Here is a 72,089-nt window from a genome sequence, read left to right as displayed (position 1 = left end):
TATTACCTTCCAGCCAAATTTCTTTTTTTTTAGTTTGTTTCTGTTTATGTTACTTTAGTTCAAAGAATAATTCCTAATGATTCTCGAAAAGCTTCATTCTTATTTGTGAAGTAATTTAGGATTTTAAAATATATTTTTTTTTAATTAAAAGAATTAGAATATGGATTCCTTTAAATATGTATGAGAAAATGTAATCTTTGTAATAATGAAAATTCAAAAATCATGAAATTATTTTCATGAGATTCTGCGTTAATCTCGTGATGTTATTTATGCTTTTGTTTCGAATTTTTATCCAATGTAAAGCGCTTTATAGAGGTTCCTAGGAGAAAAGGCCAAAAAATTACTATATTTAAGTTACGCATTCTTATAAGTATAAATTAGCATAATAATAAATATGCATAGTTATAAATAAGCATAATAAGAATAAATAAACTCGAATCTCTTTTGGTTTATTAATAATTTTTCATTTTTCAACTTCATGTTAATAGTCGTGTACAGTTGAGAAGAGGGCTTAATTTTTGGTTCCTCGAAGAATTGTGGAATATATTTAAATATGAAAAGGATCAAAAATAGAAAAATATTGATATGAAATGTCAGAAGTGAAGTATATGTGGCGAAAATATAATCAAAAATTCCGATCTCAAGATTTTTATGAGTTTTGAGACTTTGAAAGTCTCCGAATCAGGAAAGAAATAAAAAGATTAAGAAACCTAATGGAAAGCATTGTAACATTATGATATTGTTGGGCTAATATCTTCTTACATTCGTTTGCCTTGATTGCTCCAACTATTGCGTCTTGTATGTAATGCATCATGTAATTTGTATCAAGAATATCACTCACAAAACAGGTTCATGTTAAAAATGTTTTGAATCTTAAGAAATAATCCATTGATTTATAACAAACTGAAAATCAAATTTTTATTTTCGTTTTGTTGCCAGACAGATATTGAATTATCTATATAGATTCTTCACAATCTATTTTATTTATGCAATTACATAAAAGTCAAGCATTGCTGCAAATTTATGTTAAAATATTATTTAGGAAACATTACTACTCTGAATTAAAATTGGCATAATTGAAAATCTATTTTTTTTAGCTTTAAAATTGTTTTTAAAAAAATATTTTTTGCAATAATAAGCTTCAAATTTATAAAGGAAAACGTAAAAAGTTTTACTTGCTTTTAAATATTAAAAATCTTTTTTTACCGTTCACTTGCACTCAAGAAGCAACCATGAACCAAATTTGTTAGCTTTAAGCTCAACTCTGTGCCCTATGGTTGGTTTTGAACCATTTCTGGGCATTGGATAACGCAATTTGCAGGTAATATGCTATTCTATAAAAGTTATTATGTTCAAAAATGTTTTAATCTATGCCCATATGTCAATCTGAAGATTAGCAATACAATATAAAACGCAATATGCCCCAATGGTGAAAACTGATACGTTATTTTAAACGAAAATCATAGACATTATCGTTAAGTATAGTTATTATAAGAAATCGAGTGCGATTCAGAGAATAAAAGCTAGACAAGGAGTGAAACAGACCTTAAAAGATTTGAAAGTCTCCAAGGGTGCTTTGGAAAAAATTTTAAGTAATTGGTGAAATATGTATACAGCATAAACAAAGTTAGAAGCAAACCAAAACCGGCATATTGCAACAATTTCTAAAACATTTATGCATCTGATGATAAGTGAATTCTATAAAAGTACCCGAATTCGACTATCTATGCTTACTGTGATGGGCTATTAACAAAGATGCCCATGATTTCGCCCCATTAACTCGGACTGACACATTACGAAATGCAATCGGTTCAAGCTGTGAAGAAATCATCGTTACTTGAGTATCGTGAGCTATAGTAGAGTTCTTTTTGTTGATGAGAGATGTAATGCAATTTCAGGTCCGTCGCAATCTGAAGACAATGAAAAACATAAATCATAAATTTTATCTCAATATAAAGTAATCAATATTACACACATAAACAGCCGGCTGTAGATAGAAGACAGCTCAAAACATACACACACATACACAGAAAGCTTGCTCTACGATCAACGCTCCAAAAGGAAATCGACATTTATGTAGTTGACTTGACTGGGAATAAAATTTTCTAGAAGGATCTCGGATCTTGGCTCCTAATAGAGATACAATCAAACATTTTGCAATTTCTGGATTCTTTATTTTTGTCGCCAAAGTCGCCAAGGTTAGGATTATTCACGTAGCATCCATTAGGAATGTATCTAAATCTCTCTTCCTTCCTATAAAACTAAATACTCAGGGAAACAATATTATAGGCTTGAAATTGTATAAAAATGCATCTCTCAAATTGTCTCCAAAAATTAGGTATTAACCAATTAAAGATACTTAAACCAAGTGTATTTTTCGAATGTGGAGGGGTGAAAAAAACTTTGAAATTTTATTAATAAGACTGATTTTTAATTTAAAATAATATAATAATAGAAGTTTAAAATATTAAAACGTCTTAATACTCAAAGAAGCATTTTCTTGGGCGTACTTTTTCCTCACATGTGATCTGTTATTTTAGCATTTATTATTCCGGGAGCATAAAAATGCATAATGCATTTCAAAGACATAACGCAGCTTCTTTTCCTATTTGAAAAAGTCACGTCTCGTATTATTGAATTTAACATTTATCTTCTAGAAGGGTTTTTTAGAGTGTAGAGGTTTCCATTGATTCCTGTCTTGCTTCAGATATCCTTCATAACTGGTCGCAGTTATGCAATGGAAAACCATCTTCAAAATAGAATCTTTCTTACTCGGTGGTAAAGGAACCTCGCCTATGTGAATATATATTGATTTTTCTAGAAAATGCATGCTTTTTAATCATGGCAATTGCAACATCTAATATCTATTGGTCGTGTTTTTCTATTTACGTGTCGCATGTCATTAACTTATCGTATGGGTTAGTTAAAAATTGTATAGATTAATAGTATAGATTAAATAGTAAAATCACCGTACTTTAAATTAATAGTTTGATAACGTACAGCTTTGAATGTCTGCTTATTTACAAGATTGCACCGAAAATTTTAGTTCTCTGCATACACAAAGAAACATTGTTTTATTTATTCGGATTTATATTTGAATCTTCAAATGTTCCATTATTTTGAAACCAAGTTAATTAAATTCTTCTAAATTCCATTCTAGTATTCTATTGTGTAAAATCATTAGAAGCCCTTAAATAATACATTTAATTAATACAGCGTATTCTGTAAAATTGAACGTGGAATGTATGCAAGTAGCAAAGTTTTGTTGCTGAGTGGTCGAAAAAAAATATGGAATTAATTTCATTTTTACATGGGGTGATGATTTATACATGGGGAATGCATCTTTTCGAACCAGATCATAAGAGCGAAAGTGAGAAAAATTTTCCCTTTAGTGCTTTTGCTAAGAGATTCTTATAGCGATTTCTTTGACTTTTAATTTCGATTTTGAAAAGCAATATTAAATATTTTTGGAAGGAATGCTTGGGCGTTATAGATTTTTAGCCCTTTGTTTGAATATGAGAATTGCTATGGGTATAAGCGTTTTAGAATCCGTAATAGAAATAATTAAATAAAAAAGAAAAATTCGGATTAGGAAATACTAGAACATTTTAGAATAAAGTAATATAGACTAATTTTAGATTAAAAAAATAAGAAGTTAATTAGAATTTAAATTGGAGTAAGAGATATCATTACATGTGCATATGTAATAAAGGGCCGGGATAGCCTGGTTGGTAGGGTGTTGGACTCGCCTCCCTTAGATTGTGAGTTTGAACCCCGCCGTCCGAAGACTCTCCGTGTGTGTGATGGCTGCAACACGCATAAATCTGCCGTGGTCACAAAGTCCTCCATCTCGAGAGCAATACCACTAGTTCAGAAATTATCGTTCTCTGATCCAGGTCTAAATTACGATCTGTGAATGAAATGCATGAATGAAGTCCGCCCCGTGAAAAGGATTATGATGCATGAGTAACTAAATCGTACTCTTGGCCCTAGTTGACACTACTGTAAAAACAAAAGACGCTCGCTCGGCTTAAATCGCTGACAGATAACTGTCAGCGGGCTTGTAAAGTGCCATAAGTCACAACAGGTTTCAACTGATGGATCATCCAGCTAAAAGTTGGTGGGTAAGATGGTGTTCTGAAATTCTTAATTTCTCCTAGCTTCCTTTCTAATGAAAACGAAAAATTCAAAGTCATCGATTTATCGTCTTATTCCAACAATTGCATTAAATATTTTTGATAAAGAATAAAATGCGATTTTTAATTCCTAACTACGATTGCTTTTTTACCTTAGCTTGGAATCCACTTCTCATCCGTAATTGAGGATGAGAAGCTTCCAGAATGGTGGTTGGTTCTCACCACCCTTGTGGATACATGAAAAGATGGGGGTCTGGCTCCTCCCATTTATGACGGGACTTATTTCCTTAGGGAAGGGTTGTACAATCATCTTTAGGTATGCGGATAAGATTTTTGAGTAACATATTGGAAGCTCATATATTGACAAAAAAGAGCTTGCCATAGAACTAAAAGATTATAATTTGCTCTAGTAAATGGATTGTTTTTCAGTTAATCTCTAATTATAAGAAAGTAAACATTAGGTAAGAAAATTAATCAAAAACTGAAAAAAAAGTTTGCTAAATAATCTTAAATTGTAAACCTATTTGACATAAGTAAATAATAGTGATTCAGTGTTACAATTATAATTTTATATATTTTCAAGCATTTTGGATGTATGAAAGCAGTGAATTCAGATGAAGTTTTTCATTTTTCATAATTTAACGTAAAGAAATTTACTCTAACTGAATAAAATTTCTAAACATTGAATTTTCGTACTCCTGACAACGAACTGCTACCCAAATAAATGCAACCTACGTCCGTTACTAAAAATAAACCAACAGTAAATAGGAAAAATATTTTTTTATATACCTCTTCATTAATCACCCATCGATATTTCTAAATATGAAAATAACTGAACGGAATAAAAAAGGTCATATCATTTAAGATACGCATAAGTAAGTTGTGTATTTTGCAAAAATATAGTTTTAGATATTTTTAGTCAATATGTAAAATACTTTGATCACGTGTCTTTCAGAAAAATTCCAGTAATTCAAAGACGTTAGCTGAATTTTAAACATGTATTGTGTAGTGCTATGCAGAATACAGCAATTCAGAATTTGCATTAAAAATACCTCTGTAAGCCGTGTTTGCTTTTAAATGTATTTTGATAGAAAAATACCATAACCACGAATAAAACGCATCGAAATCGTCCTTATCTACGAATGCCAAATCTCACATCGTTTAAAAATCTCTTTTGGGACGACTCAATTCTTCATTTTGTTCTTTCTTATCCATCCTCCTTCTGACTTTATTTCCAAAACTTCTTTTAGATAAAAGACTGAAAAGAAATCTCCGAATTACCGAGAATTCTATCAAAAAGTAAAGCAAAAGCTAAAGACACGTGGAAGGCTTTCTTCAGTAATATTTCTTTTCCTTAAGACAGGCAAAGGTAGTTTCTACTTACTTAAGCCTAAGATTTTAAAACCTTCAAAAGAATTTTCTCGGAAGCTAACCTTTCATGTGAAAAAATACTTCCTACGTGTTATTTTTATTCTTTATTTATTCTTTTGAAACCATCGTAGGGTTTCATTAATGTGTCAATACTAAGGAAATGGTTTAAAGAGAAAATGTACAAGATAACATTTATTTTTCTCTTTCTCTTTCGCTTTTTGTATATCTATTTATCAGTGTCTGTTTTTACATATTCCGCCTCTAACTTTAAAGATTTTATGCAATGAAGGAGTCTTTCTTGTCTGTTATCAAATTTAGAATCGATATTATCTTTAATCGATATAAAATCGATATTTTCTTTAAAATTTCTGACAAAGGTGCTTCAATTATTTGCTTAAAGATATATATTTGTTATAATGAATGAAATAAGAAAATTTCCTAATGTAAAAGAATATTCCTTTTGCATAATAAATAAATAATTTCTTTTATTTCATTGCATATTAATTGTAGAAAATGTTGGCTGTAGTCAGTAAAATTAGTTCTGCAGACGATAACTTAATTTTGTCACCATGTTAAATTAGATGCTGCAAAAATTATTAATTTTTAAAGCAGAAATCAAAAAATACATTTTTTCTTATTAAAAAACATTTAAAATCTCAAATTTTTAAAAACTTATTTAAAAAGGCCCATTTTTCCATTTGATTTGCAATGCATCAATTCTTATCCTTTCAGGAAGATACGTAAAGAGAAAGAAATGAATAATTACTTATTGATACTATTTTTATTTCTTAATTTTTTTAACGTAATAATGCTTGACATTCCAAGATTCATTTACGGATTATACGAAGATCCTTGGATGTTTATACATTTTGTAATTTTGATATATTCCAATTATAAGTTAGGATCCCTTTATATAAATAATTTTCTCACCATTTTGAAAATAATTTGATCAATTTTTCATTCATTTAATTCATTTTGCATCGCAGCCACGATCACAGAATTGTAAATGAATGCATTTAATAATTTTATTGAAAAGAACAAGAAGCTTACGATAATTAAAAGATTAAATGAATGCTTAAGTAATTTTAGTTAAATAATTTTTAACAAAAGAAAATTTTTGAATTTCAATTTCTCATTCAAGAAGGATAAATTAGAAGAAAAAAAATTATACTATGATGATATGCACCAATTATCTGATAATGTGATTTTCTCCCATTGTTTAAAGCTAAAAAAAAGTGGAATTTTATTCAATATCTGTTTAATTTAAAATATGGAAAAAAATAAATTGAAAGAATAATACCGTGAAATTTAGAAGATAGATGTATTGCATACTTACTCTTTTAGTAATGCCATGATGTCATGCAATTGATCTTCATTAGAGCACACAGGTAAGGTAAAATAATATATATCTTTAATATATGATAAAATCGTGAAATTAAATCTGTATGATTTAAATAAAATTAAATATAAGAATATTCTTACAAAATTGACTGGTGGACAAAGATTACTACTTATAAATACAGTGTCTCACAAAAGTGATGGGACACTTGTGCTTTACAAAAGGAAACTGTAATAAAATAAATTAAAAAAAACATGTCAAAAATTTTTGTGGGTATGTTTCATACTTAAATTTAGTAACAATTATTACATAACATACATTTTGTCAAAATATTAAAATATTAATTTAATAAAAATACAATTGTTTAGAACGGAGCAAAAAATAGCTCACATAAGTGATGGAACACCATTAGATATGCAACAAAATCTTCTGAAATAAGCAATAAAAATATTTTTGGTGGTTTTATTTTTACTCAAAAGTAATTGGCAATAATTTATAAAATCGTCTGCAGTATTTCTCTCCAGTTTGTTTTGGAATTTGTGTTTTTTAGCTCTGCGCAGCCATGAATGCTAAACGAAAAGAAACTTCGCCTGAAATTCGAAAATTAGTAATTAATTTGTATATTGAACGTGGAAAATCTATTAGAAAAACTGCTGAAACCGTTAACTTGAGTCATTCAACAGTTTTCAATATCATTAAACGATATAAAAAGAATCATATTATTCAGGATAAAAGAAGACCTGGCCGCCCATCAAAGCTATCCAATGGAATAAAGCGAATGATCGTTCGAAATATTAAAAAAAAAATCCATGAAAGAGTGCTACTAAAGTTGCTGCTGATTTACAAGCATTATATGGAATAATTGTTAATCCTGAGACTATTAGAAGGGTAATTCGATCTGCTGGATATCACGGTAGAGTAGCCAGGAAAAAATTCTTCGTAAGTGAAAAGAATAGAAAACTCAGACTAGCTTTCGCAAAATCCAACATAAATAAAAATTCTGATTACTGGAATAAAGTTATATTTGCTGATGAGAGTAAATTTAATATATTTGGTTTTGACGGTAGAATCTTGGTGTGGAGAAAACACAGGGAAGAATTTCGCAAAAAGAACTTGGTGCCAACAGTAAAACATGGTGGAAGATGAGTTGTGGTATGGGGGTGTATGTCGTCCGCTGGAGTTGGTAATCTTGTTTTTATTGACAGTATAATGGATCAGTACAAGTATATTAACATTTTAAAGCAAAATTTGAAATCTTCAGCACGAAAATTGAACCTTCATAACGATTTTAAATTCTACCAGAACAATGACCCCAAGCACAGTGCTTTGAACGTTAGACTCTGGCTGCTGTATAACTGTCCTGAAATAATAAAAACACCACCCCAATCTCCAGACTTAAATCCCATAATGAATATTTGGCAAGAATTCGCAAACACACCATTTCTTCAAAACAACAATTAAAATCGGTGCTTCAAGAAGAATGGGGTAAAATCACTCCAGATATCACAAAAAATTAGTCGAATCCATCCCAAGAAGATTAAATCATGTTTTAAAAGTAAAAGGAAATCCAACAAAATATTAAAATCTTTGTAAAAGTAAAATTTTTGGATAAATATTTGATGGAAAAGTAAGTGTCCCATCACTTATGTGAGCCATTTTTTGCTCTGTTCTAAACAATTGTATTTTTATTAAATTAATATTTTAATATTTTGACAAAATGTATGTTATTTAATAATTGTTACTAACTTTAGATATGGAACACACCCAAAAAAATTTTGTGCATGTTTATTTATTTATTTTATTACAGTTTCCTTTAGTAAAGCACAAGTGTCCCATCACTTTTGTGAGACACTGTATATAATAATTGTGGCCTTAATACTTAACAGATTTAAAGTTATTATAAAGTGATTAATAATAAATCAATTTATAATAACTGAAGTTCTTAGAATTGTATAATGAACGAAAAAGAATTGTAAAATAATTAATTGATGAAATAGCTAAAGAAGATCCCGTCTATATTCTCACTTGCTTTGAATAAGACCAAATCTTGTTCTATCTTACTTTCCTCCAAAGGTTGCTTTTACCACAATTGTTACTTTTTTTCATTTCATATATTTACCTATATATATAATATGTGGATCGGAAATAGTTTCTTTTTTAAATATTTGAATTTTTATTTCTAAAGAACCGACATAGTTACACCATTTAGGCTTTTAACATAGAAGAAAGTGTAACTAAAGATTGGGAACGGGGTATTGCTTTTTACACGAAATAAATTCAAAAATCAAGAATCTGAATCACTGTGATCTATCGTCGAAATTCTGTGTTTCCATTTGGAAAGAAAAACTATCCGGAGTAATCTCCCAAAAACTTTCTCGCATATTCTCTAATAAATTTATCATGACAAAGAACGTCTTCTGTGGGATTGGCCTACAATAGTTACGAAATGCCAGCTTTTTACGTGAATGTAGCATTTTTGTTGAATCTGTCGCGTCATCCTTTGCGAGATTTTAGGCAATTAATCCTTGGCATGCCATTAATAGTATCTGAAAATCGAATAATCTTTCTTTCTTTAGACAGGTTTTTCCCATACAATTGAAACTAAGATTTTACACAAAATTGCACTTGTAGTCTCAAATTCGATATTTTTAAGTCATTGCGTTTTTGAATTATTTACGTTTACATGTTTCTGAAAGTACAGACTGACAGACAATCAACTCTTTGTTTGATTTGGCTCAAACTTTGACAGATGTCTACACCATAAATGTTAAATTTGTGCACCTGTAAATGTGTGCGAATCTTACCTATCTAGCTCCCTTCGCTTTATAGTTATCGAGCTAACTTATAATCGAATAGTTGGACAGACATACTTTTCTGATCAGATGTTACTCAAAACTTAATAAAAATCTGCACATTTATGCAAATACCATATACCAAATTCCACCTATCTAGTTTAGTATTTTCTAAAGGGTGCTACGCGTACCCCCATGGATACAATAAGAGTTTGATGGGGGGTACAACTGAGGCGAAAGTCAACCCCCGAAAAATCACTTGACTCTGTCCAAAATGAAAGAAGGCTCAATCATCTGTGGTCCACTGTCCCTCCCCACATGACCGAAATCGGATAAACCTTTGATTTTTACCGCGGACGGGGTTAAGTACCCCCCGTCTCTTTGATTTACTTGCCTACAGCAGTGCTTGTTTACATGACTGGAAATAGTTTTGTAAACTAGCATATTTAACAAATATATTCTCTGTTTTAAATTGCATCAACTTATCGTTACAAGGCAAAGAAATTTCATTGTTTCTTGTTCAAGATAAAATGAACGCTGCCATCGCAAAACTAAATTTATGGCAAAAGAAAGTTGGTAGTGGAGAAGTAGGCTCGTCTCCCTCTCTTCATGAGTTTATAACAAGTTCGACTACTAAAATTAATGCTGATACTCTGATTTGCATAACACATCATTTGAGAGTTTGCAAGTGGGTTTGAAAAACTATTTCCCTGATTAAACAAAAATATTGAAGGGATAAAAGATCCGTTTAACATTGACACTACATCCATGCCAGAAGATTTGACGAATGAAGAAGAAGAGCAATTGTTGGAATTGTGAGCAATTGTTGGAATAGGGAGAGTGCCTTAACATCATTCCGATTGCAAATTCAACATGTGAATCCGGTCTTAAAAGAAAAAATTTTGAAACACATCTTGCCTTTTCAAACTTTATATTTATGTGAAGTTCTTTTTTCAGCATTTGTAGAGATTAAGTTGAAAAAAGGAACGGACTATTGGACGTGGCATCTGATATTAAAATTAACAAACAAAGGGAACCAAATTATGACGATTTGTCATCTCAGCACAAACAATTTCATCCTTCTCATTGATTCAAATAAATGTTATTTACGATATAACTTTTATTTATATTTTATTATGAATAATTTTATTTATCTTTTCTTATTATTTTGTGTATGCCACAAAAAAATTAATATAGTTTTTATTGTTATTAAAATACATCCATTTTTTTATGAGGGGTACTCAGAGTTACGAAAATTATAAAAGGGGTACACATATGTCAAAAGTTTTGGAAACACTGGTCTAGTTCATAGCGTTTTTGAATTGTCTTTGTCACCAACAGACAGACTTAAGAACATTTCCCCAAAATGTGTTCTTCGAACTCAGGGAGGGAGGTCTAAAATGTGGGGATTCGTCAATATCTCGAGTTCGAATTTTTTGTCGATTACTATACTTTCTCTATACTACGTATACGAGAATGTAAAAAATGGGAGGAAAACTTTTGCCAACATATATATCAAGATCAACCATTGGGTGTTATTTTCAGAATAAATTGGACTGTACCGAATCTAGCATTACATTAAAAAACTGGGCAATTACATCTTCAAATATAAAATCTGAATTTCTTTGAATGTTTTTTTTATTTTATTGACCTAATTAAATAAAAGTACCGAATTATGACTTTAAACTGTTCTATTTGCTTCTAGAAATCGGCCTTTATATTATTTTTCAACATTTTAAAACTAATGCACGCAACGTGATATGTTAACATGTTCCGTGGATGTGCGGATTCCATTTTCTGAAGCCCCGAGGCGTGAAAAGAAAACTTTGATTAAGAACAGCACATTCTTCACTCATGCCGAAAAGTTGAGAAGTTCACTTCCTTCCTCCGAGATCTTTTATTTTCTGCTCTAGAGAACTCTTCTAAGCAATAAGGGAAATGCAAAAATAAATTGTGCTACATGTTCCGCCTCGTATAGCTTTCTCATTTATTTCGGATGGGTGTAAGATAAAAGCAAAAGGGCAACGTGCTCATTTTCTGCTGCGTTGAGTGGAATTTTAACAGTAGTAATTTAAAGCATTCAACTCCTCATAAAAAAGTGAAGGAAAAACATTTTTATATAGGACATATTTTTTCCCGTCAAAAGATGGCACGGCGTTTCTTCAGAATAAAATGGGATTTTTGAAATGGAACATCTTGTCAAAGTAAATTAAGATTAAAACTATACTAAGCTATGTAAATCCAATCGAAATAATTAGAAAGAGCATTTATTTTTATTTTGAAGGCATTTTTTTCCAAAAGAAAGAAATAAAAAATATTTTAAAGTAGTATTATATTTGTGAAAAAGAAGAATTTCACTCATTCAAAATTCCATTCACTGCTCTCTTGATAAAACTAATTTAAAAGTTGAATTTTAATGCCGCAATTTACTTTTGACATTATGTTGCAAAAACTTTTTTCCCATGAATGAATTTAATTTTTTTTTTTTTTTTTTTTGCATCTCTTTGATTGGTTCTGCTGAGATAAAGTAACTAATTAAATTAGATTGACTAATGAAAAAACTTTCTCGTAATTGAAACCGATATTATTATCATGTGAGAACGTGATGTTGTTTTGTTTTGAGGTTTTTGGAGCCACAAAATGCACGGACAGAAAATAAAGAATATGGTGCCTTCCAGACTTTAATCCCAAAGAAGCACAAAGAAGAAAACGGGAATTAATGCGAAACAGAGAGGACAGATATGGAAAGGTACATAATTATATATATATATATATATATATATATATATATATATATATATATATATATATATATATAATTTTTTTCATTTTTTTTTTATTTGGCAACAAAGGTTTTGAATCCCGAACGATTTTGCGATGATAAAAACGATCGCTTTTCCAATAGTTGACGATTACGCAAAATAACACTTACGGGATCATAACAAACCAGTTGAAAGCAGATTTCTGAAAATATATCTGGCTTCGAAGAAAAGATTTGGAACTCGAACGAATGATTTTAAGAGGGGGAAAAATCGTTTTCTCTAAATACAGATGCATGCGTAATCTGATAGTCATGTGATTGTTTCAAATCAGTTTTAATTGGCTTTTCACGAAATAAATATTCTGGCCTCCACGTGCCTGGATACCACGTGCCTTAAAAAATAATAATGTTCTCTCATGATAACATCAAATTTGCTATAGCAGATTTCAGTTTTAAAGGTTTTGTCACACTAAATTAAAAGGAATTACTAATTATATATATATATAATTAGTATCATTTTTTATTTAACTGAAACTGGTGATTTGACCTTGTTTCAGATACATAAATTTATTTTTATACTAAACTAACCAACAACCTTTTAAAGATAAGCATTCTTTACATACTTAATCAAGTCTTTGTGTTCAATGTTACAGGATATGTGAGAAATTAGTCATTCAAAATCATATCATGCTTATCGCTATATTTTCAATACTTTATGGATTAGAGACATTATTTAATTCTTAATAAAATGTTACAGACAAAAATTCTAAAATTTAATTTAATATTAGTAGAATATTCAATTGAGAAACTGGATTTTCTTCCATATTTATATGGGTAATTGTTATAGAACATCCGATTAACTGAATACCAAAGCAGAGTCATTCGGCAGATTCTAATAGAATGCTGACATTTTAGAATGCCTCCATTAAATTTAATTCACTGTTTTCATTCACCTTGAATTATTTTAAAAGGTTCTTTCGTAAAGTTTCTCGATTTCATCTTTTTATTTTTTCAAAAAATGATTGTGGTTTAATTCAATAAAAAAATTGTACTTTATTATTTAATTTAATTACTTATTTGATTACTTTCCCTTTGAATAAAATCTATTTTAATGCTTTAAAATTTAATTCCATGCCTTAAGATGTCCAGAACCTGAAAAATTAAAATTGTTATATTCCAATTACTAAACAAATATTAGAAATTCAATAAATTAATTTACATTACTTTTATCTAAGATATAGAGTTTAAACAGCACACAAATGGAATTGACATATATTCTTGATTGGTTTTGATTCATTAAATTTATACAACTAGCATTTGATATTTCCAACATAAAAAAAAATCAGTGTTTTTTAATTCACTGTCGAAACACACAGGGTAAAAAAGTAATCAGTCTAAGGAAAAAAAAAAAAAGATTTTTATTCAATTTATAATACTGAATTACCAGAATTATAGCTCAATTTCTTTTAATTTTTCTTTTATGATATTTTTATAAGGTGAATAAACAAGTTATTAATCTGGAATTTCTTTCCTAAACACTTTTTTTCACAAATAAATCAACATTTCTATTTGATTTTAATTGAAAATGAAATGTATTTCATTCAAAAAAGTTCATTTCTAGTTGATCAAAACATCTTTTTCTTGGCAAGAGACAAATTAAATTTCTTGCACAGTAATTATTACTACCAAAGACCCAAATGCACGTAATGAACTTCGTAAAATATTAAGTTAAAAATTCATTAAAATATTTCAATTACTTTTTTCGTTACAATTAATTTCTCTAGATAAAAATTTTCATTTAATCCTTCTTTCACTTTCATATTCCAAAATATAGTTCATTTAATGCAAATCATTTTTAAAAGCCGATTCCTCCGTTTTATTTTCATTCATATTTAGAGCGTAAATGTTAAATAAAGAAAATCAAAATCTTATTTTCAGATACGAATGTAGTTGAAGAAACATTTACATTCTTCCAGTTACTGCACGCATTCGATGTCTGTCTGACGTTGTGCTTGTGTTGTCCAAATGCAAAGATTTGGGACATCAGCAAGAAGTCGTACTGAAAGGTCAACTACTAGGTACAATAAATGGCTATAAAGCATAGAATATTTGCGTACTTACATGGTTGCGTAGGGGATTTTAAAAATTGATTTGAGTTGTAATGTAGCTTTATTACATCATGTGCTGACACAAATGTATACTTCCCGAAAGAAATTTAAAAATATAATTAATTAAATTTAATTTTGAAATTCATCATTAGCTTTCTTTCTTATAACTTTCTTTGTCTGTGTGTTGTCTTCATCTTTGTCTTAATTTTTATGCTCAGCCTTTTCATCACATGTGTCGAAATGAAAGAAGACAGGAACAGAATAATATATATATATATATTATTCTGTGTGTGTGTGTGTGTGTGTGTGTGTGTGTGTGTGTGTGTGTGTGTGTGTGTGTGTGTGTGTGTGTGTGTGTGTGTGTGTGTGTGTGTGTGTGTGTGTGTGTGTGTGTGTGTGTGTGTGTGTGTGTAATTCTATTTTGGTTTAAGCAGAATGCAGGTTCGAAGACACTGAAGAGACAATTTGCTTTTTTAAATTAATTTTAATATCCATTCCGGGAAGGCAATTTATTTACAAGCAGGTGCGGACAAGGCACGTCTACATCAGCACGAAACAAAAGCAGAAGTAAGAAAAGGAACGAAACAAATGATGGTGAATCATATAACATGGTATTTCCGGGCAACGTGGCGATGGAATGCACGTGTTGACCTTTGACAAGGGCAACGGAGGGATCATTTTCACTTAATACGTAGAACTAATTGCGCAGTAATTTTTACAGAGCTTCATACGTGGAATGGTATCAGAAAACAAGAGAAAACTTTAGAATGATTCAGACATGGGCCGAATTATATATATATATATATATATATATATATATATATATATATATATCATGATATTTCTTAATGTAATTTAATTCTTAATTGGTTTCATAATTTCTAACATACAAGCTGCTAATTCTTTTATTGACCTACTGACTGAGGTTTTTTTTAAATAAAAATTATCCTTTTTTTTTCAGTAAATTCTATTTTTAATCTTATTTTTCATTTGAATTATGTTTAATTACTTTGCACTTCTAATGGAATGAAAATAATAAAGTATTTAAACTGCGGTTGCTCTTTTTTGTATGGTTTGTGAGAGTAGTAACCCAGAAATGTTTTAGCGTATTCTATTATAAATGCGCTTGTGTATTATTAAATTGTATGCCATTAGTGAACAATAGTTACGAAAGAGCCTACTTATCAAAAAGCGATTTTTGGTGCCGTATGTGTATTTTTGAACAAATTTCCTCCAGCCGATTAAAATCAAAATGTGACACAGAATTACGATTGTATTCACAAAAATCATATATCACATATATTTAAGTCATTGCATTTTTGTGTTATTGCGTTTACATACTTGTGAAAAAACAGACCAACAGACGGTCAATCTCTTAACGGATTTAGTTCCTACTTTTATATATATCAGCATTTTAGATGTTAAATTTGTGTACCAAATTTTAGACATCGAACTCTCTTCATTTTGTAGTTATCGTGTGTGACTCATGTTTTAACAACCGGTCTCAGGGCTAGTCATCTGGAGGGGTGGGTTGCGGTGGATGCAATGCACTGGGGCCCCGCTACCGAGTGGTCCCCAACGTGATGAAGAACTAAAGTAATGTTCTGAATTATAATACTGATATAGGAAAAAGAGAGGAAGAAATTTAACTGAAACAATTGATGGGTTTGGAATTATACAAAGTTTGCAGATATATAACAGTCTGGTGCAAGTGTGCAACATTTTATAATCACAAGTAAGCATATTTACAGCCATTTACCTCATCATCTAGGTTAGATTGCATATAGCATTTTTATAATTCATACCATAAATGCTTAATAATGTTATATTTAATCATCTCTATGCCATGGAAATATCCCTCTGGGTGTCAAATAAGAAAATTAACAGAAAAGGAAAGGGAATAAAAGCTAAATATCAAAAAGACTCAAGTAGATCTGTTTCCTTGTCTATGAAATAATACTAGCAATGATATTGCTTTGATTACAATTTACTTACAATTCAAGCTCCATTTGTAGAATAAAGTTCCGCACAAACTGCGTAATCTTGCTATGAAAACATAGAAACACGCTTACATGCACTTGCTATTCTAATCCCCGAAAATAGAATTAAAAAAAAAATCGTTATTTTCATGAAGTAATTAATAGGAAAAACAAAATCACGTGATAAATAAACACGCAATATTAATATTCTGTATGTAACTTTTTTAACAAAAAATTTAAGGCCACAAATTATTTCCTGCACCTATGCCTCTTTATGGAGAAAGGCGGCTTTGGCCGGACTGACAAAATTCTCAATATGAATCTCATTGAAAATCTGACACAGATCTACAAATTAACTATAGAGAACATTCACCAAATTTCATCCAACAAGCTCAAACTGTTTTTGAGTTATCATGTTCACAGACATACAATCATTAATCCAGAAAGAAAAAGTTTCGGATTTAGGAAAGTCTCAAAATTGTTGATACGTCAGAATCTCAAGTTCAAACTTTCTGAACAATTACAATAATTTCTTCCAGTGTTCTTTGTATAAAAGAAAATAAATTAAGATCAAAGACGAAACCAAAATGAATTTATAACAAAATAAATGAATTTCTGTTCGAAAATATGATTAAAAATAATAAAGATTCTTTTAATTTTTTCCCCCCATTTTATTTAGCAGTATGTCAAAAAAAAATGTGAAACATTATAAATTTACTAACAATTTTTTTCTTTTTTCAATTTTTTATTGGTTAAAATTAATTTCTCTAATTTAAAGACTTCATATTCATGATTCTTTCAATTGTCAGTCATCAAAGTTATGTTATTTTACCATTGTTTTGTTCATTGTGTTTATGAATCTTTTTAATGAAGACCAGTCCCACAACATCATAGCGCTTTTAGAAACATTAATACATATGGTTCATCTATTTTATAATTTTCACAGTATTGCCATTTTATCTTTTTATTCATTTTGTAAACTACGCAGTTATTAAACAGAATTCTTTTTCTTTAGCTGTCAACAATCTATATAGATATATATATATATGAAACTCGAATGTACATGACATGGTCTTATTATTTATTGTTGAACTGTAACGGTGAAATCTAAACAAATCACCATAATGAATTCTTCAGACTTCTTCAATGAATGTTTTTAGATCTTCATTTAGTTCAATACTTCGTTAATTAGTGAAGCTGCAAGGTTTTGATAAAAATGCTCTGAATAAGACTCATCAAAAACTCTATTCATTCAGAGGAAAGAAGATTCAAAAGAAATCAAACGAGGTTTAATCGAGCGCTAAAATAAGCTGTAATCGGGTTACAGCTTATTCATCGTAATTAGGGTTGCGTGTATTTGTTGTGACTTCAATTATTGCAACATTTTAGAACGTTTCTTTTAACCCTCCAGCTGCTTATCCCGCAATTTCCACGGGTTGGCAATCAGTCCATTTCCTATTGCATTCGTCGTTTTTCGCAGTTTAGAGTGTTTATTTTTAAGATTACAGATTTTTATTATATCCTATTATTATCGTGTAACGTGTAGTATCAGTTCATTTTGTTTGAGAAATATTTGAACTTACTTGCAAACAACGCATCTAAATAGTTATTTTTAAAAACTACGCTGCCAGAGAATTAAGATATATTTTATTCTCAAGTGGAAAATGTATTTTATTCTGAAAACATAAAAAATGTTTTAAAAAAATCGTTTGAATATTTCAAATGCAAACATCTTTTATCCGCAACTACCTCCATAATCTTTTATTTGTTTCAAACTACGCTCACGAAAATCCAGAAAAAACGAAAACATACTTTCTTCTTCTCTTTTTTTATTGTGGCTGGAATGCTTTTTTCTTGATCTGTGTTATATGTAAATTCGAATCTCTAGCAAGTAAATCACAAGAATAAGAACAACTTCTGCTGCAGTTTTAACAATGATCTTGACGAATGATATTGATCTCACCATCGAATAAAAACAGAATGGGTTCATTTCCATTTATTTTGGAAAGGTTTTTTTGGTGATCGAAAGAAAAGTAGGGCAGATAAGAATGAAAAATATTCTTTAGTTTTTACCTTTCTCTAAATGAAGTTCAAATACAATCATAAACTATTCTTTTGTTGTAATAAAAGATTTTTCACTTCAAAATAAATCGTGTCAAGAAATATACTGGCTGTTCTAAAATATTACATTTGTTCATTCTCATTAGTCATTTACGATGAATAGTTTCTTTTTATGTGTTTTTATTATTATAATTATTCGGCGAAATTTTATTATGCATAGTATATTTATTCACCTGATATATTTTAAATGAAATCACACAGAATTCTGAAAGATGCACTTAGTAAAACTTGTGATTTTAAGACAAATTTCATCATCTAAGATATTTCAGAGGCTTCTGTATATGTTTAAGTTATTAATCCATAAAAAAACGTATGCGTGTGTATCATTATAAGAAAAAAAATGTTCTCTGAAACAAAAATTTCCTTACCTTAATTTAGTTCTTTTTGTTTTATTAATTCAAATATATTTTAAGCATTTTTTTTTTTTTTTTTTTTTTTTTTTTGCAAAATTGTGATGTACTTTATCACTCTTACCCTTGGAACTTGATATATAATACTCTGTGAAAGTATTTGTCAAATTAAATTAAGGGTAATTTGTATTATAAATTTCTCTTACAAAAATATATAGCATTTGAATTGTTTTAAAATTATTCCTCTGATTCACACAATAAGCCCCTTAGTTGATAAACCCATTAATGAAGAAAAATAAAATAATCATCTCTTAAAATGCAAACTTCCCAGACTGACGAAATGAATCTTTATTATGGAGGAATTAATTGATGACTTGAAAACTTGTGAGATGAAGGGAATTGCGTAGACAGCTATTTCTAATTAACGATAAACGGAATTGCAGAAATATAATTCTTTAAATCAGGTATTTTTATATTTAAATTTTAAAGAAATATTAGGAAGTTAAATACTTCTTATAAAATTATCATTTTCAGGTTTTTTTTTACTTCAGTTATGAAACAGGGACTCTAAATTAATAGATTTAAAACCACATTTGCCCAAGAAATAATTTTTGTTATTTAAACTGCCAAGAAAATTCGCTAGAATTCCCTAATCAAGTTTTAATAGAACTTTAAAGCTATATCACGCATTTTTTTTTTTTTTTGAAAAATAGAATCTATTTATTTTGTTTAAATTTTTACTTTATAAATAAGTATGAAGGACCAAATATTTCAATTTCAAAACTAGCATTTTAATTTTTATTTAAAAGTTATAAATTAAAAACCCTCAATTGTCTTCTCAAAACTTCTTAGCATTTTCTTTGAGGAGAAAATATTTTTTAAAGTGACTAATTTATTTTTAATGTACAAAAAATTAATAAATAAATTCTAAAAAACCAATCTGAGAAAAGAAGAAATGTTATTGGTAGATATATGAGCAATGGCACTGTGGAGCTTTAAGATTTTTATGTGTTAGGATTTTTTTACTTACTTCTTTAAATTTTGAAATAAATTAATATTAATAATTTCAAATATAGCTTTTACTTAATAATAAAATAAAATTGCCTCTAACAAATTTTATGTTACTATGGGTCAGTTCTATATTTGGTATACTTTTGCTACAAAGTTATTATCATATTTCATTACCATGATTCAGAAAGTGATTTTTTTTTTAAATTCCTTATTTATTTATGAATCTTCTAATCAATTAATCTTCTTGTTCTGTTCATTTCTTCTTATAACAAACTAGAACTTCGAAATATATAACAGAGGAAATGACAAGATCCGTATATAAGTCTCATACCTGGATAACGCAAAAGTCATATGATATCCAATAACAACTGAGGAGTGTTCACGTTCCTCCCCCCCCCTTCTAGTTTTCCCATAAACTGATGTAGTATTTCGTAGTACAAGAGGGAGGAGGGGGTGAATTTTAATGTGGTCTATTAGATCCAGGAATGTCAATAAAAAATTTAACACTTTTGTTCAAAAGAGCACATACCAAATTTCATATGTACCGTTGCATTTTTGAAATAATTAATTCAAAAACATGCAAGTATGCAAATGAAAAGGCAGTCAAATCGTAGTTGGATATGATTCCAAATTCGATACACATCCATAGTTTTTTATAGTAAAACTATTTTCTACTTTATCTATTTAGCTTTTTGAGTGTTAGGATAGTTCTTGTAAAATTTGACACCAAATCTACAATTTCGGTTCAAAGGTCGCATACCAAATTTCTTCAATCTGCTTCGATACATTTTTAAATCACCAATAGTTCACAGATGAGCAGACGGGTAAAAATAATTCCAACTTTGACTTTTTCCATTTAAAATGTATAGTTTCATCAAAACCATGGGATCGAAATTTTCTATGATAATATCTCTATTCGTACATGTGTAAAAGTAAACAGAAAAAACTGGGAATTATCAGAATTACAAGACAAATTCAAAATATTTATCCATAATTCGAGGCAGAACTGTGTTGTTATATAACTATTGTAACTGTCTATAGATCCTACGAAGAATGCTATTTATTACGTTAAAATAATTTCTAACTATCAATTTTGAAATGTGCAGTTCTGAACTGACTGTTCGTGCTCTAACATGAAGAGTAACTTGAAAATCAAGGCAAAATGTCAATTTATTCTTTACATGTATAATGGCCCATCCTCCTTCCGGTAAAATGTGGTCATGTTGCATGTAATCGCCAAACCATTCTGTAAATACTTCCTAGGAGGAATTCTAGAAACGACACTTGTATTCTTCTACAGCAAGGCAACGTTACGACCACATGTAGCATGAACTGTCAATTTATCCAAACGTTCCTTGTTTCTGAAATATGCCATTCTTTTAGAAAGAACACAGTGCCAACACAGAATTTTATGTTCTTGCTCGGCATTCCAGTACTTTTCTGAATTAGCAAATGTTCAGTTTCTCTCAAGTCTCTTTTCTCTTCTGTGCTAAGTCGAAGTTGCAAGTGTCGACCAATTAAAACGAACAACATTATACTGATGAGCTCATTTCTTTCAAGTCATGATGTTTGGATGATGTTCTGCTAGAAAAATACTTACATGGAACAGTTTTTCTGTATTGAATAAATTTGCATTTCTGAAATAAGCATTTTCATCTAAATTTGTAATTAGTCATTCTAGATTTAAAAATAAACGTATCTCTACAAATTTTCTAGATAGAAATTTGAAACCTTGTATGTGCATAGATGAAGTAAAGAATATATTTTTACTCGTTGATAATTTTGCACTATGGGAAATGTCGTAAATTTTTTTAAAAAACTTCTTATTATCAATTTCCACAAAAACCAAAATGTTTTCATGCAATTGCCCACCTTATTTAAGAAAACTTTATAGTTAGAAGAATATACCTACTTGTTATATATTTATGGAAATAAAAGTTTGTTCCACTATTTTGTAAAAGTTTGGAACGTTCTATTCAAAATATCAAACATAAAACATCATATTTGTGAAAGATTCATTAGATCCTGATTCATTAAAGAGAATATTTTTTTAACAACACTGTAAAATGATTAGTGTTACATCGAAGTAGAAATTTAGGGAACTAACTGAAACAAAAGTACACAAAAGATAATAAAAAATTATATAAAAATAAAATTTCAATTGTGTTGTTTCAAACTTAATAAACTTTTCGTTCAACCACATTTTCCTCCAAATATTAATAATAAATCATTTTTTATTACTTTTTGAACCCTATAAATCTTCTCCTCTAAATAACAGAATGAAGAAAGTCATGAATAATTCATTTTGGCAATTATTCCACTTTGATGCAACATAAAAGTCATTTGAGTGAATTATGGCATTCGGAATTTTTCGGTGGCCTGTTCTATGTGAACTCCTGAAGGAACCATTTAGGGAGGTCTCGTAAATTAAATCGTCTGAGATGAATTTTTTTATTTTCATTCTTTCTTTGTAGGTCACAAAAAGTTTTTCTTGTTCCCGAAGTATTCATTATATACAGTTCTGTAATATCTCTTATTTCATTTCTTTTTATTAGAATTCGAATAAATGGTACAGCAACGAATTTTCAAATAACGTTTACTATACAAACTTATTTATATTCTCTACTAAAAATAAAAATCAATTGTGTGCGTATGTGCCTGTGTGTGCTGCAGCTCAATAGGTCAAACCATTTGACCTACAGCTACTTAATTAGCACATATATACCTCGGTCTGGGTAAATATGCTCCTCTGAGAGACTTTTTTTGAAGTTTTTGTTGGAATTTTAATTAATTAAAATTTAAGCTGAATTTTGACGTTTCGCTCTATAGCTTTACAAAATATTCGCGCACAAAAATGAATTTTACACCGTTTCAAAGGTTTAAAAACTGTCTTTTTAATTATTCTAATTTAATAATTGATAAATTTTTGGAAACCATTTAACCATTTTATTTTCTTTAGAATGATCCATTTCTACATATTATATATCTGATTAAAGGATTTTCAGCAATTAAAGTATTTTTGTTGTATTGTCAAATTAAGAAAGACGGACTTCCAGCTGGACAGCTACCTAGGGTCACTAGGCTGAGATATGGTCATCGGCAGTTCAGTTAACTTATTCTTCTAGTTGTTAAATAAATAAGTTTGCAAAAAAATGCAAATTCTATGAATCATGTTGGGATATATTAATACTTTATTAAGTATTGGTCTAGTTCCTACGTTTCAGTAGATTTGTTTAGCTATTAGATATTTATAAAACTGAACATCTGCTTTAATATTATTGTGTGGAGACGCGTTGCCACGCAATTTGAAGTCATATAGAAAAATAAAAAATAAAACATATTAATCTAAAATAAATCATTTAAATGGTAAAAATTTGCTGAAATATGAATCCAAATTGATTATAAAAAGAGCGGCCTCTTAATATGAATAGCTTGGGGCCGCAAAATACCTAAAGTCGCCGTTGATCAGATATATAGTGTAACAAATATAGAAGTTGCGTTTGGGTACTGTCAAGATTCAGAAACATAATGGCAATGTATTGAACTGAATTTTATTTGTTCTCTAAGTGAAGCAAAATGATGATAAATTTTCCACAAACTGGATTTTTTACAATTGAAATTTTAAGTAGTTGCATTGAGTTGTATTAAAGTTCAATATATGCTAAATATCACAGCCTAATTATAAATTAAGTACATAATTTAAATTGCAGTAAATTAGGCATCTCATATAGCAGCAATATTTAATACATTATTCACTTCATTCACTAAAACATTAGAGTTTCAACGATAGGTAACTTGGTATATACACTTTATAATTAAAAGCATATGGGCATTTTTGGGTTTTGATATTCTGCTAATGTGTCAATTATTAATATTAAGTGCAATTATCTTTTGTTGCAGCGATAACCTGCATGAGGAAGTCTATCTACTAGTTATTTTCTCGTATATGAAGTATACAAATTGAAATTATTGTAATTGTCAAAAAATTCAAATTCGAAATGTTAACGAATATCCACATTTCAAATCTCTCTTACTCGAAAAAACGCATTTTTAGAATTAAGTCTGTATAGCTGTCTGTTAGTATAATGTGTCGAGTTAGACTGTTAAAATTTGGTGCACATGGATTTTAGATTTTATTCTAAATTTATAGATATTTGTCAAATTTTGAATGCAAAAAGAAAATTGTCTATCCTACTGTCAAGAGTACACCAAAAGCGTTGTTGATGATGATGTCGTGTCCGCGTTACCACGGAAAGGGAGTGCAGTAGCTTCTGAGGGTAAAGACCCCCTGAGCACCCGAGGGCAGAAGTCTGACTTCTAGCTCATATGAAGATGAAACTCACACATTCGCTTGCACAACCCATTTTTACAGGGGGGCACATTCACACACCTCACAAATAGAACACAAACGAAGAACAACCATGCCGGAACCAGGATTCGAACCCGGGACGCCCAGATCACGGGGAAGATGCGCTATTCCTGGGCCAGGACGCCAGCACCAAAATCGTTAAGATAGGGATAAAGAGAATTTGATATATAGGTTTAGCATCCACAATACAGACGTGCATCAAATTTATAACCAAATCTCGGGTGTTGACAGTCTGCTGTTCATACTTTCCTTTACATGTAAATGCTAGAACTCAAGAAAACCATGATTTAAATAAATGAAATTTAATATGTGACCTTATGACTGCAATTGTAGTTTAAATCGACACTCAAAATATGCACACTCAGAACACCAAAAAAATATACACAATCAAATTTCTCCTTCTCGTATATTTGTGGACAATTTCAACAATTTCAGGTTCCTGTATATTGGTAAATTGTTCCTCGTGAACCTTCTGGGTGGTTTCATTCTGTGCGTAAAACTTTTCGGAAATCGACAGCAGTCAGACCAGAAAACTCTTGTAAAAGCGCTTGAGTTTTTCAATACAGATGTACCGAAAATACTAACAGGATTTTTTCCACCCTTCTTTACGTTTTGTGTTGTCATCCGTCCCTAGGCTAGATACAAATTACCGTTCATTCAAGTCAGATTTTATTGCTTTCGTTTATTGTGCGTGGTTGCAAAAGTCAGATGTTCCTAGGAATACTGTACGGAACGAAAGTTCAGCAGAATTTAAACTTCCAAGGTCGAGTGATAATATCGATATACGAGTAGTTTCCCAGCATAAATATAAGTAGAGAGATTTTGTCTTAATTTCTGCAAAGAACTGTATGCACAAAAATTCCCATTGGGTGATTGGCGTGTATTATATATATATATACATGCAAACAAATTTCAAAAGGGTTTATGAAAAATTAAATTATTAAAATTTTTAGGATTTATGAAGGATTAAAATTGTCTTTACATTCACTTATTTTTCTTTTGAATATATCTTTATTTGAAATATTTTTGTATTGAGTAATCAACATTTGCAATGTATTAGCATTTGTCAGAGGAGGAACTAAATAATTATGGTACGTACAAATAATAGCATATATTAAATTTTAGAAGCAGTAACATCGTCATCAATAATAATAAAACAAAATTTTTGAGTGTGAGTCAGTAAAATGACTGGACAGCTGGAAAAAAAACTTTTCTAGAGACACATAATTTGCACTATTGATTCATTTTTTTTTTTTTTTTCAAAAATTCTATATCACTTTTTTAACATTATTATTATTTTTTTTTATTGAAAAGTGATACATCTTCGCTCTTAAATGCTTCAAAATAAGTAAATTTTCAGTTTAAAACTTTATGAACTACGCCATGCTAAACGTCTATTATGTGTTTTTATTAAGAATTTATTTTTGAATTTCTAAACTGCTGTACTTATTTAAAGCATTTGCGAAATTTAACAAACCTATTATTGTTTTTTTCCGTCTGCGTCAACTCTTTGTAATCGATTTTAATGAAGTGGTCATCCTAAAAACATTTAAAAGCAGTTAGAATAGATAAACGATTCTCTTAAGATCTTATACATAAGAATATTTTTTTCCTCCGAAATTCCGATTAGCGTTGGACACATTCTTCGAACAGTAAACTCCTTACGTAATTATCCATGCAAACAAAACTTGTTTTGTTCCTTACCCTAAGTTAAAATGAATGCAACGCACTTTTGAAGACATCTTAGAGCTGCGTCGAAATGCTTGTGGAATCCTTAGAGGATTAAAAACACCTTGTTAAAGAAGTCATGACTATTAAATTATGTGTCAGAGATTTGATCTAAATGAAGTGTAGTCAATATTTTCCAGTTGTCAAAACCAGTTGTCAAAAGATTTAACTGGTCCTCAAAATCTAAATTAAAAGATTTAATTTATATTTTGAACTAAAAGATAACTATCGATTTAAAGCTTCTTTGGCAGACTAAAACGATAATTTAAAGTATTTTCCTTCTCCATAATACTTTCTTTGAATTAGTTTCTCCTTGTATAAAAGATATCATTTCTATAGGCAGCAGTTTTGATATTGTAATGACTTGACAGATGCTGCAATTTTTAAAAAAATTTATAAGTTATAATCTTAAAAAAATCTCTTTTATAGTTTCCAACAGTAGCATCGACGTTGTTATAATATCTTCATCGTATTGTTTGTCATTCATCTCATCAACAAAGTAGATCTTAAAATATCTTGTGCTTATAGGGCATTCGCCTTTTTATTTTTTCTCATTCTGAACGGTGCAAGAAGCATATTAGTCTAAGAATAATATATTGACTGCGGGGTAGGAGGGTTCTAGCTTTCGAAAAAGGCTTTTATTTAACCTTATGAATCCTAACTCGGCCAAAATTGCCCCGTTCAACTGGGCGCAACCAGACTTAGGCGCTTTGGGACATTTAAGTGAATTTTAAAAGGTATTTCACGACAAGCATACCACATGCTCGCTATAGAGGTTCTGCTAACCTTGAAAATGACTGATGAGCGGCTTTTCAAGTCATGTTATGCATGCGAAGGAAAAGTACAAGCCAGGTAGTAATTAAGGGAATGAAACATTATTCATCAGTAAAGAAAGCCTACCTTCAAGACTGGATTAAAAAAAAAAGTATTCTAGTAAATATTCAAAAAAAAATAATAATAAAATAAAATAAAAAATATAAATGAAATGAATATTTTTTATATGTTATGCCCAAATTAAATACGTATTAAAATTTTGTTTTTCAAATATATTTCATCCAATTCATAAATAGAACATGGCAAAATTAACTATCAAGACGTTTAGGAGTAAATTTTGTTTTATAGGTAACTTTATTTTATCTCTTTATTAATATTAAAATTCTAATTTTCACATACTAAGTGGCTAAGTGTTTCGGGGGAAATTTTAATCTATCATATATATAAAAGTTATTATTTAACTTAATATCCATTATCCTAATAGAAATTATTAATTACGAGTGAAATCACTTCCACTTTGACATCAAATCGTATTCTTTATTTAAAATTGTAAAAAAGTTATTAAGAACAATTCAGACTTGATGTAGGAGGACATATCGAGTCATTCACACAGTTGTCGTAATCGACACTCTCGGTACAAGTGCTTTCTGGTACTGTGGTAAGACGACGCATATACATCGAAAGGTCCCAGTTCGTATCTTAAGGAAAGTGAAAAAGAACATAGGAAAGGGATATATAGCTAATAAACAAATATAACAAAGGAATATATAGGTTAAAGAATGGTTTAGAAATTTGATAAATGGCTTAATTTCGTTCATACTCAAATAAGTATTTAGAGATAAATTTATGAATATTCATACTATTGGAAATTGATTTGGTGACTATTAAAAATGCTTTATTGTGGAATTCCGTAACCCAATATTGATCAATATCACAAAAGTTTGTTTCACAAAGTATCAATGCTTAAAATAATACTGTAGAATATTGTTTTTCTGAATTATACAATAATGGGTTATTTGGAGATAAAGAGATCCCTGATCGATAGCAGAATGATATATCACGAATTTTTTATCCCAAGCATTTTTTTCTGATATCTTATTTTGTTAGATTATTTACGCTGATTTTATCAAAATGTGAGCGCATTGCGACCGATGATGAATAAAAATAAAATGTTTACTGGTTTCAGAATTTTGATATCGTTTCGGAAATGTGTTGTAGATGAAATTGAATTTTAAGCAATCGAAAGTGAAAATTAAATGCCTAAAAACATTTTCTTACTTAAAGATAATGTCTCTGTCCTTTATTCACAATGCTTCAATAAAAGAAATAGAATCATATTTTAAGCGATCGATCTATGCAATCAATGAACATCTCAACTCTGTCATCCTGAAATATTAAGTTTTTGTTTTTATTTCGAGGTAAACGCTAGTCAATTTATCATAAATGTAGTCTGTACGACGATTTCTGCAAGTTATTTTTGAAAATAACACGCAATATCTCGACAGAAGAATGTCTTTAAGGTATGTTTTTCTAAATATTAGGTTATTTCTTTGAATTGTTAGCTGGTATTAATTCTCAAGCTTGCTGTTAATGTCACCATATTCGTTAAGAAGTATAATGATCCATTACTCGGTTCATATAATTTTTGATAGTGTTATATGATGATTTATTATCTAATTAACAGTCTTTTTACGTCTCACATTAAAAATATTGTATGTATTATGATACATTGCGTAGCATTTTATCCATTTAAATTTAATTTTCGCATTTGTGAATTAAAATTGTTACATTCATTTTCTTATTAAACTCTCTATTCAAATTTGACACTTCAAATAATAAGCATATCAGCATATTCTATTTTTGAACAAGCTGTTCTTCTGATTTTATATATTTTTCATATTCAAGAATATATAGTGTAGAAAAAAAATAGCAACATATGTATAAATCCTGACATTAAGTTAATCCTTTCAGATGACTATATTTATGTCATTAATGATTGCTAAAAATTAAAACAGCAGAAAAGAATGTCTCTAGTTCGAATATATCTCTTTAAGATTTTAAAGAAATGTATCAAATATTTATAGGATTTTTAATTAATTAACAGATATTTGAAATTATTTTATAAATATGTAATGTTTAAACAAATTTTTTTGCATGTCTTGGAAAAATTATGTTGATGGATTTTTCCTTCTATTCTGTTTGGTTTATTAGTATCTTATTGTTTTACTTATTTCTGTGAAATAATATATATAGTTTATCACATTGATAGCGTTTCATATACTTTTCTTATTTTAAAATATATTTTTGACTTATTGTATCTTTTATTTTCTAGCTATTGATCTTCATAAAACAGACAGTTGTTTTGAATCATCAACATTGAACTATGAATTAAAATTTAACTTATTGAAGTTGAAGTAGAAAATGATTTCATTGACTCTGGCTGCTCTTTTATTAAATTTTATTTATGTTGGTGAGTCTATATTTGATTACCGAAATCATTTTTCTGATATTCTGACTGACAAGTTTAATACATCACAAAATTATTGCTTTTATATTCTGTTCTATGCATCTGCATATGCATTAAATATGTTCCTAACGTCAAAATCTTTTCAATAAATTGGTTCTCAAAGAGTTATACAATTTATATTATTTGTAATGTTATACCTTCATTATATGTAAATGATTATTACATTCATACTTATTTTATGGAATTCCAATTTTTTTTTCTATTGAAATAATTATAAGTAAATGAATGAGATAATTTTTTTAAACTTAAGATTAGTAAAAACTGTTACATCAAAAGTAATTAATTCACATTGTTGCGAATACTATCAAAATGTGGGGGAAATGTATAATAATATTTTTTATAGCATTAAGTTATTGGACTGGCCTTCCAAGAAATTCCACTGTATTAGATATTTAATAAATCAAGGAAGACAATGAAGCATTAGTTTTCTGTTTGTGTTTAAATGGAAATTGGATATGAAAAGCAGAATTTTGGAAAAATTAAGTTTCAAAACTTATAAAATGAGGTAAAAAAACTTAATTAATGAAAGATTAAATTGAAAAACACGCACACACACATTAATTTTAAACAATATTTTAAAATTAAATAAAATTTTAACAATTTTACCATTATATTACGTAGTTGGGAATATTCAGTAAAAATTTCAATTTAACATTAATATTTTTCAAAAGAATATTAACATTAATTTTCTCAAAAAACCCATAGAAAAATGCATATAATAATCTTAATTTCTGTATAAATGTATGTAACCAATAAAAACCCTGTTTTAAATGTGCTTTCTATAATGTTATTTCAAACAAACTAATGAAAGTTGGATTTGAAAAAATTTTCTCTCAAATAATATGCATTAAAAGCATTTAGACTTAGTGAAGAACATGTTTATTTAAAAATGAAAAATTAATCTCACCCCCCCCCCCCCCTCCCTTACCTAGTCCAATATCTGGAGGAAAATGTAAAGCCATATTTTGGATAATCAACCTGATAACATGAAGCAATAAAAATCCTGCTGCATGCTTTTTTTTTTATGCAAAGTTCATGCATAATTAGATTATAGCATTAATTTTTTTAACTTATCACTAATCACCACACAACTTTGACATATGGTTCTTTTATGAAGCATCATAATTGAAATAATTTATAATTATTGTATTTTCAAATTAATTTGAATTTTATTTTTCAGATTTATTGTGACTATTAAATTTAGTTGTATAATGATCTAGGAAGACATTTCCATTTAGAGAAGGATTTGAAATCAAAATATTAATTAGTTATTTCATTTTTAGATATACAAAAAAATAAATATCGTGTTTCAGTTGTGATGATCCTTACTATATCACTGATTAGTAGACTATTAGAATTTTCAATAAAAGAAATAAGAAGATAGAAATTCGATAGGGTCTTCTTTTTTCATATGTCATCCATAGTGGAAAAAGGGTTATGAGAGTTTTCTAATTCTTTGGGGAAGATATATATATTATATTTGCTGAAAACCCATTCTTGATGTAGTATACATATCCACTCAGTGAATATATATATATATATATATATATATATATATATATATACATATGTTCACTGAGAATCAACTCTAAGTGGAACATTCACCACTCTATTAGCCTTAATCCAATTTGCTGTCATTCTTTTATTATTGCTATGGAGAAAGTACATATCCTTTGTGTACATAATTTCTGAAAATCTTTATAACCCATTTTCAGTGAACTAGAATTTATAAATTGTTTAGATTTTTGAAGGATGGCCAAGATATGCTCATTCTTCATGTGACGAGATGGGAATCATTCTTTTTCTTTCTGCTATTTACAGACAACTGCAAGAAAAAGATAATTCTATTTTAATAGAATTTAACATCTTTTTGAATGATAAGACTGCCAGCTCAATATAATTTAAATACTCAAGAATCGATGTGATATGATTTTAGCAAAATGTTTGCAATATCAAAAGACTTATCAGAAATTTAGGGAGGCCTTTAAAATTCTAAAGATACTATCTCATTGCAAGATCATAGTTGAAATGGGATGTTCTGTAAACTGGAATATTGAAGTTGAAAATATTAAAATAACAGCATATGTTGCAATACATTTGATTATATAGTACTTTTTTAAAAGACAATGGAAAAGAAAATTTCCCAAGTCCTAAAGAAATTTTGATCATATGCGAAAAGGCTCACTATAAATATAGAATAAGCAAGAAAATAATGGGGGGCATTTGAATTGTAATAGTGTAGTTTAGATTTATTATATGCTTTTTTTTTTTTTTCTTCTAATATGTAATTTTAAGATACTTGAAATAGTCTTGATTCTTTTTTTCTTTTATAAACTAAGAAACCTTATATCTCATGTGATTTTATTTTATGAAGGTCTTGGGTTTAATATCTTTTAGTTGTATCCAGCATTTGTGGTATATATCCTTTCATTCTTAAATAAAATTATTCATCTATATAGTAAATATATATATATATATGAGTTTGTGTTTGCTAATGCATGAGCATTGTTTATCTATGTAAAAGATTTTTTCCAAGATAAATGTACTAGAAAAGGTTTTTATTGTGTTGATTTAGGCATTAAAACCACTTAAATGCGTCATTGACAGCTTAGGTCAAAATCAAGTAGTTTAGATGAGCATGTCTTATTTAATAAAGAGCACATATGGCAATGACTTGCACTAGTTCTGATGGAAACATCCGTAACAGGAAGAATTCACACTTTCTTGGAAGAGACACCATCAAAGACTGTGAATGTTATTGCAATTATTAAAAAAATCATGTATAAATATTCTCTTTTGATTTGGCTTCATTTTCCCTTCTGTTTTGTGTTATTTCCGAAATTTATTATTTATTGTCATTTATGTAGGCAAGCAGAGTAGGTTTTTTTTGTTTCATTTATATTATGTTGTAGCTTAAATATTGTGTTAGACCTTGAAACGTTTCACAAATTTCTATCATACTATATGAATTATCGTGGTTTTTTTTTCTTTGAGAATTTTGATATTACGGTAGTTGTGTTCAGTTTGATAGTTTAAAATGTATTTTTTTATAGTATTTTGTTATAATTTTAAATTTATGTTTAAAAATAACCTTTTGTTTTCAGATTCTCATTTAACTTTGACAATTATCCCATTTGGCAAGGACATTGTTTTGGAGGAGAATGCAGATTTAAACTTGACTTGCAGAGTTATCTCCAAAGAAAGGACAAGTACTCGGTACAGTATTTTCAGTTCTGAATCTGAATTATTAGATTATTGCTGTTTTATGATATATTTTCATACATAACTTTATTTATACATTTAATCTGTTATTTATTATATTTATAAATATATATTCTGTAGTATGCTGAAGAATATAAAAAAAGGTATTTTGAGAAAAATTTCAATGTGAAATCTTCACAAATTTTCATTTTCTTATTAGATTTTTGAGTAATTTTTGCTTTCTACAAGTATAACATAAGTTATACACTTGTCCTAACATGAATTTTTTGCATAAATGTTAACATGTGATAAGAAACTTTGTGTAATGCTTTTGTGTGAATTGGAATCCCTTTCCTTCTGTCTTGAAGGGCATAAGAATCATCAATGGAAAATTAATCAACACCTCCAAATAAGAAAGACTCTTAGAAGTTCCAACTCCTTTAAAAATTAGTTTGAATGCTTGATCGAACTGCCGATGCTTATAGAATTTCCAATACTTATACAATTTTTTGGTACATACAAAATTTTCGATACTTATAAAATTTACTTTAATTTTAAGATTTCAATACTGATAGAATTTGCATAACTATTGAAAATCAGTCATAGTAATATTTTAAGACTGTATTTCATGGGACTGTTTTGTATATTAGTAGAATGTATTTTGGTATTTTTTAAACTTCTCACTCCCAGGTTTTTCTGTAGTATGTATTTATATTTTCAAAAACATATCACTTGTCTTATTTTATAACTTTAAAAATGCTTTTTTTTTTTCAATTTCATAATCTATTTTTATAAGAATATTTTATTTTGTATTTAAGCATAAGAGCAATTTTTAATTGTAGAGTGGGTTCACTTTATTTCATATCTATATAAATTTTGATGCTCATTGAATTTTGTCAATTGTTCCGTTCTGAGCAGAATCGGACTTGATCAAACCTGCGTTACCTATTGAACTTTTGATAATCATTGAATTTTCGAGCTTTTGATATTGATTGAATTTTTATGACTAAAGGGAATCAGTTCTTGCAATGTTTTATGAATATTTTTTTGGATTTCAAACATTGCTTTATATATTGGTGGGAAAATATTTGTTTTCCTTCTTTTCTCGTCTTTTTAATCTGCATGCTTTTCCATAGTCTGTGCTTTTATATTTCTAAAAGTGTGTAAATTTTCTTTTTTTATATATATATTTAGAAAATGCTCTTTTTCGATTTCATAATGTATTTTTTATTACAATATTTTATTTTTTATTTAAGAAAAAGCTTATTTATAATGGATAAAATTTATTGCTTCGATTTATTTCACCTTATATATCTTGTGTTTTTCAATTTTTCATGCAATATAAAGGAGTTTTCTTTTCTTTCACTTTTTTTATTCATATTCTTTCTTTTTTATTTTTTATTTTCACACATATAGCATTTTGAATTGATTTAAAAATTCCTAAATTTGATTGAGTTAAGAAATAATTTGTGAAATTATTTTTGTTCTATTAACATAAACATATTTTAGTGGTAAATTTTCTATCTTTTAACTGTTTTTATGTAATCTTTTTTTCACCCCCCCCCCTCTTTTTAAATGCTCTTACTAATTTAAAATATCTGTTTATTACAAATTAGTCTGGACATTATTTTATTTTCATTATTATTATCAGTATGCACTTTTCATTCACTTTTGCAAACTATTAAATTGTTGTCATTTGAATATTAATAAGTGTCTGAATATTTTAACAGGTTTGAATTGTCATGGAAGCTACCGACTAGATCAAATGCACCTTCTAAATCAAATGGAAATGGTGATCGTATTACTGTATACCAAAGAAATGACCAATTGACAGTTACTATCCATAACTTACAAGAAGATGACACTGGTTTATATGTATGTAAACTGCAGGATAAGGGAATAATATGGACTCGAAAAATATCTGTCTTTGTACGATCAAGTGAGTAAATAGAAATTTCTCATTCCTTCCTTCATTGTTCTTATGTTTGATTTAAATATTAAAAAATGTTAATAAGGAATTTTATATCAAAAAAAATTTTTTTATTAGATATTTTTACTTCTTTAAAATTTGATTTTGCTTCCAATGGTATTATCATAAATTAGAACAATCTAATAATTAGTAAGATAATTAAAATTATTCATATGAAATATTGTTATTACTTTATCAATTCTTAATTGCATTTTATTATTTAATTACTTATTTATATTTTAAAAGTTTAAAAAAGGCATCTATTCATATACATTTATTTATAAAATTAAAATCTATATCAATTATCTTTTTCTCATTTGAAACTAAAATTTTTTATTAATTATAAAAATTGGTTAGATTAGATGTACTACAGATAACAATTATATACATAATTTTATTTTTTAAAACTGATTTTGACTGTATTTGGTATTTAATTTAGTTAAACTATAAGATATTTGAAACTTTAAAGGAAAACCTATTCCTTATACTGTTTTCTCTATAATATTTTAAAAGAAAAAATATTAAACAAAATTGCAGTACACAGACAGATGGTAAATTATGCTGGTCACGTTTATTATTTCTTAAAATATTAACTACTGTAGTAAATTATTGAAAGACATCATAAACTCTTAGATTTGCCTTCAGTGCTCTAAAATTATTCAGTTGTCACTTAATAAACTGTAGACTTTTAGGTAAAATCAGCATTCAATTACAATAATGTTTATACAATTTAGTGATCTGGGTTTTTTTTTTTGTTTTTTTTTTTTCCCAAATCACATACAACTATCTACAGGGGTGTTTGTGCTCCGGGGATTTTGAACTTCGATACCCGGAAATTCCGGGGATCGTCGTTCAAAAGGAAGTAGGAATAATAATGAATTATTTATTTTGATCTGGGTAATTTTGTTTGCTTTGAAAGCAGAAAACGCAAGGTCAGTGTGTGTGGTGAAAACTTTTCCTTTCTTTCTCCAAAGGCAGTGATAATGCGTGAAAAGGGGGGAAAAACTTCTTTTTTGTTCTTTCCTTATTGCGAGTTATGACTCATTCCCCCGGTTCTCGGACATTCTCTTCTGGATTCTTTTCGGCAAGTAGGCACGGCAGAAAAAAAAGGGAGAGACTTCGTTTGACTAGATGTGCGATCACATGACTTGGGTTCAAAGGTCTTAATTTTGTAAAATTAATGGTTATTAATTTTGCAAAAAAAGTAATTAATTGAACTTTTATAATTAGGTCATTCAATACTTCATAATTGTAATTTTTCATTTCTCCCTCCCCCCTTCTCGAAACTCCAAAATGTCAATAGTAAGTTCGTAAAAGTTTCAGGGGATTTTTTGGGGTCCCACAAACACCCCTGTATCTATTCAATTCACCTGGCAAGTATCCATCTACTTATATATGGAAATTGCCATGTATGTCTTTTGGATTTCAGATATTTCAGTAACCTGAATTTAGTAATTCAGGAATTTACTGTAACTACTGTTATTTATGTGCTATTCACTCACTATAATTTGCCAAAAAGGTTTTATTTTAGATGTCTTTTTCCTAATTCATTTCATTGGTGATAGTTTCAGTTGTATTTTCTCATGTAAGAAAATTGAAAATTTGGTTTTTCTTTTCAAGAAGTTAATTATTATAATTATAATGGAAGTTCTAAAACGTTTTAGTGAACATTTTAATATTTGTTTAATCCAATTTTCATTTGCTAAGATTCTAATAATTATTCTTGTGTTATTTCAGAAAAATGCGTGGAACCATTTTTTGACTGTGGAAGTGGCTTATGCATTTCCAAACACTATGTGTGCGATGGTTATGTAGACTGCCCCAGTGGGTATGATGAAGCTTTTAAGTATTGTGGTAAGTGATTATGAGTTTTTTGTTTGGTTTTACATTATTATAGCAATTTATTAAAATGAAATTCATTAAATGTTGTCAACGCCTTGTGAACTGTTGTCCAACTTTAGCTTTTACGATTTGAAAATCGCTTTCAATTTGTTTGAAAAATATTATACAATATTTTCTCATAAAATATAGAGGATAAGTTCAGTGTAATTGGGTATTGTGTTTTATAAAACTTGCATGACCAAACATATTTTTGCAAATATGTCTGTATATTGTATCTATTCATATATGAACAACAAGTAAATGCATGCCTTTATTTTTTTAATCAGTATAAAAAAATCAAAAACTGTAAAAATGTTAAATTTTCCTTATATGTAATGTTTATCACATTCTAAGCCTTTTTTTTTTTTTTTCGCATTTTTTTTCATTAAATTAGGCAAACTATTACCATACAGTAATGTGTTATGATGGCCACAGATTTAGGATGAGCTTCAATTATTTAATACATAGTTAAAGATAAATTACTGAAAACATATTGTTCCAGAAAATGTGTATTCTGTGGAACAAGATTCCTTGCATTATATCTTATTTTGAAAAATTTATAAATATTTTTAAAGCCTATCAAACTTTTATGAAATAAAATATCTGGTTTTAAACAATACATAGTAAAAAAGACAATCAAAGTACTTAGAAGCATTGGAAGCATCACTAATATATAATATCTTAACTACTCACCTTAAAATCCTATAAAACCATTTGCAAAACTATTTGCATTTGATGCTGCTTTAAAATATATTCTCTTCAGAAAAAAAGAAATGTAAGAAAATATATGCACCTTATATTTTCTTATGCCATTAAAATTCTGCAGACTAATTAAAGAGAATGTTACTTAGGAAAAAATCAAATTTTTCTCTGTCCATAAATAGTCTCTGCATTTGTGCACATAGCTTGGAAATGATAAGGTTTTAATTCTGCTCATTATCACAATCTTTTACAATGTATTTAAAATTTCTTTCTTTTTGTTTAAATATATTTTGCCTCATAAATACAATTATCCAATTAGTGCCAATTACCCAATTTTGATGCTTAGTATTTGCAATAGATTGAATTAAAAAATATATATAATTTTTTATGTTAAAATATATGTTGACAGTTATATGAAATAAAAAATTCTAATTACAATCATTTTATCATATTCATGATAAATTTGTTTTGCATAATGCTTGTCAGGCATTCACCCAATTTCTTTCTCTTAGGACCAGATGCCTGTCATGGCAAAATTTTGTGTGATGGTCGTTGCATACCAAAAGAATTGTGCTGTGATCCTACTACAGAACCAAATTGTACTGCAAATTATGTTATGCCGTGCTGCCAACATATATTGCATGCTGGTAATGTTTTGCTTATTTATTTATATTTTGTTTAAAATTATTAAAAAATTAAATTTAAATTAATTTTATTTAAATAATTGTTCTTAAAATAGTTTTTTTTTATGTAATAAGAAAGAATCTGTTTAGTTATGCAAGAATTTGATACCTGTTTTCAGTATAAAATTATAATCACAGGGATCATTTTAATGTACTAAAAATATAAAAATAAGAATACTTTTTTTAATGCTATTTCTTCATTTCGTTCTGATATAAACAAACCAGACATTCTTTTAGGAATTAGAATTTGTTACTAACGTATTTGTAAAAGAGCAATACTTGTTTTTTCATTTATTATTAATAAATGTATAAGTAAAGGCAAATTATTTATTTGAAATAACTCAATATTTTATATTAGTCCTATATAAAAAAAATTAAAATTTAATTTCTAAATAGAATCCAATTTTCTGCCTGATTATGAAAATTAAGTAAAGTTATGTATTTAAACAAAACTTTTAATTTAAAATTAGGTCTGTACCAATATGGAGCATTCCATGGTAAGCATTTATATGGGAACATACTATTTATGATTTGTACATGTTTTCTTTTTTCTGCTAGATTCTTTTAATGTGTAATTTCTAGGCTTTCTTTTAATGTATAATTTATTATTTGTATTGTATATTTTATAGTGTGTTATGTTCTTCTATTTGATACTCTGTATTTTAATGACAGGACCTAAACATAATGAATTTATTAAAATAAGAAATAGCTTTTCATGATTGTTAAGAGCAATTAAATTCAACCGTTTGTTAAGGAGATTCCTAAACCTCCCAGTAAATGAGATTGGGTGCAAAAAAACTTGTGAAAATCATTCTGAAGATTTGTCTCATTGTTTAGTATTAATAGTAGTAGTACTATTATAGTATTATTAATAATAATAATTAAAGTGTTCTTGAGATTTGGCACATTTTTCTGCAATATCCACAAGTAAATGTATTGTATTAAATTTTTTTAACTGATTTTTAATTAATGCTTCATTTTTCTTGTCTGAGATATATTTATGATCATAAAGAAATTTCTGCCAATGTATAAAATATACTTTAAATAGAGATAATAAATTTTAAAAGTTTGATAATATTAAGATATATTCGATGTTTTCTTTACCCTGCCTTATAGGCTTATAACCAGCAAATGCTGTGTTCCATACCTTCATCAATTTAGTTAATTATATAATAATTTAGAACTGTCAACCAGAAAGTGAAACAGGTACAAAAAGGTGATATAAAAGAGTGAAACTTTATTTCATCTCAATGCAGAAAAGAATAAAAAGATTTGCAAGTTGCACATACAAACTGAATATACAAAGGGTTACATAGAAATAATATAATGTATCATATTTGACAGTTAATTGGAAATTTTCTAAATATACCCCCAAATAATGGTAATGATTATGTGCAGAGCAGTATTACAGTCTTGTCAAAGAAAAAAAATTTAGCATAATCGGTCTATTTGTTGAATTTGGATGACTCATTTTGAACTATCCCCAAAATAGAAGGTGGTGAGGGGTAGGTAACCATTTCTGAAACAGCTTTACATAAACAGAAGCTTTTACATAAAATAAAAATTGGTGAAATCAGTCTATTAATTACAAAAAAGAAAGAGAAGCTTAAAAAAAAAACATAGAATTTCAACATTAGTTAACAAAAAATATTGCATGTGCATTAGAGTAACAAATATTTAATTACAAAGATACTCTTCATAAGTAATAACAGCTAACACTGTTACTTTTATTCAATAATCTCAAAGAGAAGTATTGAAATGAGTTTAGAATATTTATCACAATTTCTTTAACTGGGTTTATTTAACCTATTGCTTTATGGATATGTCAAAAAACGATTTAAGTTTTCAACTTTTGTTCTGAGGAACATCATTCTGAATCAAGGAAATATTTAATTATTTCTATTGCATTAAAAATTATCCATATTATCCTCTTTTTTTTTTTATAATCACAGTAAAAAGATATTTATAAACAACTAAATAAATATAATTAACACTTTTTGAATTTTTTAAAATAATGTTAATATTGATTTTTGAAAAATTCTGAAGACCAAAATAATATTTATGAATTGCTATTAAAGTGTTGTTTTAATTATAAGGTTAGATTTGTTGGTTGGAGAATTGAAAAGTTATTGATGTTTAATTACATATTTTTAAAAGAAGCTTTTTTTTTTTTTTTTTTTTTTTTTTCAAGGTGAAGTCAATTCTTCACCCTGCTCTTCATCTGAAGAGTGCCATTACCCTGGCTTTGGCAATTCCATATTATATATTGTGGCCAGCTGTGCAGGAGTTATAATGATAGTGTCAACAGTTATCATGTTTCTAGCCTGTCGCTTGTGCTCTCGTCATTCAGAAGAACTGCAGAGATGGGCTAGAGTTCCAGCCAGTGGAATGCATCGCCAGTATTTGCAAGGTGCTCTGAGGGTGAGTGATTTCAGTTTTAAGATAAAATTTGAACATTAAAATAATTTTTTTTAAAGGCTGCTTTGGTTTCTATTAATTTTTTGATTAAAAATAAATCAAAATGCACAAAACTAAACATTAGACTTATAGCAACCAAATTCTGCACCAGTTACTTTGTGAGAAGTAGGTGTTCATTTAGAAAGGATCTTTTCAAAATTTCAATTTTTTAAAGGTTAATGGAGCATGTAAAATATTTTCTTTAACAACAAGTATATTATACTATTAAAAACCCATTTAAATATGCAAAATTTTACTTTCCATAATATCTATAAAATTGCTTCTAGAACAAGTTAAATTATTAATTATTTTTTTATTATTTTTTGAACTGAGCTAATTAATCTACTTATTATTTTGCTCCTTATATATTACCCATTAGAGACAAGTGGCAATGTAAAATTACAAACAAGTTCTTCAAAATAAGGTATAAAATAAGACTATGTTAATTTTAAAAAATTGCTGTTAATTTTCAAAAAGTTACATTTTTAAGTGATTTCTCTAAACATATTCATTCAGTTGGAAAGTTTTTCTTTCCATCCAACAAGATAATTATAAAAAACTACATAACTGTATATTTAAAAACAATTGAATTATAAGGCAGTAAAAAAAAAAAAAAAAAAAAAGATCTATGCTTAAAATGCTGGCTTTTCGGTGAAAATTGACATTAGTGATTTTTAGATAAAAAATGTGATAGCATGTACTAAAAATATCTTAAATGTCCTTAAATAAATGTAACAGAGAGACATAAACAGTGGTTGCCTTACCTATGGGAGCAGTGGGATGCATGGGGCCCTGCATTTCATTTTATCTAGTCTCACAGTTGACCCAAATAATGAAAATTGTACTTACAAATAGATAGACACTCTATAAAATGTATTTAAAAAAGATATTGTGATTGTTTTTAATTTCTGGCACAATACAAATATAAAAAGACAATAATTTAGAACTTAAGATAATTTTCAAATTTAGAATATTATGTAAAGAGCAATTTAAAATTTTGTAATCAAACAATTTTATCAGAAGTTGATGTAACATAATAAAAATTAAATATAAATCTGACAAGATTATGTAAATCTACAAATCTTGTTATACAAATTTTATTTCCTCACATTTATGCCTTATCATATTACCGATATTTACATTCATTAAAGATTTCCCTGCTAATTAAAATTGCAATTAATAAAATTATCAGTAAATTCATGTAATACTAATACATTAACATCGTTTAAAAATTAATAAATATATTTCAATATTTATTATGCATTATATGTAGTTGTAGTTTATAATAATATTTTGATATATGACTGCAAATATGGCAGCATGGTTTTCAAGTTCTCTTCTATACTAACTTTTGGATCAAAGAATTTTTAGTGAGATTAACACGGACATAACAGGGCAAATAAAAAAAAATAAAAAATACTAGAAATATAATGCAATTCACAAAATATTCTCAAAATATTTCTAATCAGTTCCAATATGTAATTCAGTAATTATTTAATAATGCTTTTGAAAATATTTTGGAATACTTCTGGAATAAAATTTTTGCAAGCATTGGTTATCTTATTTTTTAAGATCAGATGTGTTTTGGGGCTGAGTGTTAGGAACTAGTGCTGAAGTCGACCCCAAAAATAAAAATTGAGTGACTTAAAATCAGGGGATCTTGGTTCCATTCTGTGGGTCCCTTCAAACTGATCCATTGTTTAGCTAAGTTTTCATTGAGCCATTTTGTCACATTTATAGATGTGCATGTAGGTATACTATCTTGTTTAAAATTCATACTTTTTTCTAATGTAAATTGTTGCATTCACCAAAAACTGTAACTATGTTACTAACTGTATGTCATTTAATATAAGCTGCATATATTTTTGGGCTGTAAGTTTGGTTAATAAGTAGTTTGGGTTTCATAAAACATAGAACCAATCAGTTTTTCATTCCAAATTCCACTCCATACAGATGAAGAAAACCTTTTTTGGATGTATTACTTGCAGAAAGATGGAATGTTCGAATTTGTGTCTAGTTCGATTAACAATCAATTGCAGAATACTAAGTGCTGATCAAAATCAGGGGAATGGAGTGCTTGAATTCTATAAATGCAAAATGGATGCCAATGTTTTTCAAGTATTTTATCAATTGAGGCTCTGGACTGTCCTTTAATATCAGTTACTTTTCAAATGCTTGTCCATAGGTTGGCAGAAAAAATATGTAATAATGTGAGTTTCTTTGTCGTCATTGTCCAATCAATTTCTCCTAAGGTCCAGCCCTGAATGAAATGAATCTGCAGTTCATATTGTCACATCATCCAATAAATAAATGCGCCTGAAATTTCAGGCAAATTTGATATTGCCATCTAAATTTCTTAGAATTTCTGCATTATTTTTATTGCAGATAGAATAAATCTTTACTAATTCATATAGCTTGTTTATTTGTTAAAAATACCATAACCAGTTTTGCTATGTTCTTAATTTGACAATATGAAAATAAACATTGATTCCAATGATGAATGATTTCCAATTTTTATTTTGATATGTTAAGAAAAGTTTGGCTGAGGTGTACTGAAAATAAATAATTCTGAGAATAAATAAGTGAATTTTTAAAAAAATTGTCTGCCTTTCACTATGCAGTTTAAATAAATATTTGAAGCCGATAAATTACAGTTAACCCTTTGGCGTGTGATGGTATGACATTGGAATCACTACATTCTAAAAATTATTTCTAAATGTGCGGTGTTTATTGATTGAAAACAAAGGCTATAAAATAATATTCTAACTTTAATAATTGCCCGTAGATGTCAGCACATTAGTGAATATCCCTCTTACGTACAAAAAAATGCATCATTTTTAATGCTTTTTGAGGAATGTTTTCTATTTATCTTTTTTCCATCAAGCAAAACACAAACAAATTCAAAACTCTCATAAATTTGTTGTATGAAAGCTGTCCACTACATATACATTTTTTTAAAAATCAAATCATGAATGAAAAGTTTTTTTTAAGTGGTTTCAGAGATATACCACCGTGCACCTATGGCAAGAGATTCTCTATCACTTGAAACACAATAGCGAAACAGATTTGTTTTCTTTCCCCTGACTCTCTTGGGCAAGTGGCTGATAACTTATGGGAGGGGGTGCGCCATTATGTTTTCTGGGTAAGGAATTTATTTGCATTTGAATAAGGTTTATACTTATAGGATGGTTGGAATTTTTTTTTAACTGCATTCTTCTTCTATTAGCAAACAGATATATTCTGAGGATGTTAAATATATTTTCTAATATAGCATAATTTACCTAATTTTTAAATCGTTAATTTAAATGTTATGTATCTTGATAATTTGAATATAATGTTGATTGTATTTAAAGTCTAAATGCCACGTAAAGAACTTGCCAATGCTAGCTTTTTTTTTTTTTTTTTATGATTATTTGTTATTAAAATTGTATATTTTTCTTTTATAATTTTTTTTCTTGTTGTAAGATTGCATAAGTAGTTTTCATTGATAACATTGTATGCTTTAGTATTTCCATAAATAAATAATGAATAATTATGTTACTAAATGAATTAAAAAGTATTAATTATTTATTAGAAGAATATGTTGTAGGTGCATGACAGTACTTCTGTGAAACCACTCCCCATCTCTTGGTGCATTCCACTGTAAATTTTTTAAAGGTATTCTCTCTTCCCTTAGACCCTAAGCATGTAAAATAATTACATAATTTTTAAAAATTCAGAAAATTTATGTTTGTGCGATTCAAAAGGTTAAATGAGAAAAAATTGTGTTAATTTATTAGAAGGTCATTTTGAAAAATTATGGTAAATCTGACAATAAATTACCTGCATGTATTTATTTTCTATTTTAATTTTTACAAATAAAAATGGTAGCTTGAATATTAAAAAAATAAATCCTAAGAAAATGTGACAGTATCGCATATCAGTCCTAAACAGGCAAAAAGGATTTTAATATTTTATCTAGAGGAGTCATAAAAATTTAAAAAGTTAACTTTAGGGAAATTAATGGATTTTTTTTTTTTTTTTCACTAACACAGTCTTATTTTATCCTTTATTTTGAACAACTTAGCAGTTTGCATTGGCCACTTATCTCTAATAGATAAAAAATTAAACCACATTTCAATCTTTTTGGGACAACCTATTTATCACTGCTAAAACTAAAATAGGCTATCCTCTGTTTAGGTTAGAAATAGTAATAATAGTAATACTGGTAAAGGGACTAGAGATTGCCTCTTCTAATGACTTGAAACTAAGGGATCTATTTTCCTCAGAATATATAATCTAAAATTTTGATTTTGTTGAGTTACATTTTCATTGCAGGATTCTGATTCAACTGACAATATTGACTTCCTGTTTGAAGATGATGTGTACCAAGGAAATAGTGGTTCTGAAACCAACGACGATTTTGTTCTCGTCAATTTTGTCCCTGGATTCGGATTTGAAGTTGCAGATTGTGGTCCTAAACCACCTCCGTACACTGAAAATGTGATTGGCATTCCCCCTCCTCCATATGAAAGCTCCAGTGATATTTCTGATTCAAACAAAAATGCTTCTGGAGAAGTCATACCAGCTATGAACAATGAGGATGCATCTAATCAGTAATTTATTACATCTTTCTTTACCAAAAGTACTTAAAAAATTTCTTAATTATAAACATTTTTCTACAGTATTAAATTTCAAAAATTCCAATTTTATTTAAATATTGAAAGACTGATGTTTTATAATTAGTATTGTTCGATTTTAAACCGCAAAATCTAAGTTGTTCCAAATTATCATTAAGAATTATTTATTGTATTTAAATGAGAAAGTTATTTATCTGAATTTGTTATTTACTTATTATTTTGATAATTTATTATTTTATAAATGGATAGTTCTGATTTTAAAAAAGTAATGATGATAACTTCATATATTTCCCTTGTAAATACATATCTTCTGCCAAAATGGCAAACTATTAGATACACTTTTTTTTTTTTTTCATGCTTTTGTTTTGTGCCAGGGAAAAGTTTTTTTTTATTTATTATATAATTCCTAGTTCCTTAGTTAATGTGCAATAAGTAACAAATTTTATGGGTATTTTTCATCGCCATTCCATTTTTTAATGTAGTCGAGCATATTTACAGTGATTTTAAATTACCGTTGATGAATAAATCTATTTTGTTTTTATAGCATTTGAAATTTTAAATACAAATGTCTTGAAAAAAGGCCAGTTTTTTTATATGCATTTTCATTCATCACATTTGATTAATTTATTAAAAAAAAAATATTGTAATATTTGTTGAGACAGATAAAATCTATTTAAAACCTGTTGTGAGTGAATTATTAAAAATTCATTTGGTGCTGCCCAATTAAAAAATGTGCATATTATAATTATTTATATGTATATTATTATAAATCTTTTTTCTTTGAAGTTGTACAGATCACAAAAATGTAGTTAATTTAATGCACCAGTTATATGCCTAATATTTCATGTTCATATTTCCTGAAGGTTCAAATGCTTCCAGTTCAAATTTGTACATTCTAAAAATTGTGTAAAAAAATGAATGTGCATTAATTACATAAATTGGAGCTTGAAATGGTGCCATAGAAATTCTTATTTAGAGTCTTATAAAAGAATTCTTTTTAAAATATGTGTCATTTAATTGGAAGTTTTGAAATTATACACCTTAATGCATCTTTCAAAAGATTTCACATTTTAGATCTGCTATAATTATGGTCAATGGTCATTCAAAATATAGATATTGCTTAATTATATCATGTAATTATATTTTCTTGGCCAAAGTGCATTTCATTCATATTTTCAAAATTTATTGGCCGCTATATGTTGTCTTTGCAAGTGTTTAAAACATAATAATTGTAGTTGTATTATTTATGTAGATAATATGTTATGTAATATTGATGCTCTCAACTGTTATGATATGTATTTGTAGGAAATTTACTTGTAGAAAGTTTCAGATTATCTTAGTTGTTAACTTCCACAAAGCCACATTAATTTCTGAAACTTTCCATGACATTTTTACTTATGAGTTTTGTGCTTTTAAAAGTTGTGTTCTTTTTTATATTGTATTATATGAATAGTTTAGTCTGTGTATATTTCGTCTCATTTTCTGTACTTTCATGCTCTTGTCTTGCTCTCATTTTTGAATGCTGTGTTATTCCTACTGTTTATATTATCATACCTGGAAACATTCTTGTTACCACATTTGTAAGTGTGCCAAAGTAGTAGAAATAAAAATATATGGAAGAAAAATTTATCATTAATAATTCTTTTGAATCATAGCACATTAACACTTTATTTTTTTTATGTAGCGCTTAGTCAGCAGTGAAATCTTTCAAAATTACAAAAGAGTGTGTATTAATAACCCTTTACGACACAGTGTTCCACTACATGGAACATCTAACTCCTCTCATTCCTAAAATCATTAAATTCAACTATAAATAGAAAAAATATATTTAAGATTAACTTTTAACCTGCTTTTTTAACAATTAATGATAATTTTAATCAAGCTAATCCATAATTTTCAGCTATAACACATTATGTAAAAGCCCTTTTTTTCTAGAAATACAATGATTTTAATGTAATTTTGTTGGCTATATATTTTAAAATTTTTTATAGAGAAAGCTTACATATAATTGTTGGATAAAATTAGGTGTTCTGTCAGCTGGAACACTGCGCTGGAAAGAGATACCTGCTGTTCTCCCTTTTTCATGGGAAATGAACTGAATTCAAGGAATAGTGTTTAGGAGGGTCAAAATTCTTGCAAATGACCAACCCTTACTATGAGTCCGAAGTTTGTGGTTTTTCTTTCTTCCTTCTTTATCAGTAGCCTTAATCATCTTTACTTAGAGATGAACGGAGTTTCCCGCTCTCTTGAGTTTCATTAACGTTCCTTTTTATATAATATGTAAAATTTTTAAATCATATATATACTATAGCCATTTTTTTTTGTAAATTAATTTTATTGAGAATAGCACAGAGTGACTAACTATTTTTTTTCCAAAACACCAAAAATGCTTTAAAAATTGCCCTCCAATAACAAATCTGAGCTTGCCTCCTTGTAGTGCACCTGGGATCATGCTAAATCTGCTTCACAGGTATAATGTAGTGTTTTTTAAAAAAATTCAAATTATAGAGATTTAATTCATTTTTGCACTTCACTGCAATGCTTGCTTAGTCACACTTTACAGAGCTGTAGTGGTGCAGTGTTCCAGGTGATGGAACACCCCCAAAATAAAAACAATAAGTACAATCTTTACGAAATTTAATTCCTGTAAGCCTAAATAGGTTATCTACAAGTTTTTTTAGTTTAAAATTTAAAGGGTAGTGCACCACTAAGAATTTAATTTTCACAGGAAAGGTGATTTGCTAGTATGTGTTACACATATTAACATTAACGAAGCCTTTAAGATATGTATAGGAATAACTTAATTTCAAAATTCCATTTTTTAGTTTTGGGATAGAAGGAATCTTTAAGATATAAAATGATAAAGAAAACTCGCATCATTTCCATTGGTTTATTTTTTTTTTAAATGAAATTGTACAGGAATTTCTAATGAATATTTACAAATTCTTCAAAAGGCTAAAAACTTAATAATTGAGAATCTTGCAGTTTTTCACAATTTGTACAAAAAAAAATCATAATAGACTGCCCACAATCAAATATTCATCAAAAACAGTCCTTTGAAAAGATTTAATGTTCAAGATAAAATCGTTTGATTGCTTCCATGATATCAGCTTTCTTTGAGCCACATCGAATTCCATTGCGCTTACAAAATTCCTTCAAAACATTGACCTTGTACCGAGGCAACTAAAAAATAGAAGTAAGAAATTTGAAAATCTCTTTGAATAATTAAACATTCAGAATATTAATGTGGTACATCTGCATGCAATTTTAATAGCAAATTGTTAAAAATGTTCTATTTGACTACCCCAATTTTTTAACAATTAAATACTTTTCTTAGAATATATAAAATTGTAAATATATATTTCTTTATTAAGAAAGAAATTTGCTATACACGGAGGCTTTTCACTTAATCTTTCCAATATTAGATAAGAATTTGAAAAATTTATATTAGCCCCATTTTAAACATGAGGTATTTTTGAAATCTGAATTTATCTGATCTTTTGAATTAGCATACACAAAATCACAATTTTCTTTTTTTATTTACTTAAGATTGCTGATTAATATAATGAATGAATATTTGGTAATAATTATCTAAAATCAGTGGCAGGAATGCTAATATAATTCTAGCTTCCTGATTATTTCATCAAAATTGGCTAGCATGACTATATTAGTAGCCTTTAACAGCCACAAGACAAATTTAATCTATCAACAACTGCTGAACTATGCACCAAAGTAGTGAAATATAATATAATATAATTGGCATTATATTTCACTACTTTAGTGAAAGCTTTGTCAATTTTGCAATATTTCGTAAAATGACATTTATTTAGACAACAATTGAAAATATATTCATATGAAACAAAAATTCTCAATATCGGTACTGTAATTTTGATTAGGAATTGTTGGATGTTTTGTTCCACTGAAAATATATAGTGAACTAATATTTTGAAAATAAAAGGCTTGGAGGAGGGATTGGTGACAAATGTTATAATATAAATGGATCCTTACTGCAGATACTATACCTACTTTAAAATTAGTACAATGCTTGTGACTAGGGAACTTTGATATGGCTTTTCTATATAGAGAATGTATATACAGTAAATTAACATTTATAAAATTTTTCTTGTAAATGGTGGAAGGCTTGCGACTATTTATGACATATTTGATGATCAAAAGCTTTCATAACATACAAAAATTGGCAAAATCAGACTAGTGGTTGGAATACTGGTTCAGTTTCCTTTATGATTTTAAATGTGCAGATGTATGTAATACATTTTTTGTTGTTAAAAAATGGTAATTTTTAGGCACTTTAAAAAATATTTTGTGTTAAACTCATGACCAAGAAACAAAACATTGAATTAAAAGGTAGAAAAAAGTGCTGGGAGGAGGCATTCGGAAGTTATATAGATTCAAAAGAAGTTTACCAAAAAATATAGGTGAGATGGCAGTTATTTTAGTCGCATGTAAACTCGGAAGCAAAGAAAACAAAGTATATATACAATTCAAAGTGAAATTTTAATAATTAATTTTAAAAATGTAGGTAAATTACAATTAATGCATATTCAGGTATTTAAATTAAAATCATGTTTTTTTTTTAAATTATGAACATTTAATCAAGAAAATTGTGGAATTAATGTGTCGCATATGATGAATACTTACAAGGTGTTGAGGATGAAAAGATTAATGATTTATAAATATTAAGAATTTTGATCAGTTATTAAAATCTTCAACAGAATTGTTTCATGTTTAATTTCTTCTCAATCCATTAAAAAAATAATAGTTCCATATATATATAAATGACATTGCTCTAAAATAAGTTATGAAGACACTCTAAATTATGAAATCACAAATTTGAAAAGGTGGAATTTTAGGACCACAATTTCTTTTGTTTTATATTATTCAAATCATAAAACAAAAATTCAAATTTTTAATCCATATAAAATGCATTAAAACCGTTTTTTTCAAGGTCTGATTTTTCAGCTGCAAAAATTCTATACATGTCAAAAACAACTTGACAAAATTTTGAGAGTTTTACATAAGACCTTACCTGACCAGTAGCAACTTCATGTTGCAAAGTTAATGGCACTGCTGAATCATCTAGTCTTGGTCTTTTGGCAGGAGCACCATACATAGTACCAGGCTGTCAAAATAGAATTTTAAAAATTATGACGAACAAATCCATGTAGACAAAACCGAGGGGAAAAAATAGGAAAGAAGGAGGTGGAGGATAGGATTAAAAAAAACAACAACATACATTTGGTTCAGGAGTTCCAGGACACAGTAATGCTTTAAATTCATCTATCAATCTGCCAGCTCTTTTCTCAATAACATCTTTTGTTGGTACTGTAGAGAGAAACTATAGTAACTTAACTAGTAATCATTTACAAATTAAAATACAATAGAAAAATAAATTAATGGTAACATGCTTCTAAAAATTTTATTGACAGCATAATGAATGACCATAAATGAAGCATGCTATATTAGACTTAAACTGAAAAATTCCCAGCAATTCAAGATTGGCAGATATATATTATGAAAGCAGGTACTATACTTTTTTTTGAGAACACATATTACCTGACATTGTTTTTTAACAAGTGATTAGGATCATATTTGAATTTGCGCATATTACTGCTTCATTCTAGATAATTTATATAAATTGCAAAACTAATTTGTATTTTTTTTTTTTTTTATTGAGCATAAAATATTTTTAATCTAAAAACTTATGCATTAGTTAAATGCTTCCTAAGAAAAATTATTCTTTATAGTTAAAAATTCTCAACAATTTTATTCTAAACATCTAATATGTACTCTTTTATTTATATGAATTATTTAAATTCTGACTTAAGCTTAACATAAATGTTCAATATTAACTTTAAAAATAAATTAAAAATACAGGATAATCTTTTAGTATTAAAATTAGAAAAACCAAACACAGTATTTCTCAATTAAATACAGAAAAATGTTTCATTTTTAAAAATTTTAATTGCTGATTCAATAAGAACTGTACAGAAATATACATTTTCAAAAAATATTATATTTAAATCAACTTCTTTCTAATAAAGTATAGCTTAAATGATTTAAGTGCAATAAAAAAAAATGAGAAAAAGCCATAACTTCTAAATAACATTAATAAATTAATTTATTCATAACAAAAAAAAACGAGTAATTTTGAAACATTACAAATTTTTAACCTTCATTGAAAATTTTGAAATATCTATCAATTTAAATTTCCCCACACCCTTAGGTTAATAAAATTTTCAAAAAAGAAATTATATTTATTTGAGAAATATATTTTGAAAATTTAAATTAAAAGTTATTAAGTATGATTCTAAGTTAGAAAGAAATAAAAAAAAATCCTTACTTACATGTGTAATCTATTATCTCTTCAGGGGCATCTCTGTTTAAAGCTAAGGCTTCAATATTTCTCCAATGTTTCTGTAAAACTGCCAAGAGGGAAAATATTACTTGAATGCATGAAATATTTACTTCTTCAAATTATTTACTAATAATAAACATAAGAAACATACCAGGATTTTCAAAGGATTCTGGATGATATGCAAACTGGAGTTTTTTAATAATTTCTTTTGATTTTTCAATTAAAGCTTCAGATGGATTATGCTTACTATCAACTTTCACATTGCGAATGTCTTCCATAAAAGGTAGATAAACAACATGGAAACCAGGAGGAACAATCTGGAATCCACGATTATCCACTTGTTCTTCCTGTAAAATATTATTATTTAATATGAAAAGTAGTTACCAAAGAGTAATACGTTCAGATATGATTTTGTAATGTTCCATGAAATATCGTAAATAATTATTTTAGCCGGGATAGTAATACTAATAATGGACATAATAAGTAATTTATACCTATTAGATTGTCTAACTATTGAAATTTCACACAAAGAACTATTTTTATTATTATTATTATTATTAAAACTACTCATTATATATTCCAGCATTTTCTTAAATAATTTTCAAATTTAATTAAATTTTTTTTAATTCCATTTATTATTACAAACAATGCTAGATACAAAATATTAATTTATAGATAATAACTTAAAAAACAAATAATTATTGTTATTTATTACATTTAGTACGTAAAAAATTGCAAATAATAATAAAGTATTAATTTCAAAATATTTTTTGAGACTTGCAATTTCTTTCTTAACGCTCAAACTCTCTTTCGGAACTGCTTCAAAAATTTTAAATTTTTTTCAATACTTTATGCTGATAATCTGATTTCCTTTCTATTTCATTCCTTTTTTTTTCCCCCTTCTTTTTGTACTTTTAATATTTGGCTCATTAATTCCACATATTTAAAGTTAGTCGCTTTGACACTTCAAAATTATTTATTCCAACATTTGCTTGAATGCTATCATAAACAATTATTGCAATGAGCATTTCTTCTGTTGCAAACCAATCTGTTACATTTCCCCATGGACAATCTTTATTGGTCAAAAATACTCTCTCAACATAACATGTGAAAGGAAAGTATTATCATCAATGATATAGTGAACAGTAATAAACATCATTGCAAGGTTTTAGGTGAATTGAGCGTAGGTCGAAACCAAAATTTATTAAATATCTCTGTTCTCTTCAAAAAAAAAAAAAAAAAAATGATATCTGAAATTTTCATTAAGGTTGATGTTAGTTGTATTCGTCAGCTTATCACTCTCCTTTCTTATCTTCATGAAATTCAAAAAAATTGCCATACTTTTGAAAGAAAGATGCACTGAGTGGTTTTGCTATGACTGTCTTGGGGATATTAGGCTCTGGATGTAGAGAATTGACAATGCGAAATTTCAGACTGAGCACATGTTTAGAGCAAAATGCTTTTATTACCAATTTTCCATAGTTTTTAGATATTTTTACGAATTTTCCTGATTTCCTGGCTCAGTCACCAGCTCGTAATATATTGATTCTAAAGTAATATCATTACTACCATTTAAAATTATTGGATACTAAAAAGTACACAATTTTCAATTAATTCAAAATCAATATTGGTTTAAACAATATCTATAATAATAAAACACTATTTTATCTTTTATTTCTAGTATATTATTATTATTATTTAATCAGAATGACCTGTCAGATAGGATTTAGAATACAATTCAAATATAAATATTTGGAACTAAAATATGATTCAATATTTCTCAAGAATATTCTCTTCTTGAGAACATCTCTTCCCCCCCCCCCTTCATGATTTACAACTAAGAAGAAAAGAAAGCAGAACTAAATTTCCCAATCCATAATCCAACATGACATACAAACCAAAAAATAATACTTCCAATAAGAATCTCTGATGATAATCTTTGTAACTTCAAAACAAATTACTTAGTAAAACTACATATGCATTTATGATTAATAATATAGGGGGAAAAAATGATATTCTTATCTGATGTTAGCCAAAACCTGAGCAAATTTCTTTCAAAAAAATAATCTAGATTTAATATTTATTACTGTTTACTTTGTTATTCTGAAACACTAAATATAATAAGAACATTTTACATGGCATTCATCATTTTCATTTTATCCTCATTATTTGTACTTATCATAGAAGTACATTATTTTTTCCAATAAAATTCTCAATATCTTTTTCATTGTTATAAAAAGTTGATATTTATATATTTTCTATTTTTAAAATAATCTAATAATCATGAATAAAATAGTAACAAATAATTTACCTGTGGTAAAAGTGCAACAAATTTTGGAGGATCATTATTTCTTGAAATTAATCGACATATAGGAACATAATCTCGCCTCTGACACTGAATTAAGAATGCAAAGCATAAACGTGTACTGCCTTCAATTGTTTTTTCATCAGGATACAAGAACAAGGATGGCTTCAGATGGTAATGAGTTTTTAAACAAGACTTAGGTTTAAAACCCATCAGCAAGAGACCTGAAATGCAGTTATAATGACTAATTATTATATAAAAATATGCCTAAAGACAACAAAATTATAAATATTCTTAATATGAATTAAAGAATGTGAAAAATAGTTATGTGAAAGATTTGAGTAATTCAAATTAAAAATTACTAATTAATGAAAAGAGATAGGAAGAGACATTACCAGGACTATCAAAATGCCGTATTTGTTTAGCTTCATCGTCAGTTACATATATTTTCTTTCCTCCGTATTCTTGATATTTTTTTAGGTCTGAAGGAAGAAGAATTTCTCCTGTATCCTAGAATGAATAAAACAAATTATGAAAGTGCTTATAATAAATTTCAAAAAGAATTTTCATTTGAACATATTTGGAAAATCAAACATTTAACTTCTATATCTTTATAAAGATTAACAAAATTTTCAGCTTATAACAAAAGATACCAGAGGGAGGAATCTTGCATGGCATTATATAAATTTCATATTATTATAATTCTACTGCCAAGACAGTAAAGAAATCACATTTTTTAAAACTTAATTTCTATTTAATATTCATAGGGTTAATTTAACAGATTTGGGATATGAAAAGAAGGGCAATGAAAGAAAATGTGGGTTATAGAGATTTCAATAAATTCAATTAAGCTAAATGGAAAGATTCCTATCACAATGCTATAAAGTTTTTTAAACTTAAGGAAAAATAATTATAATTCTTGAAAATGATTATGTTTGGACAATAAAATACTTTTTTATTATTTTTTTTTCTTCAAAAGTGCTTTAAAATATGAAAAAAGTCAATCAGTTTAGAAACGCAACAGGTATTTAACAGTTAACGTATCATCTATTAATTATTGGAAAGTTTACAGATATGTGATTTAAAATCGCACATCTGTTCCCAATGGCACAGTTGCTGAATTAAAAACAGAAAAACAGAATTTTTTGTAGAATTTTGATACAAATCTAAATATCAATCTAACATAATATGAATTTATTCAAAAAAATGTCCATGTGAAATAGAATGAAAACTACATTCAAAATTATACATTTTGAATTTAAGTGAAATAAATCTGATACAGCAAGTCTGTTTCTCATGAAACCTATTCTCAAATTGTTAAATAGTGATCAGGTTCAAGTCTTTTACTCTTCATTGTAACTGTAACAACATTGTCAAAAATTGCAAATTTTATAAAGATTTCATATTATTATATTTTAATTCAATCTAAAAATAAATTCAAAGGTTCATTCTTTTTTCTAGATATAATTGATTTTTTATAGATATAAACGATTTTTTTAATAAATTTTATATGATCTCATATAAAATTTATTTAGTTTAGAAAAATGAGGAAATCAACCTTATGCACTAAGATAAAGCTATTTTCTACTTAACACTGCTAAGCACTCATATATAAACTTGAAAAAAATTTATAAGAACACAAAGGTTTCTATGAACAATGATTGTAAAATTTTTTGAAAAGGTGAAATGGAAGAGGTAACAGAAAATATTTATTAATGACAATTAACACTTGTTTTTATTATTTCCTTTCACGTCCATGCCCCTCATTGTTTTATTAAAAAAAAGCTAAAAAATAATATTGAAAGAGAGCCCAGAAAATAATTCATTTTGATTTTTTTAAATGAATTTTTGAAAATAAAAGAGGAAATTTGAGCTGCATGATGGATCAGATAAATTTAATAAATAAAATGTCTGTAGCAGCGAAATGATACTATTTCCACATTAGCAAAGTGCCTGATTTCAGGTTGTTCCTGATGATCTAATTAGCAACAAATTTTTCTAGTTGCAGCATCTGAAATGCCATGCATATCAACAAACAAATGAAAAATATGAGCAAGATTTTAAGGATGGTATCAATCATATTCCTACCAACAATATAATAATGTTTCGACTTGCACAGATTTCTGATTAAAGAGTAGATACTTTCATTGGCCACTAAAGTGATTTTTGTAAGCCAATTTGTCTTTTGCTAATTTTATTTAAATTTAAAATTCATGGTTATATGTATTGGCATACTATAACTTTATGACACAAATTCAATATGCAGTTTTAAATACTATAAATTTTTCAATGAAAATTCATTAATTTAATTAAGTTAACTTTTAAAACATAATATTGCATAAAAGTAAAAACTGCTTTTTTTTATTACATGAAATTTTAAAATTAATCAGACTCCATATATCGCTTAAAAATATGTTTTCAAAAATCCTAATAATTATTCAACAGCTGGCAACCTATGATCACAGAAATTCAAATGTCCTAACTATTCTGAGATGAAAAAAATGCTTTTTTTTTTTTTGTCGCATAACTATTTAGTATATATTTAATAATTTCTTTGATTTTTCCCTTCTTTTCAGTACATAACAAACAAACAAAAAAAAACTTAGCAAAACTGACTTCTTTCAAGTTGCAAATAATTAAAAGAAAATTGAAAATAACAATTTTCAACATCATTTAAGTGGTACATTTGCCTTAAGCACTTGTTAATGTGTATTATAAATCAAAGCACATAAAATAACAAATACTATGCATTCCTTTCATTGTATAAGCCTACAATACATCATTTTTAAAAATCATAATAATTTCTCTGCATTCTTCTTAAAACTTTGTTTCAGCAAACAATATCAATGTGTTTACAATAAAAATTACACAAATATTAAACCATTATAACAACAATACAGGAAAACTTACTCCTAAGAATATATTAGTGACAGTAGTTAATTCAGCATTATTTTCTTTTGCTAATTTAACTGGTGTAGGCTTAGAAGTAGGAACAACAAGTTTGTACATTTTAAAAGCAACAGTTACACCTTCTCCAACAGTAAAATTTAGACTCCCAAGTGGTCTCTTCCTATGTTCTTTACAACGCACCCTGAGAAATATAACAAAAAACTCAGAATTTAAAAAACAATTTCTTAAAAAAACAGCATTAAAAATTTTAAAAATTTGATCACAGCTCAAAAATTTATCAAACTTTAATTTCATTAATAAAATCAATTTTGTTCATGTAATAACACATCTTAATTATGTACCAGTAAACAAAACAAAGCATATTTTAAAACAAAAATTAGAATGCTTCCATTTTTTTATCTTCTGATGCATTTAATCATTTTTCTTCCTATATATTTGATTAAAATCAACTTTATTACACATTGAATTGAAACATGATTTCTTTAACAAAAGTTTAACATGCTTACTTGATTATTTTTCATATATAAACAAACATACATACAAAAATTGAATGATAAATAATAAAGGAAAGAATAATAGAATATCCTAACAGCATTTTGAATTATTTTTTTTAAATTTTACTATTTTTTTAATGTAATTAAATTATATAACAATTACTGTTTCTTATATCTACCAATTTACTTGGTTACAATGTATATATAATTATTACCAGTTCTCTAATAGTTTTCATTTGCTAATCATCTAAGGGGAATTTACCATTCTCCTTTTTTTATGTTTAGTCAAAAACTAGATAACTTGTATTTATATGTATATTTTCCATGAACATTTATGATAAATATTTATGGATACAGTGCTTTTAAAGTTTCAGAGATAAGATTAAATACAAATAATAATAATAATAAATAAATAATAAAATAAATAAAGACTTGATTCATTTTAAGAAATAACTTTTCTAATCTGAAAGCTGTAAATAAATAATTAACACTGAAAAAGTCTGCATAAAAAAAATGTTAAATATATTAAAATATTTTTTATACAATTCTAAAAATCGTAAGCAAATTTATTACAAGAAAAAAAAAAGATTATTGACATGTTATGGAAATATAATAATTATAATCAGATGGGAAAATTATTGTCATAATATATTACATAATCTTTACTGTCAACATAATACTCAAATATATATTAAATAATATAAGACAATTTATATTATTATACAAATACTATGATCAATTTATAAGTTTTGACAGAATAGGCATAAAATTACAACTTTACTTTATATTTAAAAAAAAAAATTTATCTCAACAGTAAAAAATGCTATATAATTATTACAAAATTAATTAATAATTATTTGCAATAACTATAAATTCATAAGTAATGATCAGAACAGAATAACATAACAAAAGATAAGATTAATGAATTTAGTATTCAAAAACAATATTCAAACTAAAAAACAATTCAAACTCAAATTCTACAAATTATAATTTAAATAACAGAACAGATTAATATAAAAGTGGTAAAAAATTAATCAGTACATTTTTATAGTTAATTTAAATTAAAAATTCCATTATTTCTTAAAGATTATTGAAATATAAAAACAGATTTAAGTTTCTTCACCTAGTTAAAAGATCATCAAGTCTGTCAGAAGCACTTGGCATACTATAGAATTCATCATCAGCTGTCAATGCAATATGCTGAAATATATAATATTGACATTCAAAAAAGTAATTCAAAATATAAATGGACAAATTTAACTAACTAATCTATTTTTTACCCTCCCTTTCTGTTTCTCTCCCACTTTTTTTCTTTTCAATTTGTGTAAATGTTGAAAATTACTTTTTAAGTTCTTTAGAGAAAATTTAGCAAGTTAACATTCAACCTCATTATCATAATGCACATATATAATAATTATAAATTGAGAATATAATAAAATCATAATTTTTAATACTGGTATTTATAAATTAAGGGGAAACAATACAAATACTATTTTCATAAAAGAAGGTAAATTGTAAATGACTGAAAGAAACTGACATAGTTGCCATATACAGGAAAACAGGAGGCTAATTGATTACGGAATGCACACATATTTTGAGCCATGAAACAGACATATGAATTTTTTTTAAATAAATGGTGAAAATAGGATAGAGTATATGGTGCATGATTTATGTTTCTTTTCTTCTCTTGGTATAGCAAATGATAATGATATGAATCAAAGAACACATAGATTACTTGATTACAGGAAAAGTAGTAGATAAATTAGAAAAGGGACTTCAATCAGAGATGTTGTTATGAATTTGGAATTGCCAAAAGCTTTACTGGAGAGTCATTTTTTTTTTTTTTTTATAAAGCTGAAACAGCTATTTCAAATTGTACTTTAAATTAATCAATCCAAACTGTTGCAAGTGTTGCTATATATAAAAAATACTTAAAAGAAATTGTCTGATAAGTACAGTGAAACTAATACAAAAGAAAAAGAAGATGCATCTAAGAAATTAAATAAATAGTTGTTTACTTGCAAAATTTATTGATTTATTGCCAGATCAAAGTATTCCATTAAAAATTTTCAACACAAAAGAAGTAATATGAGTGGCATCGTGAATATATCAACAGGACAGTAGAGTGAATTGAAAAAAAAAAAAAAAAAAAAAAATCAAAATAATTATAATAAAATGAATATATATGGAAAAAAATGTGCTCAAGATGAAAGCATAATTAGAATGTATATTAACCATTGTTCCACCATGGCCAACAGATTGAAATTAAGAAAGTTCAGGATCCCCCCCACCAGAAAAAAAAAAAAAAAAAACTTAATATGTTTTCTTTAATATCATGAGAACTACCAGTTGTAGCAATGCCATGAATAAGATATACAGATCCTAATTCTGAAAATAGAACATCTCCTCTTCTGTTATGGGTTTTCTAATTAATAGTTCTTTAATCAGAAAATTTTATCTTTTTGGCCGTGAGTATATCCCACGTTTTGATGATGATTGTTTTTACTCAATTTATCTTTTTAAGCAAATTTTTAATTATTTATTCTGTGATTGCCTTCTTCAGACATTCTAAATTTATTCAAAAATTAGCAACAAATATCAAGATAAAAAGAAGCATAAATTGAATATAATTATTAATTCAGTAAGTTAAGATGTAGATTTGTGTCATATATTTTTGTATATTACTTTTTCAGATATTCATAAATATTTCTCTTTTGCTAACATACTTTAAAAAATGTTTCTTTAAAAAGTTATTAAAAAAATCTATTAGATCATTTTTATAAAACTGATTATAAAAATTTTATTGAATCAGTTGATTAAGCTCGTTAGATCAGAGAAATTATCTTCTGAAATTCATGCACCTACAGACACATAAAAAAAATGGAACTACATTTAATAAATAGAAGCTTACACTTAACTGATAAGAAGCTGATTGAAATAATCCAAAAAGGAAAGCTTAAATATGAAGCAAAATATATATATATATATATACATAGCAGAAACTTTTAGAGTTTAAAGGCAAAATCTAAAATCATCTGAATTGAAATTTTGCCTTCAAACTCTCCACTGCACTTCAAATCAAAGATTAATAGTATTTATAGATATAGATATTATTTATTTTGTGATCTAAATAAATAAAAAAATAAAATAAAACTTGTATTTTAATTAACATATAGTAGTTACTAAGCTGCCTGCTGAAATTTTTCAGCAATAGACTTAAAAAAAATTTTTGATTTTAAGACAGAAGAAACTTTATCACCTTATAGAACTTTGACGTATCAAATTCTAGAGTAGGCAACTGTATGTGCATCAAATCAATGTCAATATTACTCTCATGCAAATCTTTTGCTTTTGTGCGAGCTTGCAGTTGCAACTGAGGAGAATTTTCATGGGGATTGTCAATTGCAGTAAATAGTAATATTCTTCTATGTGCTAGTGTAAATTTACTGAAAAAGAAACAAAGAACAAACAAAATCCATAATGAAAAAATAGCAAGTTTGCAGTCTACAAATAAGTAATTCTATATAGCATGAGATACACAGTTATATAAAGTATAAAAATTTTGGAAGAATCAATTTTGAACCAAACTACAACGATCAATATTCAGCAAATATTTTATATTGCATAATTTTTAATAATGCCATTATTTAACAATTTTCCCTTGGCTTTTTTTTTTTTCATCAATATATAATTTTTTTTACGCCAATCCCCTTAAAAAAAAAAAAATCCTAACATTAAAAATAATTAGTTATTCCATAACAATGCAATCAAAGTATAAATTTGATATTATAATCTTCTTTCTTTCAACAAGCTGCAAGACGCTGCAAATAGATGATTGCAAGTTAGTGTTGAAATTTATGCATGAATTTCCCATCCAGTATAATAATGATAACAAATGGTCATACATTCTATAGATAGACAAGGTACATTTATTAGTGAATAGAACATTTATTAATGACGTAAATTCAAAGAATTGCACGATTCAAAATCCATGATATGATTACACTTCTGTGCTATAAAGCAAAATTGACTATGTGGGAGCTGGATATTAAACACCTACATCTAGACTCTCTGTCTCTTTTTTCTTTTTTATTTAAATAACTTTGTGAAAATACACATGCTTTTACCTGCAAGCTTTTTTATTTATGAAACTCACAATTCTACAGCGTTCACATTTTTTAATGTTATTTATTCAACTCAATATTTATAATTATTATCAGAACCTAATGAATTATGCAAAATATTAATATTTTAATCATTATTTATAATTCATAGAATATGTATTTTTTACAAATTTTATTTGACAAGATCTTTTTAATCAAACTGTATGCAGTTCCCTTAGCCCAGTGGTACTAGGCAACTGTCTATCTTGTTTATTCAGAAATTCCCTATTATTCACAGTCAAATGTAATTACAAGTCAAATCTGATAATCCCACATATAACAATATACAACCCTGCATCAATCCCTACAGAGCATCTTGAAAAACCTTAGCATGAAGAATGTTGCATCATACAATTTACAGATAGTATATATATATGTATATATATACCATATTAAATTATTGAAATGCCATAAGTTTGTTAATTAATGTAACCTTCTATGAAGTGATAAATGCTTATAGTATACACACACACACGAAATCTAAACTTTGTTATATAAATACAATTTTTCATACCAGTTGGAAAACATAATACTGCAAACCCAAAGGGCATCAGCCATAGAAAAATCTGTGGAATGTCCATAAGTTTCTTGAAATGCATTTGCATCCACTAAAACAATGAAAATAGTTACAATGTCAAACAAAATATATTGCACTTTAAAATATTCTATAACTCTCATAATTTTATTAACTTTTTTTAGTGTAAAAAATATTTAAAAACAATAACAACAAAACATACAACTCATGAGCTCTTCTGTTTCTAAAACTCTTTCAGCACCTGGTTCACATAAATCATGGAATACATAAATATGTTTGAAGTCAGTATCATTCCGTGTATTTTTTGTTTTATCCTGGAAAGAATGAAATTATTCATAGTTTACCACAATAAAAGATAGTTTACATAATAATAGTCAAAAATATTAACATTTTGTTTATTTTTGAGGAGAAGTAATGATTAGCAAATGAAAATCTTAACTCTGTTTCTGACATATGTTGAATATTATTAAAATAAAACTATAAACACATATTTGATGCAATATATGATACTGCAGCATAAAAATTGTTGGGATGTTGTTCTAATTATAAAAAAACACAATGTATCTACCAAAACTACAGCAACACAATGTAATTTGGGCATTAGTTGCATGTATGATATTTCTTTACTGATTTATTTTTAAGGAGTCAAAAGTGCTTCAAGCATGATATTCCAATAGAAGTGTGTAATAATCAGAGGTTCCCTTTTCTATAGTAGCATATCACCACATCACAGATACTCTAATTATCAGGGAAGTCTCATAAAGTATTTTTCTATTTTTAGCCACTGACAAAAGTTTTTGCACAATGATATAACATGTATGTTAGACCTACACTTTATCCTAATTGGAAAATTTATATATAAAGTATAGGTTATTAATCATTCAACATTTTGTTTTTCTTAAGCAAATGTAATAAAAACTATCAAAATCATTCACACACTTTTGAAACACTGTGCATTAAACACATTTATTTACTGATAAACTGAAAAAAAATTATATGAATAAAAGCTTTAACATTATGTATGGATTTCAGAGATTAAGAACTGATACAGTAAGTGCAGAATGATGAAATATGAGACTGGTATTGAAATCTAGCAGCTGTTGTCCAAACTATAACAAGATAGCATGAGGATTCTTTGATTAATATTATCATTGAATATGAATAGGGCACATAGAAAAGAAAATCCAATACCATATATAGTATACTTATTTTTGATGTTTAAAAAAATCTAAATACAATTTTTATTGTAGTATTCTTATTTTACGGCCATGAATTCAAAGTAATTGACAGTTTTGAAATTGTGGTTACAAAATAATGCCTTAAAGTTGAAGAAGTATGAATTAGTATTATTATGCATAATTATGAATAATATTAAAAGTATTACTTAGTAACTAAAATTTAATTGATATCTCAAACTGGAAAAAAAAATAATAATAAAGGGAGGAAAAAATATTCCTTAAATACTTTTACACAATTATTTAATATTTTGCTTTTGGAATTCAACTGTAATGAATTGTAAAATGAAATAAATCATATTAAAAATGAAATTCATTTCTCCCCAAAAATACCATAATCATTTACATGATTGGTAGATATAACATATTAAACATCTGAAAGTAAATCCTATAAAAAAATACTTACTGTACCAAATAAAACAATGCCTGTAAGATCTTTGTTACTTGATATTATTTTATTAGTTAAAGTTGTACGGGCACACTGCAAAGAAAGGTAATTTTCAATAAATAAGGCATAAAAATCAAATTCAAGCTTATTTTATCACATTTCTACATATCAGAATGAATACTGTTAAAATAAAACTTTAAAAAAAAATTTTAATAAATTATGTAGAGTAGAAAACTGAATTATATAACAAATACATAATTTATTAATCATATATTATTACTTGAAACAATATTTTAGCAAGATCAATTTTAAATGATCATTTTTACATGAAAATTACATGAAATGAATAAATTGAACAACACCTTTTGATCTGCTTAAAATTATTAATTTACAATAATTTTACTATATTTTGCTTTAATAGTACTAGTTAATACAATACTTTTTGCTGCATTCACTTAAAAAAAGCCAAGAATTCACTTTTTAGGGATTTTTATAAAATTAGTTTATTAAGCTCCTCTTAATAATACAAGTTTTGTTATATAAATGACTCAACTAACTAATTCCTTTTTTAAAAAAATCTCACAGGACACCTTTACAAAGATACTGGATGACCCCCCCCCCCTCTTGCCCAGCAGATGTCCTTTGCATTCCTTATTAACAGGATGACAAAAGTCAATATATATATATAATTTGGTTTCCTTAAAGAAATAAAAATTCAGCTTCTTTTTTCTAACAAATCAAACTATAATGAACTCAAAATATTGTCTAAGAAATCAGTTGTTACAATTCAATATTTACCGAGCAAAGTTAGCCAATTTAGTGCTATCTCAACATAAAGCCTTAATTCAGTTGAAATGACTACATCTTTTTTTTCTAATAAAGAATTTGGTTAACACTCAAACACTATAACTTCTTTAGTCATAAAGGTATTATAAAGACTTGTGTTTTATAGTAAAATACATTAATAATTAATAAATATATTATAATCTAACAAATACATAAAATGTTCTCAAAATTATATTCTGATTAATTATAAGAAAAATGGTTAACATCAAATCAGAATTTTGTTTTTACAGAATATATGGAAATATTTACTTCATGCGTAAATTCAATTCCCATACTAAGTAACCATATATATAAAATATATATAATATAAAATGTAAGTTTCACTTGATATGATTCATGTTTTACCTTTAGTGACAACTGGAAAGGACATGTCGGATGTATCATTTCTTCTTCCGGATGAGCAGGAAGAGGCTGAAACATTTCTCTCGATGCATCTATTAAAAATATAACTGCATCTCGACCTCGAACAAATCCTTTCTGTAAAATTATTCATAAATTCAAAATTAATATTTTAATAAATATTAATTTTTTATGTATAATACAACATAATTTTATAAATAAACACAAATATTTCTCAGATGAAAAATTTGTAATAATATAAATCTGATTTTAAAAAATTACCTAATATATATTGTTAAATATGATATGCATCTTTGATCATTCTCCACCATATCATTTCCTAACAATTACTCCCAGAGCATTATTTAAATTGAAAATTAAATTTTAAAACTACATAAATGGAAATTTAATACATTTCAAATAATGTAAATAAAACTAATAATAATCAATTTTATTGTTAATCTCAGGAGGATGTGGTTAACTGCCTTTTTTATAATATATTTAACTGTTAATAAAAAAATATATACACATAAAATCTATGCTTCTTTACTATTATATGATTAATAAAATTATAAACCATGCTTTAATCAGAAGAATTTATTTTTTTTTTACCAATATGCTGCCCTTTAATAAAGAAAAGCATATATTCTATCTTGTTTTGTTATTGTAGAAATGGCCAATTTCGATAACACGTTTAACAACACTATATCCAATAAATTGTTTTAAAAAGATAATTAAATGATCCAAGTTGATACAGTACAATATCCATCTAACAACAAATATATCAATTCTGATTCTACATTAGCATTTATTTTCAAGATAAATAAATCCCAGTACTTTATATTAATTACAAAAATAAAAAAGTTTTTCACTACAAACTCACATCATATACATTTTCATCATCATCTTCATCTGGAATGGGATCTTCCCATGTAGGATTCATGACTTCAGTTAATAAAGGTTACCATAAATCAATCCTATGCAATATATTAAAAGTAAAATTTAAATGAAAGTAAAATTTAAACAGCAAATTTCGTATGATATAAAAATCTTTCAAATTCAAAGAGTAAAATATAAATAAATACAATTCTCATTTAGGAAATTTCATTCATTTTTTCTACTATAACACAGACAAAAAAAAAAGTCATATATATGTAAGCTTTATAATCTCTTAATTTAGAAGATACAATGATAATCAATTAAAGTTACCAGTTTAAGTAAAATATTTTATTAGTAAATAAGAAAGTACACAAGAAATGCAAACTATTGGAAACAATATTTATTATATTGGAAATAAGTCTTTTGAAAGTAATAGCTATGACACCAAACTAAAACATTAAAAAAATATATATATCTATGAATTTGACGCAGAATTATTAGAAGAATATATTTTAATAATACATCATTTACTTCGAAATGGGTACTAAACATCAAGTAAAAAATAGAAAATAAATACCTATCTTATCAAACAGCAAAGAAATTAATACTTTGCTTTAAAAAACATTATACAGATAATTTTAAATGATAAATAGTAATATTTAATTTTGCAGATTAGTTATATTAGTTTTTACACATCTAAGTAAATATTATAAAATTAGATTGTCCAGTATGTATAAATGCGACCACTCTCCGCCAATGTTAATACTGCCTTGTCCAGAAAAAAATCCACAAATAATACAATGAAAATGCTTTGATTGCATTTATTATTGTTTCAACGGTGGTGCTCATCACATCATAAAAGCTTGTTACTAGTTCGAATAGTTGCGAAACAACTTGTTTACATTCTAATTATTTAGGAAATGAGGAAAAGAATTATTAAAAACATGATATTAAGAAAACTTCAGCAAATTCTCATTGTTTTATACCATCAATTAAATGCTATTTATGAAATATTGTCTAAGAAAAGCAAAATTATAAGAATTTGATAAACTATCACAAATCTCACCTTAGAAACCGCCGGCGGTAAACAACTTATAAAGTATTGCCATTCAACATTTCGAAAAGTATTAAGTTTCTTTTTTCAAGTCACCAGTATGGCATAAGGGTTAAAAATTCTGAAAAATCTATTAATAGAACAAATATTTATTTGTTTCAACTGTTTACAGCAATATATTGATATGCCTTGTCAAAATGGATAAAGTTTACAATAGGTTTTAAAGAGGAAAGGGCACCAAACCTCATAATACTGGAATGAACACAGTATGAAAAATCTTCAATCAGTGTCTAATGACAAATAAATTTCAGCAACGCTAAATGCGATTTTATTGTTCGCCGAATTTCTTTCTATTCTTCTTATGAATCAACGTAAAGAATAACGGTCAAATTTATTTTTGCATAATTTTATTTTAGATAATATGCTCCCTATTGGGAGCGAAATCATATCCCAATTGAGCAATGGAGCCTGCCAAGAGGAAGCTATCCGGTCAACATCTCCTCAAAACCCTTTTTTCCTCCCTCTTTTTTCTTTAATAGATTCTGTAGCAGGCCAAGAAGAAAATGAGAGGGAAGGCGTTAAGAAAGTGAGGGAGGATCACTAACTAATAGATTTACATACTCTCTGCAGTTATCAGATAGATCAGTATCCCCAGAAGCGTAGCTAGCGTAAATAGTGTAAGAGGCACAATATATAGATATTGGGCCTAGTTTCCATCAGTGGCTTTCCAAGTACTGGCGACACCCAGGTCAAAGAATTATTTTTCTGCATTTCCTCACAATTTTCCTTTAAAAAAAATGACAACAATGCACTAACGCTTTATTGCCTCCTTAGAGCTATAGGCACCTATACCTCTTTGTACCCTCGGCTTCCTACACCACTGAGTGTCGGATTGTGACTTTGATGACTCTCTAATCTATTTGAGATATGGAGATTTTTACATACGCATTTAAGTAGTACATTTTTGGAGTTTACACGGGTCATATAAATAATCCTTTTTCACTCGGAAAATTTTATTAAGGGAGGTCTAAAAAACTGCGAATTCTAACTCGTAGCTAGTGTAGCTCATAGACAAACATTCAGACAGGAGTTCGTGTCTGATTAATTGTCAACGTCGTGTCTAAGCAGCTGTGAATTAAGAAGTCAAGAGAAGCGATTCGCATAAAGTAACGACGGAATACAAAGTATTCCATGCTTCGCATCCTATTAAAACAATGTTCAAAAGACAATACAAATCTGGAAATAAAAGTAAGTAAAATTTCCAAACAGTTTGCATAAATAATTTTTTCTTTTCCTTGTTATCGTGTAAATAAGCATTAAAAATCAAAATTGGTATTAGATCTACGTATTTCTAACTCGATTTAGTACTGTAAATTATAAATCTTTGCAAGTTGTTAAACAAAGAAGTAATTGACGCGATCAAGTATTTTTCGACAAAAATATCGGAATAATGAAATAGTAATAAATATTCTGAACATTAAGTATTTATTCAAAAATATATTTGAAAACATTATCTTTTAATAAAATACTGCGAAATTCCATTAAAACTTCGGTTCTCAGGAAGAATAGGTTGTTACTAATTTAATGATTCTTAAACAATCACATGGTGTCACAAAGCTCCATTTTTCATTTGATTTGAAACAAGAAATACCAAATGTATTCGATATAGATTGGTTTGTACAACGTATTGTATTTAGTAGCAAAAATAAATCTGAATGAATGCTTGCATGGGTCGCTTCATTACATTTTTAAAGCTGTTAATATTAAAAGCAATTATTACCCTATTATAAGATAAAAGCACAACAAACATTAGTTGATAAACTTTGTTGAGAAAGTTATAAATATTACAATTATTTTTGCTGCAGGCAAATGTTCTCTGATTCTTAAAAATTATCTGAATTTTAAAAAGTTCATAATAACTTGATTCTTTGACAGATTTGTTTAAAATATTTAATAAAGTGAATTTATAATTACAAAGTGATTAATTGAACTTAATTAAAATTTTAAAAAAACACGTCATAACTGCTTTTGTGGAAATTTTTTTGTTTAAAGGAAATCTAAATAGAATTGTATGCAAATACTTTTTCACATTATCAATAGTCTCTGCAAGACAGGGATATTTACTTATTTACTGCCAACACTTGAATGTTTTTCATGCTGATTTACGGAACGATGCCTTGATATTTTATACATGAATGTATAGAGTTGGTTTTTGAATGTTTCCAAATGCAGATGCATCCAAGTCATAAGAGGAGGAATTCGTCGAGTTCGCAACTGACGAAGAATTAAAAACCGGAAATGAATACCAAGAATTTTGTTTTCAAAAAATCAATATCAGATCTCCACTATGAATTGCAGGAAAGAATCTATACATTTTTATTGTTTCTGCTTCTTTGTATTTAGTTGAACGTTAGTTCAATAACTTATTTACTTCAGTACCTTCAATATGTTTTTTATTGTTCATAAATGAAGTTGGCATTTTGCGACCGGAAACGAATAGAACGTTGAGGAAACTGGAGACCGACATTTAAAAATATTGTTGACATTCTTACCAGCTTGACTATCTCATTGATTTAAAAGAAAACTTATTATTCATTGGGGTTGATTTCTAATTTTTAATGAAAATTTTTTACGATATTTGATGATCGTTTTTAATCTGCGATTTTTAATAGATAAACAAACAAAAAAAGTACAGATAATAAGCAACAATATTTTAATACTTGGAATGAATAACTATTATCGAAAAGGTGATATTATGAGTTTATTTTTGCTTGTGGAGAGGCAGTAATCTAGAAACGGTTGGGGACCTCTGGATTTGATATTCTATTAATGTTATTGATATTCTATACTGTAATCCTTAGAGTATATACATTCTTCTCCTACTTAACATTTCAACGCAATTAATTTCATTTCAGAGCATTTTCTTTTGCAACTGAATCACTGAATATTTCAAAATTTCCTTGCTTAGCGAAGTACAATGGGTAAAAGTGAATTTTAGTGTGCACCCAGCTGCGCCAACAATGCCAAGTCGCCAATAAAGATGGCGGACAAAATAAACAAATACTTCCGTGGAACAGTTACGGTTACTATTTCCCGCCATCTAATTAGAACTTTTTACTGATAAGTATTTTTTTTTTCATACTGCCCGGTGCCTTCTACAGATGCCTTCGGCATCTGTAGAAGGCACCGGGCAGAATTTTTTAACTTAAAAAAACATCCTACGGCTTCGCTAGCAGCGGGAGTGGGAACCTAGTAGCTTATCTAGCACATTGAACATAAGGACTGTGTGGATAACATGAACTGTACATAATCAATTGAAAAGAAAGAATGAAGGATGTTGTACGAACGGATTTCAGAGGGAATCCTGCCCGGTGCCTTCTACAGATGCCTTCGGCATCTGTAGAAGGCACCGGGCAGGATTTTTTAACTTAAAAAAACATCCTACGGCTTCGCTAGCAGCGGGAGCGGGAACCTAGTAGCTTCGCTAGCACATTGAACATAAAGACTGTGTGGAAAACAGAAACAGTACATAACCAAGAGAAAAGAAAAAACGGAGAAATAAGCAATCGGAACATTCTCCATACAAAATTTCAAACAAACATACTTTCCCCACCTTCATCAACTTGTAAAAGAATATATTCTACTCACCTTCCATCCATTCTGCCGGTTCGATATCAAACCATTCTCAATACAAAATTTCAAACAAGCATCCTTTCCTAATTTCATTAACTCGTAAAATATATATGTATGCATATTTAACTCGCTCTTCATCTATTCTACAGGTTCGAAATAATCCCGACATAACAAATTATGAAGGGAACCAACCGTTATAACACCAAAAGAATTACGAGAACTGCGAATTCCATTTGCAGCTGTCTTTGAAAGTGAGAATGCAGACGATTTTTTTAAAGCGAATACTGACAATTAAAAATTGCAAAAGAATAAATATTTTCTGTTCGTATTGACATTAAAAAAAGAAAGAAGAAAATAACTTTTAATTATAAGCTTACATTTCTTTATAATAAAGAACAAAAGTAAAATCTTTAATCGATATTTTTTTAATATTTTTAATTTAACATTTTTCATAATTTAATTGTAGTTTAAGTACAACTCAACCATTGCAAAAAGTAGTAAACAAAACAGCAGTACGGTTGCTATAAGAGGGATCCTATGGGTTGCAATATTGACGACAATCGGCTGGTGCACACTAATCTTCACTTAGGCCGTACAATGATAGAAATATGCTAGTCTCGGGATCATGAAACGAACATTAATTGATAGATTATTTGCTCGATTGATTAATGGTTAAATGTACTATTTCTCATGAGAACTGCGCAGATAATAAACCAAATCCATCATCACTATTTTTCATAATCGGAAAAATCCCGTGATTGTATATTTTGTAAAAGAAATGTAAAAGCTTTCCTTGTAGCAATGGAAAGTACTATAAAAAATTACGTTAAAAATGTATCTGTGTATTATTAACAGCATATCATAAATGAAAAAGAGCAACAAAACAGCCTATTAGTGAGCGATCTTTGGTTATTTTTTTTTTTAATAAGTGCGGCTGATATACAAGTATCATAAAACAAACATGTATTCTTTTTCTGCCGATTGAAATCAGAATTTGATTATAGAGTTACAATTGTATTCACAAGATCACGTTTCAAATTTCATTAATTTAAGTCACTGCTTTTTTGAGCTATCGCGTTAACAGCCAATCAGCCCTTTGACAGATTTAGTTCAAAATTGGACACCAACCTACGTTTTAGATGCTAAAACCAAAGTCGAAAGTAGTAAGGTTAGGTTCAAAGAGAAAGGATGCTTTATTGACATCAGATGACATGAGAGAGCGCTTTTTCGGCACAATATTAAGAAATGGGATAAATTAATTGTTTCACAGCTCTTTTAGCAACACAAAGACTTTTCTATAACAGATTTCCTTGTGGAGGTATTTTAAAAAGTCACACATTATAAAATAATAATAAAACTCAGTTATCTATTTATAGTTTTTATCCAAGAAATTTTGAAAAAACTAAATCAGTAGCCCCTAAACTTGGAGTGTAAAAACCTTCATTAGACAGTGAATGATTATTAAGGAATAGAACACTTGAGGTTATTAGATTATTTAAATGCAAATGTCTCATTTTATTTCACATAACAAAAAATTAAGACAGCTTTTTTTGAGAAGTTTCTTAAAACAAATTTATAATTTTGAGTAAACATAAATAAAAAATAGCTTATTTTTTTAAAAAAAAAATTTTAATTTTATTATTCAACTCGTAATTGAATTTTGAGCAAAATCTGTTCAGAGGAAGGTTGTATAACGACTGCTCGAATATAAGTTGACAAGACAACTACAAAACGAAGAGAGTTAGATAAGATTCGGAACACAGATTTAATATTTATAAATCTGTGTTATTGGATCTGTTGTGATCTTTCCTAATCTGTTGTGATCTTTTTGTAATATGTTTTTCCTAATCTATTGTATTTCCTAATCTGTTAACAATCCTTATCTGTTGGATTTGACACAGAAGTAGAACCTGTCAAATTTTGTGTCAAATCCAACAAAGGTTTGACTGTCTATCGGTCTGTACTTTTAGAAACATGAAACGCAATAATTCAAAAACGCAGTGACTTAAATAAATATATTGAATTTGGTAAGGGATTTTGTGACTACAAATGTA

The 72,089-nt window shown here is 27.6% G+C and overlaps 2 protein-coding genes across 3 annotated transcripts; one reads left to right on the top strand and one right to left on the bottom strand.

Moving 5' to 3' along the window:
• Positions 1-28,216: 28,216 nt before the first annotated feature.
• LOC129984048 (low-density lipoprotein receptor class A domain-containing protein 3-like) lies at positions 28,217-46,497 on the top strand. 2 transcript variants are annotated; one of them, XM_056093811.1, is made up of 9 exons: positions 28,217-28,359; positions 29,172-29,309; positions 32,471-32,582; positions 34,298-34,506; positions 36,274-36,390; positions 37,632-37,766; positions 38,273-38,299; positions 39,994-40,223; positions 44,577-46,497. In XM_056093811.1, the coding sequence occupies exons 2-9, from the start codon at positions 29,261-29,263 to the stop codon at positions 44,856-44,858; spliced, it is 1,161 nt and encodes a 386-aa protein (XP_055949786.1). In that variant the 5' UTR covers positions 28,217-28,359; positions 29,172-29,260; the 3' UTR covers positions 44,859-46,497. The 2 variants fall into 2 exon arrangements, with proteins under 2 accessions (XP_055949786.1, XP_055949787.1); XM_056093812.1 differs by lacking the exon at positions 38,273-38,299.
• Positions 46,498-47,754: 1,257 nt separating this feature from the next.
• Positions 47,755-66,432, bottom strand: LOC129984047 (X-ray repair cross-complementing protein 5-like). The gene is made up of 16 exons (XM_056093810.1): positions 66,415-66,432; positions 65,353-65,446; positions 64,476-64,607; positions 63,303-63,377; positions 61,864-61,975; positions 61,641-61,734; positions 60,223-60,409; positions 58,087-58,163; positions 56,470-56,650; positions 53,955-54,069; positions 53,566-53,783; positions 51,406-51,601; positions 51,244-51,321; positions 50,133-50,221; positions 49,926-50,018; positions 47,755-48,061 (listed from the first exon to the last, which is right to left on the bottom strand). Exons 2-16 carry the CDS (start codon positions 65,410-65,412, stop codon positions 47,945-47,947), a joined length of 1,824 nt encoding a protein of 607 aa, XP_055949785.1. The 5' UTR covers positions 65,413-65,446; positions 66,415-66,432; the 3' UTR covers positions 47,755-47,944.
• Positions 66,433-72,089: the final 5,657 nt, after the last annotated feature.

This window comes from Argiope bruennichi, chromosome 9 (genome assembly GCF_947563725.1).
Source record: "Argiope bruennichi chromosome 9, qqArgBrue1.1, whole genome shotgun sequence".
NCBI lineage: Eukaryota > Metazoa > Arthropoda > Arachnida > Araneae > Araneidae > Argiope > Argiope bruennichi.
The sequence above is the reverse complement of the archived record's forward strand: the minus strand, read 5'-3'. Positions and strand labels throughout refer to the sequence as shown.

Coding starts and splice junctions, on each gene's coding strand:
- LOC129984047 (XM_056093810.1), bottom strand. CDS start 65,412: ATGAATCCTACATGGGAAGATCCCATTCCAGATGAAGATGATGATGAA. Junction 60,410..61,640: donor AGTATTATGTTTTCCAACTG/GTATGAAAAATT, acceptor TTTCTTTTTCAG/TAAATTTACACTAGCACATA. Junction 56,651..58,086: donor CTTGATGATCTTTTAACTAG/GTGAAGAAACTT, acceptor TATATTTCTCAG/GGTGCGTTGTAAAGAACATA.
- LOC129984048 (XM_056093811.1), top strand. CDS start 29,261: ATGATTTCATTGACTCTGGCTGCTCTTTTATTAAATTTTATTTATGTT. Junction 34,507..36,273: donor ATCTGTCTTTGTACGATCAA/GTGAGTAAATAG, acceptor GTGTTATTTCAG/AAAAATGCGTGGAACCATTT. Junction 36,391..37,631: donor TGAAGCTTTTAAGTATTGTG/GTAAGTGATTAT, acceptor TCTTTCTCTTAG/GACCAGATGCCTGTCATGGC.